The sequence below is a fragment of the Phaethon aethereus genome (assembly GCF_964289735.1).
Source record: "Phaethon aethereus genome assembly, chromosome: 17".
Taxonomy (NCBI): Eukaryota; Metazoa; Chordata; class Aves; order Phaethontiformes; family Phaethontidae; genus Phaethon; species Phaethon aethereus.
In genome coordinates, this window is record NC_138593.1 from 14,361,375 (window position 1) to 14,430,873 (window position 69,499).

Here is a 69,499-nt window from a genome sequence, read left to right on the forward strand (position 1 = left end):
CCCAGCTCTGGTCAAGCAACAAGACCTAGCCATCGCCCAGCCCCTGCTACCTCTGCCTTCCCCAAAACACCAAAAACGCAGGTGATCACAAAGGTGGTGATTTCATGCAGCTGCAAAATGCCCTCATGAGAAGAAGGAGAAATGTGAAGTTCTGTTAAGAACCACTGCAGGTTATAAAGCCATCGTACTTCAGTGGGGAAATCCAGGGAAAGGGCGTGAAAAGAAACGGCCACAGGACAAGAGCAAGAGAAAGAGGAAGAAAAGGAAATAAAAATCATCATCATCATCATCAGGACACAACAACAGGACGAGAGACAGAGCGCTTTCCATGGGCAGTTCCCCGCGGAAAAGGAGCCACCGTGTCTGTGAAATACAAAACCCAGTGCCCTCCAGCTGGAGCGGGCAGCAGGTGCTGGGACTGGTTTGGCATCCCCTTGGGGCGAAGGGTCCAGTTAGGAGCAGAAAACCCTGCAAGGGAAAGAGGAGAAAGGCTGGCCTTAGAAGGAGCAATGAGGAGCGTCTAGGACCGAGGACTTCCCAAGGGACCACGTTGTAGACAGGAATTTACGGAGCCCTTTGAAGCTAGGTGAGGTGGGCAGGTAGGTAACCCATATCCTTACCTAGAGATGGGGAACTGGGGTGCTCTCTGTACAGTGCAGACCCCAGAGTATGTGCTGGGCTGGAGAAAAACCCCTACCAAACCTCAGGTGTTTGGAAACCTGCTCCGCATCAGGCGGGCACTACATGGCACAGCCAGGAGTGCAGGGACCGGACTGTACCCCGGGCTGCCGAGGGCCGGGACACGGAGCAAGATCCATGCAGCCGCTCATCCTTTATCCTAAATAATCCTTCTGCTCAGCCAGGGAAAATCCCACCGAGGCAGTGCTGAGCAAATGGCAGGACAAGGAGGAGCAGAAACAAACACAGCAAATGTCAAGATTTTTTACTTCTCATGGTTGTTTTTCCAACAGTGGAAAGAAGAGTCTCCAGATCTTTCCTCACCGGGCATGCAGCAGCCTGGAGACCTCCCCACGCTGTGGGTACCAGCCGCCTGCACCCCTGGAGCCAGCCAGCCCTCCGCAGCCAGCGCCGGAGCCACCCCTCACCGCGGACCCTGCCAGCCTTCCGGGACATCACCCGCCGGCTTGCCGGCAGGGGAGCGGGGGCAGGCAGCGGGCAGGACTTTTGCTCTGCGTCACCATTTAGGTGGGATTGTCAGGTCTGAGCACGTCAGCACGACGGGTGCAATAGCCCGGGGAGGCCGGGGGGGATTTGTCCTGGTGAGGTGACAGCTATTTCAGGGAGACTGGCAGGCAGCACCCTCTGCTTCCAGTGCAAAAATCAAACGCCTTTTCTCAGCCTCTGCTATAAGAGGGACCACACGTGTGCAGAAGTTAACGCTCCCTTCCCCATCCCGCAGCCCACACGCTTGGGAGACCGTTGCAGGGGTTAAAATAAAGATGTCACTCACTCATCCGTATCTTTTTTGCTCTCCTCAATGAATGCAATAGACTCAGATCTAAGGCGATTAGTCACTTCATACGTACGCAGGGTGACTCCAAAAATATCCTCATGGTACCGGCTGTCATCCTGAAACAGAGGATGGGAGAGGGACAGTGAGGGGAGGAAAAAAAAAAGATTTACCAATGGTTGGTATTGGACTAGAACTTTGGTGCTGTGGGTAGGTACCAAATACACAGCAAGTGTTCTGGGGCCTGCCACAAGAGCTGGCGGGACAGCCCTGGCAGAGGGGCAGGAGCAAGCAGGGAGGTAAAATGACCTTCCCAAGGTCACACTGTGGGGCAGTGGCGGAGCTGCTCGGTGCATTAGACCTCCTCAGCTGGGAGGGGACTGCCTGGCCATCAGGGGCACAAGCAGCCCGAGGCCAGCCCATGTCAGAGAGCTTTTGCTGGCAAACCAGCTAAAAATGTGGCTCTGGGCTCCCTCGGCTCCCGGATGGAGTGTGGGGATGTGGTTCAGAAGGGGTAGTCCTGCAGGAATCGGGCTGAGTTATCCTCCTGGGCAGAAGCAGAGCCGTTCAAGCACCTGTCCTTGGGCCTGTCCCCCAAGCTGAGCTCACTTCTGCTTCAGTTGCAACATCTGCAGCGACGTGTTTGCCCAGGGGCAGCAGCCAGCCGGCCACACAGAGGAGATTCGGGGATGGGGACCCACGAACTGCCCCGTTAGCTGGCTGCCACGACGGAAGGACAGCAGGGACTTTACCAGGTGAATAAGCGCGGTCTGGGCTACCAAGGGCGCCCCGAAGAGCTCGTACGGGTGTTCAGCACAACACCAGGCTCACCACGGGAGCCCAGCGCGGGCTGAGGGCTGCAGCCTGGAGCGGAGCCGCGGCAAAGCGAGATCCCTTCCACCGCGCACCCAGGGATCACGCTCCCGACCCCTCCCGGGCGCAGGCAGTGTGGGTGGGAGCCGCGGTCCCCGCCGGCACCCATCTCCTCGGTGCTGCCCGTGCTGCAGGAGGAGGCAGCCGGTGCGGCGCCCGTGGCAGCAGCTTGCGCGGCGGCTCGCGGCGCGGGCGCTACGCACCCGCAGCTTGCTGAGGAAAGCGCCTGCCTCCTCCGCCGACATCTGGCCCTGCTGCCTCACGATGCGCTGGATGGTCTTGAGGACGTCCCCGGCCATGGTGACGTCCCCGCAGACGTAGATGTGGCCTCCCTGCTCCTTCAGCGCTTTGAAGACGGTTTGGGCCAGCTGCTCCTGCAACACGTCCTGCACGTATTTCTGAGGGAGGAGGAGGTGGGAGCCGACGTTAACCCCAGCGTCTCAGCCCCGTCCCGCTGCGCGCCCCGGCCGGCTCCGTGCCCACCGGCTGCCTCGGAGGCAGCACTGCAATGCGCCCACCGCTTTGGGGGAGCGTTGCTTGCGCCTCAGAGCACCCACGACGGTGGGAAAGAGAGAGGGAAAGCAGCGAAGCATCGTTTTGCTCTTGCACTTTCACGCCTTCACCGAATACCTCATCGCCCGGCCCGCTGGGGTGGCGGCGGGGGCTGAGAGCAGACGTTGGCACTGGCTCTGGGCCACCCCACCGGGCGACAACCCTCCTTGCAACGGAGCAACGCGGGGACACATCCAGGCTGGCGCACGAGTGGGGATGTGCCCTGGGAACGGGGTTGCGCTGGGAAGGGCATGATCCCGCACGCTTACGCAACCAGCGTGCCCCGAGGCGTGAGCCGCTGCGGCTGTGCCAAGGAACTGGCTCCTCCACGCCGTGCCTGCTGGCCACGGCTGGCCACGGCTGGCCACCGGGACCGGAGCAGTGCCCGCCACGCACCTTTGGTTTGTCTGGCTCCCGGGAGTAGGCTGTGTACAGCTCCCTGAAGACACCCTGGGTTTTGGCGAAGAGTGTCTCCTCTCTGTAAATGTGATCGATCCTGGACTGCCGGCAGCCAAATACCAGGACCATAGGACAAGGCTTCAGACCTGGGGGAGAGGCGGGGGAAGCGGTTAGCGGTTAGCCAATACCTGCTGGCTGCGAGCCACCGCCCAGCACGAGCCTGCCAGGAGCTTTCCCTGGCCAAACTGGGAGGGAGGAAAAACCAGCAAGGAGGAGGTAATGCGCTGCCTGAGCCAGCGCGCGACCTGGGATCACGTGGCAGGGGCACTTGTGCCAGGTTTTGGGGAGAAATTAAACTTTTTTTTTTTTCCCCTTAATGGTCCAAATCATCAGTGGAAAATGCATATTTTACATAAATTTGCACTACGTGTCCTTTAAAAAAAAAAAGAACTCCGGCACTATACGTCTGCCAGGAGAACTTGCAGAGTTTCACAGGAGGGTTTTCATGGGGTTTGTTTGGGGAGTTTGGGCTGACCTCCAAGCCTGCACGTGGGTCAGCCCCTGCTTCGAGGAGCCCTTTGCCTCTGCCGGGGCAGCCTGGGCAGGAGGCTGGACCCCCATCCCCACCCCACCAGCCCGGGTTTCTCCTGAGATGAGAAACAGGAGGAACAAGCGTTGACCCACCTTTCTGCTGGATTTCAAAAAGCCGCTGCTGCCAGAAGCTCCGGAAAGGGGCGATGCCGGTGCCGGGGCCGATGAGGATGCAGGGCACCTGGGGGTCCTGGGGCAGGTGGAACCCGGGCGCGCTGCACACATCGAAGACGCCGGTTAAACGCAAGCAGGACGCTCCCTCCCTCACCTCTGCCCGCGGCAAGCTGAGACACCACCCATGGAGGGGGTGTAAAACATGAGGGGAAATCCCAGTAAGTGGCATTTTAGTGCAGAAGAACTGGACCCGAGGGGGGACCCATTTGCTCAGAAGTACAGCCCTGTTTTCTCTGCACCCTTAGTGCTTTGCAAAGCAGAATCGAAGGCAAAGAGCTCATCCTGCGAGGGGGCTCACCCCGTCTTTTTCACCCCTTGCCTTGTGTGGACCACTTACCCTCTTACGAAGCAGGGCACTACTTCATCGGCCTGGATCCGATTGAGCCAAGAGGAGCAGACTCCATGGTGGATTGGTCCTTCTCCATCTAGGAGGGGAGAAAAGGAGGTCTGTACTTGACACACCGGCCAACTACTCCAGCTGCTTTCCTTTCTGGAAACCCTCCCTGCTGCTTTCCACATGAAGACCTCACGGAAAACTTTACTATCTCTGCATCCATCCCCCGCGAACATGGTAGAAGTTTGGCACTTGGATCCCTCTGTGGGGTCACCCAAGATCACCCAGGACCCAGCCCTGGGATAGCTGGACCTCCACATGCTTGGGAGGCACCCAGCTTCTCTTTGGTGCTTTTTGGCAGAAGCGGCATCGTGCTGTAGTGCTTCCGGACACAAGCCCTCCATGGCAGCCCCAGCCAAATGGCCAGCGTCTTCCTCTGTGTCCTGCCTGCTGCAGGGGTGACGGCGCTGTGTCCACCTACACCACGACCAGGATTGCTTGGACACATCAGTGCTTGCACAGGTACAGAAATCTGGCCGGTTGTGGCAACATGGACTTTGGTGCGGGCAAACAAATGATCCCACATGGAGCTTGGAGCCATCGTGGCTGGTCTGTTGCTGGTACCTGACTCAGATCTGGCATCTCTGCCCTTTGACGGGTGGTCATCCTCCATAACATGGGACAGCAGTGTTGAAGGAATCTAGTCACTGCAGCAGGTAGAAAGGCTTTAAAACAGCATCCCTCTGCCAAAGACCTTGTGGTGTTGCCCCTGTGCTAATGCTTTTTCCCTGCTCTCCACGCCAAGCCTGTCTCCGCTGACCCCTGCATGAGCACGGTACCTCTCGTGCGATAGGAGACCACTGCCACGGTGAGGTGGACCTCGCCTGGGTACATGTCTGGGGAGGAACTGATGGAGTAGTAGCGTGGTTGGAGGAGGGGGAGCTGTGTGAGCAGCAGCGTGGAGGGCATCTGTACTGAGGGGAACTCCTCCAGCACCTCCACGATGGTGGGGTTCTTGGACCACTTCCATTCCTCATACTCCTGCAAGCCCTGCAGCCGGGGGAAGAGAGAGGGAGGGAGGCAGGGAGGGAGGGAGAGAGGGAGGAGAGTGCTGCAGCATCAGCTTCTTCCAAGCCAGGTGCCTCCACTGATATCCCTGTGGCAAAGCTGGGGCGGGCGTCACTGCCAGAGACTCAGCCCAACCGCAGTGTGGGATGAAAATGCCCTGGGGTTCTGGTTGTCCCCAAGGCCTTGGGGAACTTGGGGCTTGGGGTCTGAGGCTTTACCTTGCTAAGGACCTGCAGACGCTTCTTCTCCTTGTCACTGGTGGCCAACAAAGCAAACTGCTGCAGCAGCAGGGGTGTGGGAGGGGTGGTGATGTCCAAATAGTACTTGAAAGCCTGGAAGATGGTGCATGGTGGGACACGGTTCTCGTCTGTCCAGTTGCTGATGACACCTGCCAGGAGGGAATTCAGCACAACCATGGGATCAGCTGAGCATAAGAGCCAAGGGGGACAAAGCCTTGCTTTCATTCCCCCTTACCGGCTCTGAGACAGTGAATGATGAAGAGCTGGAAAGAAGAGTCAATGAGATATCCTCATGCTACAACAAACTCAAATACGAGTCTGATACGCCACCACGTTCAGCCTCGGTCACGCTGAGTTAATACTGTTTTCCATCTCCTGTTACACTGTGCATGGCAGTAGGGTGTCAGACTTATCCCTGAAATACGGTGTCGGGATGGTCCATCAAGATCCCTTAACTCTTCTTTCCAGCCCTAGACGTTGCTCTTGCCATGAGAATATAAAGACCTTTAATTTTTCTGAAGAAGGAGGAAACATCTTCTCCCCAGGGCCCTGCTCACCCTTCAAACCCTTGCCCTACGCTCCAAATGCAGATGAGCAAAGGAAGGTTGAAGGAGATGCTCCCAATCCAGGCACATGCACCAGTGAGATGGGAAGTGGTTTCTCCTCGAGGGCTACACCTACCTCCCTGAGGAGCTACAAGAACCACTACAAGGGACGGGTGGCCCTGGTTACCTAGAGCTGTGTTCCTCTCCTCCAGGAGCTCCACCTTCACCAGCTGGTTGGCCGGAGGGGCGTCTTCAAGCCTGTCGATCAGGGCATTGACCAAGTCTTCATGGTTCCCTGGAAACACACCCAGGTGGTCCCCGGGCAGGTACTGCAGTTCCTGGTGTCCGTTGGTGTGGAGGCGCAGGAAAATCGTCAAGCGGCTACGGGGAAAGGAGAAAAAGCAGGATGTGTTTTGGGGGAGCCCTCCGGGGAGTCATTGAGCTCTGGCCTCAAGAGCCGCTGGGTGTGCTGGACAGTGGTGGCATCTCCGAGCCCTGGTGCCCCACCGGGCAGGTCACCAGAGTCGCAGCAGGGAGCTGGAAAGGACACTGCAGCGCCCGCCTCCCCTGCCGCCCACCCACCCTCAGGGACTTTTTAAAAGGGAAAAAAACAGTTTAACCTCTTGCTTCAGCAATTTGATTCTTTCTTTGCGTACACCCTGCCGCTCCACAAGTGCGGCCACCCATCTCCTCCTCACAGCCGGTTAATTCAGGTAGCAGCAGAGATTTCACCGTCTAGGAAGGCAGGAATCACCCTTCACTGGGTTAACGTGGCTTCCAGCCTTGGTCACAACTTGCACAACACGGCACCGTGGGACACGCAGGGGCCACGGGGTCTTTGCAGCACCGTGTGCCTGGGGGCTCGGGCGCACCACGGGCGCGTTCAGCTCCCGCAGGTCCCGGGGAAGCTCCTACCTGGACTTTGGGCTCTGCAGGTTCTGACGTGTGATAAGCCGGGCTGCGTAGACGCGTTTTTTGTGGATGCTGTACAACCCTGCGGAGGAGGAGAGCGAGTCAAGCGGCGCAGCAGAGCACGGCCACGGTAGGCGGCTCCTGGCTTTCGCAGGGCTGTTGGCTGCCGCTGCGGGTTCAGCCCTTCGGACCGGGGCATGGGGAACACCAGGGAGGAACCGAACATGCGTGTCCCTTCCGTTAGCGACTGAGGAGGACTCCGAAACCAGCCGCAGGAGGTGCGGGGACGTGCCCTCACGTGCGGGCATGCACCTCTCGCTGCCGGTGCCGCCCGGCTGGTAGCGAAGCGCCTGAATTTGGGAAGAGCTAAAGCCAGTGCGGCAGATCATCAGCTGCAGGAGCCGTGCTGAGGGGCCAGGTGCCGGTGGGCTGGACCTGCCGTCGCACCGCAACGCTCGGCGGAGCGGCATTTGGACAAAGCGAGCTTGGAAAGCTCCCAGGTTTCCAGCTCTTTGCTGCAAAAAACGGGGTCAGGAGGAGGGAGATCAGATCATAGCCCAACATCTCGGTTACAGACACAGCCAGGGACCAGCCAGGGGCGGCTGAGACCATCACAGACTCCTCCTTGGGCATGTGATGGAGGCAAGAGTGCAATGCTGGGAATTTAACACAGAATAGGTAAGGAGATTTGGCCCCTCTGCCCCAACTTGAGCCCACGATGTCTTCTCCTCCCCCTGCCCCATGCCCAGAGCCCTCTGGGGTGGTCCCATCTGCGTACCTTGTGTGAGTTCTGGGGCTTCAGCCACGTAGGTCAGGCGAAACTTGCTCCTTTTCCAGCTCCGGTCGTTGCTGATGAGGGAGTTGTTTGCTTTCTCGATGTTGACGTCGTCCCCCACGCAGAACACGTCGCACGCTGCCTGCAGCACGCACCAGGCTCTCAGGCATCTTCCCGCTGACCCTGGGCTTTCTGACCGAGCCCCACCACCCGCTTGGTCCCACCCACGTCAGCCAACACACGGAGGACATAAACATGCACGCGCCGGTGGTGTAGGGCTGTGCCAGCGGCCATGGGCACCTCTCACGGTGCCCTCCTCCCCGGGGCATCTGGGCTAGCACCGGAATTCAACGTAGCCCTCGCCCTTTGGCAGTCAGCACAAGCCAGAGCGTCAGCTCCACCGAAATACGGAGAACCTCTTTATTGCGGGCCGGAGCGATGGACGGGTGTCCCGGTGGAGGGAAGGAGAGGCTGGGTTTCGATCCAGCTCTAACCAGCAGCTTTGCTTTGTCCCTGCGCCCCGCTACCCCCTGCTCCTCCCCGGAGCACGAGGCGAGCGGGTTACCTTGAACACCTTCTTGGCCCAGGTCCTGAAGGACTCCTCTTGGCCACAGAGCTCATCGCCTTCTCCCATGCGGAGGATCCGCTCTCCACCCAGCTCCTCCAGGAGAGTGTCCACCGCCCGGGCAAAGGCGCAGAAATGGGGGTAAGCACGTGACCCCAGCCCAAACACGGAGAACCTGCGGAGAAGTGACACAGCGGTGGCCATCGAGCTGGGAGGGACATGCCGATGCCTCCCGCTCCTGCTCCACCACAGCCAACACCAGCACGAGGGAGCGTGGAGGGACCTGCACGTTGCAAAAATACGTCATGTGTTAGGTGAGAGCTGCGGTAGGAGAAGGAGGCTCTGCGCAGCACCGGCTCCTGCCCCAAGAGGTTGACCCCGTCCTATTTACCTGACATTAGCCAGCGGCCCCGTGCTTTCAAAGTTGTCCCTGGGGTCGGGGCCATCGCTTGAGGATTTCCGCGCGTCCGAGTAAGAGGAGACGCTGTTGAAACGGACCTTGTAGCTCCTGCGAACGGCAACAGCACCAAGTATTACGGCGGTGGTGAACGCGCGTGTGGTTCCCACCAGCCGCGCGCTCGGAGGGGACTGGGCTGTGGAGGAGACCGAACCAGAGCGGGCTCAAGCTAAGGGCTCGGTGTTTCCTGAGCAAGCCCCGCGGTCAGTGGCTGCGGAGGAGAAACGTGCTCGCTCCTGGGGGTAAGCCGTAACAGCCCGCATGTGGCATCGCCCCAGCTGGACCTGGTCTGCTCCCTGGGGTCCTCCAGTCACCTCCCGGCGGGCTGGCCCAGGTGTTGGCCACCACATTGTCCCCAGAGGTGCAGAGCTGACAGGACCTTCGGCTTTACCTGTCCTGCCCTGGTGGCACACAGGGTTGGGTATATGTCTGAACAGATATTCCGAAGGCTTTTTCATTCATAGGAAGTAAAAAAAAAAGAAAAAAAGGAATGAGAGAAGAGGGGATGAGGAGGGGGAAGGGGAACGGAGAAGGAAATCTGACAGCAGCAGAAGTATTTCTGAATTGAACCATCTTCAAAAATTGCTCTACACAAGAGTTTCTAAATATACTGCCAGAGCAATGAAGCAGTAGTGTGTGGGTGAGTCACAGCAGAGCTCCTGCGTCCGGCTCACCATGCAGAGGAGACAACCCCTGAGCAAAATTACTGCCAGGGTCGCCGAGCCGCGCGCTCCACCTCCGCTCCAGAGCCCCCTCCTTTCTGCCCAGACCCCTCGTGCTCTTCTGCTTCGCCCCACCCGCAGGGAGCCGCTTCTTTCTGCGCGGTGCCGGGGCCGTGTCCCCACCCGGGGTTACGTGGTGAAGGCAGGGCAGCACAGCCCACCGGTTTAGAGGGGCCTGAAGCCCAAATTCCCCCGCGGGTGCTGGGCCCCAGGGTGGGGGAGCAGCAGCTTTTGCTGAAATGAATAGGTCTTTGCGGCGGGGACGCCTGTGGAAGGACGGGCTGCGTCTGAACAGGAGTGGGGTCTGCTACCGCACGGCTCTTCTGTCTCCTCTGCTCCAGACGAAAAAGCTCTCGCCCTTTTGATCTGTCCTCGCAGGTCGCCGTTTCCAGCACCCTGACCACTTCTGCTGTCGGGTGACCAAGCCACGGGCTGCCCTGGCTCTTAGAAACTCCTGCCAAGTCCCTTAAATTACATCTAGAGGTGACTGGGATGGCCAGCGCTGAGCTCCGGTGCTTTTGTCCTCCTCAAACCTGCCCGGCTTGCGGCGGGTGGCACCTCCGCACCCAACCCGAGCGTTGCATCAACCCAGCCCCAAAAAGTGAAGACCCTTGGGGTAGGAGCCCGGCGGGGGTCCGTCAAGATGACTCGGCTGCGCAGCAAGGAGCCCACGCGGGGGCTGCTGCCGCGGCGCCGGCGGTACGAATCGGTCCCTGCCCTGCTCCGCGACCCCGCCGGCACCGCTCTGCGCCGCGCACGCAGCAAGTCGGGGCGGTTAAATGGCACCGCATCACCGGCCAGCACTGATTCTGCCTTAATTAAGGACTAACCTTTTGGCGGTTGCGAGCATCGCTGTGTTAACTCAGGAGCGACTCCAGAGCAGAGCGGCATCCCAGTTAAGCAAAATAAATTGTACATGACAGCTTAAAATAAGAGGAGGTCCCAAAGGATTAACACTTTGCCAGCTGCCCTCGCTTCCCAGCTGCTGGGGCATGCACTGAGATGCTTGAGGCTCATCTTCCACCAGTGGAGGATTTTCTAAAACCCCAGACCCTGTCCCCAAGATACCGGTTCCAGACTCAGTGTTATAAACATCACATCTATAACAGCTCTTATTTTCCCCGAGAAACATTTTCACATGATGCGAGGAGTTAAATTTGGTTCTCAAACCCTCCCTCACCTCCATCCACATCGCTGGGAACTTCCCTCTACCTCCAAGTCTTGCTGTTCTGGTGTCTCCTGGACAGCCCCAGCTCTCAGGTTTGATGATTTTGGGGGAATTCCTGCTTTTATTTGTTGGCTTGTTTATTTTGTTTTTTTTTTTCCTAGATGGCTCCCTCTTACAGCCGAAGAGAGAAGCTTTAAAACACCAGCCCAGGGAATTACAAGCCTGACTTGGTGCCCTTGTCCTCCCTGGGACCTCTGCCTGCTCCATCCCCTGGTCCTCCAGGCAGGTCTCACCCCTTGGACCTCTGCAAACTTACAGCTTGTGTGGGGGTTTCGTACTCCCTTCCCAGAGGAGGGAAACAGAGAAGCAGGCTGTCCCAGCTGCAGGGCTGCCTGCTTGCTGGAGTTGTGCCTGGGTAAGGAGGGGTTTGGGGTGCTCTTACTTCCTCTCCTCCAGGTTGGAGTTGGGATTCTTCATCTCCATTAATGCGCAGCCAAATTTCTACGGAAAAGAAATTCAAAAAGGTCATCGGTTTTGCCAGCCTCTGCAGGAAACGGAGCGGTGACCAAAGCCTGGGCTGCAGCCCTGCTCCCTGCTGGCTGTGCCCCGCAGCCTGCGCCGCTGTTGTGCAGGGCTGGATGAGGTCGTAGCTCCCCGGCACCTTTTTGGTGCCATGACATCAGTTGTACAGGATCAATTGTCTCACAGCGAGGAATAAGGAGATATCCCCATTTCAGAGCGGGCTGGAGGCGGGCAGGCACAGCACCAGGTGTAACACAGAACCTGGACCTGTTTTGGGCCATTCCGGCTCAGGCTGAGCAAAAAGAGGACGCTCCTCCCCGTTTCCCACCACCTCTCTTCTGCCCGTGCCCCTGCCGTGGTCGCCCATCCCTGCGCTCTGTCCTACCTCTCCGTTCTCAGGTGGGTCTCCATTGCCAAAAGTGCTTGTGACCACCAGGACCATGGTTTCGTGCTCTAGGTGCACGATGTCGTACTCGTCCATGGACATCACCTGGGAGCAGCAGAAACGTTAGCCAGGGGCCTTCGGTGGGGAGATGTACCACCAGCCAGTCTCCCGGGACGGGCCCCAGCCCACCTGGGGATGGACGCAGCATCTCCTTGCTGACTCCATGCCAGCGCACAGGTGGAGGTCTCCACATGGGGAGCATGAGGACAAGAGCCTCAAGGGACATGGACAAACCACGGGGCTGCCACCTGAGCTGCCCCCAGAAGACAAATGTGTGCCACACTGCCTGCAGGAGCATCAGCTGGAGATGCTGCCCAAGTGCAGGCTCCAAGCCAGACCCAGGAGGTCACACCCTGGCAGCTGCTGAAGACCCTTGGCAGCTGGGATGCTCCACGTGCATTGAGCCGCGTATTGCTCCAACAGCCACGTGTTTCCTTGGGCCACCCAGGTGCACGCATGGTCTTGCAGGGGCTGGGAGCTGGTACAATACCTTAGCATCGAAAGCGTGCTTGAAGATTTCACACAGAGTTTTTGCATAGACCTGCGACTTCCCTGTTTCAGTGGCATATAGGATGGTCGCTTTGACCCTCTTGGCCATGGCCTGTCCCATCAGCTTGGCTGAGAACTTCACAGCTCTAGGAAGCAAGAATAAATCCCGTAAGAGAGCTTGTTGCCTTGTCGGTGCCTCTAGCCCAAATTATTCACACCCTTTTATTTATTATTAAATGAACAGCCTGCCTTAAAAACTGCAGCACTTTTTGTTGTTGTTGTTACATGCCAAACAGGGAAGCTGTGGGAGAGCCTGTCTGTCTTGGTTTGCCAGAGGGGAAGACTAGATGAGGGGGCTTGAAGACAGAGCTGAAGTACCTGAGTGGGTACAAGGAGGAAAATGCTAAACCGAGTGTGGAGCTGCCCTTTCTGCAGGGACAGGGAAACAGAAAAAGGATGAGGGGCAGCAGTCGCTGAAAGCAGTGACCAGATAACCTCCAAGGAGAAGCTGGAGACCACCCAGAGCTCCAGCTATGGGAGGAACAGCGTCTTCTCCATCTCCTCTCGTCTTTAAGTCCTACCTGGCTGCCTTTCTGCAGGAGGTGTCCTCGCCCAGCAGAAGCACCTGGGCTCCACTCCTCGCACACAAAGCCCCGAGATGCCGAGAAGCTCAGGCGAGGCTGTCGCGCCTTCGCTTCGCATCCCAGCGTCACGATGAGCTTTACCCAGGGGAGCAGCCCTCCTGCGGCCGAGAGGTCGCCCGGTCATTCGAGCGTCGGCGGGGCTGCGTCTATCCGGCTGCCTCCTGTGGCCGCAGCCGTGACTGGATGCATTTGCTCCAGTTTTCCCCACCGGCTCAGCTCCGGCAGAGCGGCCCCGAGAGGTCACCGGCCCCTCCAAATCCCCGCCGAGGTGATGCAGCGCGGGGAACGCTGGCTCCTCGTCTATGCCGGCGCTGCTGGCTGGGCTGGCGTCACGGGTTCGGCTTGCACGGTTGTCACGGCTTGGGTTGCACCAAGCCCAGCGTGGCAAGTTTGTTATTTTAGGACCACTCATAATGACGTCGGTATTATTTTTCCTAAGTGGAGAATATCCTCACCATTTCTAAACGGGCCATCAAGCTTTAAGTGGAGCCAGCAGAAAGGCGGGTCTGGGTTTAGCCTGGTGCGTTGCAATAGGGAAGGGGCAGTTTTCGGGGGGTGGAGGGAGCGCAAAGCATCTCTGTGGCCTTTGCGGGGATACGGGCTGCTCGATTCACTTCGGCGGGGTGATCGAGCTCAGCGGGACTCCTGCATCCCCTTCAGATGAGCTACGGGGAACGGAGATTGCAGCTGCACTGGTTACACTGGGAGAAGCCTCGCCTCGCCCTGCCCCTCCCGCCAAGGAGGGAAGAAATGCTCTAGTTTTGGAAACTTACTGGTTTCCCCCCCAAAAAAAGGCGAGGAAAGAAGAGGTAGAAACCCCACCAGGCTGGTATGTCCTGGCCCCTCCAGGCAGCTCCCCTCCACGCCGAAGTCAGCCTCGGGAGCGTTTACGTCTGCTGCTACGCCGTCGCCCCGTCACCCCTCTGCGTCGTTCCGCAGGTTAAAGTCGCCCCTTCGCCTTCCCGCGACGGCAGTGACCCCGGGCCCGGGGCTTGCCCTGGCCCCCGGGCGGGCAGGGACTGCAGGTCTGAGCGCTCCGATTCGGCCAGAACCAGCAGAGCCTGCGGCAGCCGAGGGAGCACGTTCCTCAGCTGCTGGTCACGTTTATGGATGTGCCGTGGAAAACAGCTTAGGGGAGGCGACAGCTGAAGGGTGGGAACAAACTGACCGTAGGGACCCGGCGAAACTGAAGCGTGGGGAGATGCCGTGAAGAGCACAAGGTCACCCGGCGGCCTGGCCGCAGACCCAGTCTTGGTCCAGAGCTCTGCTGCCGCGGAGCCAGCAGCTCCTACCAGAACCTCTCCGGCGGTGGCCCGTGGGGGAGGCATTCGGGCCAGGACCGCCTAAAGGGTCCAAATTACACTTTATCCCTGCCCCCCCGCTGACTAGGAGCTTTGGCAGGGGAGTGGGACTCCGCGGCCCATCACTAGGGTTCAGCTGGCCATGAAGAGCAAATCTCAGCTTGGCCCCGACCCATCTGCTACTTGTAGGGAGATTGCTCCTTCCTATCTCCCCCGCTCCTTCCGAAGTGGGTGTTTGGAGGTTTAGACATGCACCGGAGAGAAGTGCTCCTCAGGTAGCTAAGAAGTCAGTGAGAGAAAGAGAAATACGGACACAAGTTTCGTCTCGCTTGTGCCGGCATGGCCCTGAACAGCGATGGGTGATGTCTCTGCCCCAGGAGGCTGTGAAAGGAGAAAGAGGCAATACACCCCCAAGAAAGGAGCAAGCCATTCCTGAGCATTGAAGACCACCTTACTGGAGAACGAACCAGCTTGGGAGAAGAGACTATATGCAACATCTGGTATTCAGCTGGTCACACACCTTTTGGTGGTCTAACGGGGTGTTCAAAGGACTGCCTGTTCCTCCAAACGTCCCTCCTGGCAGCTTAAAGCCTCCAGTGGCCTGAGATCCAGGCTCACACCCCATCAGTTTGCACACTTCCGTAGGGTAGCGCTATCGAACACAACAGAGCTGCCCAAAACCGGGACCACCCCCAAGCCCTCCAGGGCTTTTCAGACCCCACGGGTACTTACTTTGCTAACTTCTTAAAGCCAATGGCCCTCTTCTTGGTAGGTGTCCCATTGACCCCTTTCCAGACGTGGGTGTTCCATGGGTCCGGCTAGGAGAGAGAAGAGCAGCAGCAGTGCTCAGAGCTTTGAGAAACGTATCCGCAGCACTGAGCGCCGAATTCCGCTAGTCAGGAAGGGGAGGACTAGCTGGCCTCTTCACAGCTCTTGATCTCCCGTATAGATCCCTGATCCTTGGAGCCCCGTGGGTTTCTTGGGGCCGTTGGGCAATGAAGTGTGCACAGAGAAATTGCAATGTAATAAAACTTTGCTGGCTTGTAACAGCATCTGGCCAAACGCCTCCTCACCTCTGAGATGAGCGTTAATAGGCCACAGGCAAAAAGAAGGCAGCCAACGCCAGAAGGGAAGAGGTGATGGAAACACATCCTTCCCCCTCCCCAGCCCATGGTTTGTGGGTTTTTTTCTCTCCTGAGAGGGCCCTTGGGAAGGGGAGGCAGCTGGAGCAAGGAACGAGCGCACAGAAGCTAATTCAGTGCCCTCGCAGGCGGCTGTCTGTAATCAGGGCCAGGAACCGTCGGGGTTCCTGGTGGACTGGTTGTAGGAATGAACAGACTGCTCCTGTGCTGTGATTGTTCCTTAAGGGCTCTTGACTAAAGGTCACATTGTGTGAAAACCACCGGAGCAGGGATGGTTGGCTAATGAGGGCATGTTTGCTTAGGGGCCTTTTCCCCCACGGTCTGAAGTGTTAAATACTCAAGCTGCTGGACCCCCGAGCTGGCAGGAGCCGTCCATTCAAACCTGCAGGCTGGAGAGTGGAGGGATGTGGCGACCGCCAGGCCGTTTCCCCACCTGCCCACCAAAGTGCAAAATGAGGCACTTCCAAAGGGAGGAGCTCTGCTTAGTTCCGCTTCCAAGGGTAAAAGCTGGGGCCTCAGGTGTCCCGTGTTCCCAGGGAGGGGCAAAAAGCCGTTCCCTGGGGGAAGGGTGTAACATCCAGGGGGTTATTACACCACATGAGGGGGAACCATCGATTAGATTTGTTCATGAACCTCAGTGCCTCCAGGGGCGGCTTGTTGAAGGGAGTAGACGGTGTCCCTCTCCGAGCTCCAGCTCCCACCCTGCTCTTGGCCATACGTTGGGCAGGCAAGACCAGTGGAAGGTAGGGTGCGGACAGTACCTGGTACTCAAAGGAGGGTGTGAGACGGTAGTTGAGCATTTCTTGATGGAAAACTGGGGTGATGCTGCCAGACATTGGTGGGACAATCCACACCCAGTCGGCAGGACAGCCTCCACGGCATCGGTACTCATTCTCCATGTGCTTGATAAAGGACTCAGTGGCTGAGTGGTGATCCACAATAGTCACTTTGTCGCTCTGTTGGAGGGCAAAGAGAGCAGAGCCAACAGCTGTGGGTTCACACACGCCAGAAGGCAAAAGCCAAGATTTTACATTTGGAGCTGTTTGACCCGAATATGCCTCACTCCCATGGTCTTACAGGACTGTACCTTTGGAGATGACACAGCATGGCTGCTGACCCTGTTCTTCCCAAGGAGGCTGTGAAGCTGCCCTTGACCTTCCTGAGTAGCTGCGCTATGGGATGGCTGTTCCCTCTGTTGGCCCTGCTTGGGCCAAGCAAAGACTAAGATGGCATGAACGGGATGGAGCATCCTCTGCTCAACCTCTTGAGGAACTCTTTCATGGCTTGCACAACTCAAGGAGCAGCTCTGATCCAGCTCAGGGAAGGGCTACCACCCTCTGAAGCTGGGTTGCCAAGGACTAGTTTTGCTACTCAACCTTTAAGTGCAAGCGGAAGGAGAACCTGGGCCAATTCTTGCCTCGTGGATGGGACAGAAAGGCTGGATCTTGCCCCCTCGGGGCACTCCCTCTGGGCTGGCAGAGCTCAGATGCTGGTAGTGCTGTCTTTGCAACATCCCGGGCACAGAGATTATTAAATTTCACTGCAGGCTCCTGAAACAGCCCAAAACTAGGAAGGCATAGCCCAATTTCAGCTGAGTCTATCGGCTGCTGCCGTTGTCCTTGGGCAGACGTCTCCACCCTTGTCCCATCCAATACTTGTGTCCCTCAAGCCTGACCCAAACACCACAGAGTCATGCTACTCAGGTACCTGGAAGCTGTACAGCACAGCAATGTTGATCTCCACCAGGGCCTGGTCCTTCCACAGCGAGGAGGTTTTCCTCATATCCAAATTCATTTTCTTGGCCACTTGCTGTAACAAAGCACGGGAGAGGGTGAACGCTTTTAATGGCCAAGAACCGAGGACTGAAGATCTCTGCTTGGGGAGAGGAACCCAGCGGAGTGACCCAGGCTGGCACAAGGCAGCCGCAGGGCAGGGCAGCACGCTTGCGACGAAGGGCTGACGTTTTGCCTTCCTCTGAGAAGATGTGGTCCTGCCTTTTGCTCTCCAGGACAGAAGCAAGGCCAGCCTGGCCTCCCTTCCTCCCCTGGGCACAGGAAGCTGACTAAATGCTGCTGGAAAGGGCTGTCAAGAGCAGTTGCCCTTTGTGGGAGGGGAGGAAATGGGTGGGTCTGTGGGACAGCAGGAGATGGTGGTGATCCATGTGCTGGGAGGAGCAGACCCCTGCGCTCCTTCCCGTGCCAGACCCACTGCTGCTCCCAAACTGCTCTTTCTCAGGTCAGGCGTCTGCTGACCCATAAGATGCTTTGAGAAGTTTAGGGATTGCTTAACAGGCATCAGACTTGCTGGGTTAAGTAACAGCTGGATCCACAGGACACAAAAAAACTTGCCAGCCCATCACGCCCTTGGCCATGTGGCTCCAGGAGAACATAACTGCTCTTTCTAAGGGAGACTTGGATCTCCTGTACTCTCCCACCCAAGGCAACACCCTCCCAGCGCCCTGTCCTGCTCCCCAGTAACTTCACACACACCCACTGCACCCCAGGAGCACCTGGCCTCCTCGAGGAGGGGCAATTACCTCCAATATGTTGTAGCGAGAGTTGTCACAATAGTCCCGGACCCCAATCTCCGTGCCCATGTACCAGCCACTGAAGGGGCAGGCGGAAAACTCCAAGCCGCCAATCTCCAGGAGCATGTTGGAAACTGCTGGCAAACCATACCACTTCAGGCCCAGGTCCTTAAACCATCCAAACCTGCCGGGAGACAACAGGGTCGGGCAATCAGCTAGACCTGCCCTGCCCAATGCAGGCAGGGGAGCGGAGGAGGTTGCTTTGTTATCAGCCACCAGGCTGAAGGACGTGTGAGCAGAACGGTTCCCGGAGGCAATATCTCCCTTAGGGGCTGCTTAGGGGGAGACAGCGATATATCAGGAGTGGCGTAAGTCCTGGGAGGATTCAAGGAAAGGGAAACCAGCCCTGAGGCAAGGACACAACTTGCTTTCCACCTCCAGGTTCTGCCAGCTTTACATCAGAGGGGAGGGAAGAGCTGGAAGAGGGTCTTGGGTAAAGCACCCAAGCCACGACAAGGGAAGGCCAAGCACATGGGGTGGCTTAGGGTGAAACCAGAGGAGCTGAGTCCTGCTGATCCCCTCGAGCAGTTCCAGGCCTTACTCTGACTTACTTGGGGTGCCGGATGGGCACTTCCAGCACAAGCTCCGGGGGGATTTCAAAGAGCTCTGGATCGTTGCCATTGGCTTGGAGGAGCAGAGGCAGGATATCGAAGCGCCCGTGCGGTGCCTTCCACCCTTGCTGAATGCAGATCTACAGGCCAAACAAAGGCGGGTTTAGAAGTCCCAGCAGATCACCTGCTTTTCAGGCTTTATGGGCAGGGGGTTGCATGGCACTGAGCAGGGTCTCCTAACAGCACCTCTACTCAAGCCCTTGCGGGTGAGTAACAACCTCCATCCAAGGGAGACACGACATGGGGTTGCCTGTCACAGGCAACCCATGGCCATGTAAGGGGGATTTGGGCTGAAGATGAGCCTAGAACTAGATCCCCAGGCAGCATCACGGCTCTGAAAAAGCTGCTTACCCTATTTGTGCCCGTGATGTTGAGGGAGAAATTGGGTGAGAAAAGCAGAGGAGTTCGGGGAAGGCTGAGCAGAGCACCAGCTTCACTTGGCGGCACTGCAGCGGATGCGATAAACCCTGCCTGACCCAGCACCCTCCTCGCTCTTGGGATGGTCAGAGCTTCTGCTTGCCCCCACCAGCCCCATGCTCGTGGTGCCCAGGACGGTCGGCTTCCGCCGGTACCTCTGTCAGCTCCACGTTTGCGGGGTCCCCCAGGACAGTGCCGTCGGGCTGCTTGTAGCCAGCGTAGCGGATGAGCTGGGCGTTCCAGATGCGGAAGTCATGCTTGCTGTCCGTCCGCTGCGGGAAGATGGTAATAGCAGATCTGGAAGGAAGAGGCAGCCGGTGAATGACGAGGGAGTTGCAAGGGGACAGGACAGGGGCCATCGGAGGAACAGCCAAGTGTCGTGGGGGAAAGGTGCTGCCCCTGCCCACCACCACCCTGGGCACCACCTCTGCTTGTGCCCCGCACAAACCCCAGGCATTTATTACGCTTCCTTCATCGGAAGAAATTGTGGCCAGCTGCACCCCAGCTCTGGAATTTGGGGTGTTTCCAGCAATTCAGCTCCAGGCAGCAGCTGGCTGCTCACGTGGGGTTTCAGTCAGATCTGGAGAGCAGTCCGTGCTCTGCATTTGATGCAGAGTACAGGAAAGGAGAAATAATTGGAAAATCTGCCCTTTGAGGTCCCACAGAGAGCAAGAAGAGATATGCTTGGACCAGCAGGACACCTTCCCCTGATATCGGGTCCCTCTAACGCTCCCCAGGGCAGGTGCTGGCTACAACCATCCTGTTGCGCGGCTAAAGGAGACGATGTCAGCAGGGCCCAGAGCGGGGTTGACACGCATCCAGAGGCCGTCGGATATAAACCCTGGTGACTCCCTGGTGGCTCACCTGAGGTTCCCTTTGTTGGTGGCGTATTTGATGTGGTTGCAGATATAATTGAACATGCCGTGGGCCGTGGTGCAGTCCCGGGCATCAAACACCTGAAACAGTGGAAGCAATTGTGGTGATGCTAAAGGATGCTCCAAGTCCTAGGGCAGAGGCAAGCAGAAGAAACATAGCACAGGGAAAGTCCTAGAGGCCACCATGGCTCGTTAGGTATCTAAAGCTCCATAATTATGTGTTCCCTGCCTTTACAACATGTGGATGTCTAATCCAGCTGCCCCTTCTGCTCTGGAGAGGTGAGTCATCTGCTGCTCAGGCAAAATCCCCCTCAGTCTAGTGCTCTCAACCTGCTGCTGTTCCTGGCTTATCCACCAACAGTTTTGGTTTCTGCTCTTTGCCTCTTGTAGATCAAGACTCAAAGCTGAAATAGGGTAGGTGTCAGTCAGGCCTGGGATCCAGTGAGGGTGGGGAATCAAAGCAGCACAGAATGGCTTGGGTGGGAAGGGACCTTTCAAGGCCATCTAGTCCAACCCCCCTGCAGTGAGCAGGGACATCTTCAACCAGATCAGGGTGCTCAGAGCCCCATCCAACCTGACCTGGGGTGTTCCCAGGGACGGGGCATCTACCAAAGGATGGGGAAACCAGGAAAGAGGGTCAACAAGAGGCTTGAAGACAACTTCTTGCAGAAATGGCTCCCCGCAAGGTTCAGATATGCCAAAAGACACCGTGGAAGAGGAGAGCGGAAGGCTGAGCTGGGAGCGAAGGAGGCCCAGCCTCCTGGCCCCAGGCAGTGCCTGCACCCTGTGCAAAGCAGCCACAAGAATTGCTCAGCAGCGCTTGAGCTGTGCTCCAGGTTACAGAGGGAGTCGTCATCCCTGTACCGAGGGGTTCCACTGGAGATCGCTGGTTCGGATCCTACTCTACGCTTCCAGCTAGGCAAAAGGGCACTGAGCCAAATCTTCTCCTGCCATAGCATCTCTGTACCAAGGATGAGCGTGTCCTGCTGCCTCTCCCCAGGCAGAGCAATAGTTTTGGAAGCAGCATGTAAGATACTGGGGCAGCATCTGATTTTGGAAAATGTTCTCTGGAGCGCCGGCTTCCAGCTGGCCCCGTTTCAGACGCAGACACCTCAACTACACCTACCCCCACAGATGCTCTTCCAGCTCCTGCTGTCTGCCCAGCCTGTGCACCCCCAAAGCTGTCGAGGAGAGCACAGCTGCCGTGTGCTGAACACCCGCAACTGTACCCGTCTTGTGCTTCCCCAGGTATTTGAAGAGCAACTTTTGCCTCTCCAAAACTCCGGTGCACCCTTTGGCAGGTCACCTGCCAGCTCTTTTCAGCTGTGCCGGTGCTCACCTGCAGCTTGGACCACTGAATCCTGCCCACACAGCGCGCTGCATTTCTCCAGGCATGCTTGGCTCCATAGATCAGCTCTGTGTCCCGCAGCTGGTAGGTATCAGTGGCTTCAATCTCCCTGGTCACTTCCTCCAGCCGTTCCATGTGGGCCTTGGAGCCAGATCTGCATGTGCGGGGAACGGAGGAGACGGCAGTCACCAATCACCTCCATCACCTCCGGCAGTCACCTCCACCGGGTGGCGGGCAGGGAATCCTGCTGCTCTCCACCTTGGCTCTTCCTTTCTTAAGCACACGTGCACATATACACGCACACGTGTGTGCTTTCAGGTAGACGACCAAGTGCCAACGGGAGAGGTCAGCAGTTCCACAGAGGCACCCAACAAACACTAGGAATGAAGCTCCCCCGAAGAAGCAGCTGAACGTGGAGCACCACGGTCTCACCCTGCGTTGACTCGCGAGTGTAAAAGATCGGATCGTACGTGACACCTCAGCGTAAGCAGCAGCCAGGGCCTGCGACCTTCGCCAGCCAAAACTTACCTCTTTATGGAGGAGTAGTACTGGTCAATGAAGTCCTTAGCCAAGAGGAGCACCTCCTCTTTTGTCCTGGTATCCTCTGACTTGCGGACGTGCTGGCTAGGGGTCATTACTGAGCCCATGCAGATCTGCTCGGTGCACGCGGTGGCCTGGTGAGACAGGAGACAAGCGTGTCTTGGGCTACTGCAGCACTTTTGGCTACATGAGCTGGGCTGGGGGAAGTCCACAGTTAGCCAAGCAGAGGTTGGTGGCATCTTTGACACCCAGGGACACTTCCAGCTGCTTTGTTTTCACTGTTGTGTTTTATCTGTATAAAACTATTTGTGTTACCTATTGGTAACAGTTGTGTTACCAGACAGCTCAAGCATATGCAGTCATCTCTTGTCCCACCTGGTACGGACAATCGAGGCTCACTAGGTTCTTACCCCAGCTTGCCAGAAAGTCATAAAACTTCTCCTGATTTATCCCAGATGGGCTTCCCTCTCACCCAGCTTATTGCACCAGAGGTTTGAAATTCAGACACTCCCGGAGACAAGAAGACTGGCCTGAACTCATCCAGTTCTGCATTTCCAGGTAAAGCCATCTTGGAAACACTGGGATCCACTCAATTACGCTCAGGCAACTTTTGGCCGGTCCCATCAAGTCTACTCACCATCGCCGTCTTGAGGTGCAGGGTGTCGTGAAGCACGGAGCCTGTCTCCCAGTTCTTGATTTTGACAAATCGCGGGCATTTGGAAGGACTTCCATTCGCTGTGTTCTTAGTTGGGGACTGCCGCCCGGATGGCGGTGGCTGGACAACAGTGAAGACCAGGCACAAGGTTAGTATTCATCAGCGAGATACAGGAAAAAGACCACGACAACAAGCAGCATCTTGTGTTAGTGGATGCCTCTGCTTAAATCCTAGTGATAGATAGTGAGACAAGGTATACGATCTAAGTACTGGCAGCGTCTGGGGTCCTACAATGGAGCAACCAACTCTCAATGCAATTGAGAAGTCACCTCTGTTTACAGAACAGCCAAACCTGTAGAAAAGGAGTTAAAAAACGTGGGCAGAAGTGGCTTAGGGGAAGGTTGTGTTCAAGTTTCCCAGTGGTAGACTCACCTCACTAAAATATACTAGTTGTTTCTTTTTAAGGAGCATCACCTGCCCAGGTTTTACACGCGCCAAGCCCTGCCTCACTGATACGAGCACCATGAGGTAGAGCCAACAGCCGACCGTTCCTCCAAGCAAGCCCAAAGGCGCATCTCCTTTGAAAGAAACGCTGGGAGATGGTAGGAATAAGGATGGATAAGTGATGCGAGTGGGAGGGCTGCTGAATTCCGCGTGCTTGGATCACTTCGGTCTCAGCTCTCAATCTCCAGCCCTCCCTGATACTCTGCGTCAGGCTGTGCTCATCCAGCACACCTTGAGATACGTACCAGCGTGAGGAAGAGCCTCGGCCAGCAGAGAGCTTGTAACGAGAAGAGCTGGCTGCAACATCTTTTATAATATCTAATATTTCTACTGTGACCCTTATTCACCCCAAGCACTTAAAAACTTAAAGTGCAATCAGTGTCTGCCAGCGGACGGTGGGACAGCGAGATCCGCGGTGGAAAGCAGAGACGTTTCTTCTAGGGATCAGCGCTCGCAGCAGGGTGTGATTCAGTCACGGCGACCGCAGCGGAGACCTGATCCCACACCAGAGCGTCCCGTCAGAACCTGCTTACATTTGGCACCGCTCGGAGGCTGACATCTCTGCGAAGTAGATCTGGGCTTGGACCGAGTCGTGGTGTAGCCGTCCTACACGAATCCTGTAGCTTGTGGCCCTTCCTAAATCCATCTGCAAGGTTTTTTAAGGATGGCACTGCCTTCAGCAGAGCTGTGCGGAGCCTCAACCCTCCTTTTCGGTGGCTCTGGGCGTTGCCGCTCGTGGACTTGCAGCAAAGGTACAAATGCAGCGTTGCAGCCTGAAGGACCAGCTGAAGAAGAGCCAGCAGACGGTGGAAGAAGCTCTTGTTGCAGAACAAGCACTTTCGCTGACGAGCAAACCCAGGAGGGAGAGCAACGGGGGCCACCAGGACGACAAAAGCAGACGAGGCTCCAGCTCTAACTTGTTCTTACTTTGCCGGGCAGCGGATGGCTCTGCTCTTGCGAAGCGGAGCGCGATGGATGCCTGGCTGATTGCGAGACCGACGCCTGGGCTGAGCAGACACCGCTGCATTGCCCTGGTGGCAACGTTTGCCGTATTTTTTCGCCCAGTCCTTCCTTTTACCCTACGCTCCACACTTTTTTTTCCTGGAAAAATAGGGATTGTGCTGTCAGGCAGCCTGGGGCTCACGGTGTAATACCATGCCCTGAAAGCGTATGCTGGGAGCAAGAGACGGAGGACGGAGGGGAAGGGAGAGCTTTACGACCGGACCCCTGGTAGGACCCTCTTTGGTCCCCGCAGTTTCCGAAAGCCGCTCTCTGCATGCCCTCAGGCTACGCCGTCACGGGTGCCCGTGACGTTCCTCATGTCACAAATCCTCTGCTCTTCCCAAGCAGCCTTTTGAAGTCGTAGCCCCCGAAGCCAGATGAGCGCACGGCCCGTCTCAGCGTCCCCTTTCCATGCCGCAGAAATCAAATAGAAGAAAGACTTCATACGGAGCTCAAAACCAGTAGTGAATGAAAGGCACCTCCTCAATGTAGCCCTGGAAAAGCACTATTTTTAAGTTCTTTTTTTTTTCAGTTTTGGGGAATCTGACCTGGATTATGGCAGTGGCAGTTCCTGGTCATTTTTTCCTGCTTGTTTTACTCTTTCAAGAGAATTAAACCATTCCTGAGCACTAGCAGCATCCTGTGCTCTCTGAACCAAGCCGGGCCGCCCTTAGGACCAAGGGGGATCATCTGCCGTCGTCCTTCTGAGCGTGGCCGCTCTGTGAGGTCGGTAAAACATAGCCGAAAGCCCCGAAAGCGCAAACAAAACCGGTCCTCGCCTGTACCTCCACCTGCCCGACGGAACTTAGAAGCACCACGCAGAAAGCGTTGGTTGTGTCCAGCACCGTCGCAGAGCGGCAGCGGGGAGAGCGGCACCCAGAGGAGGCCATCCAGGCTGCATTGACCCTGCTAGCTGGGAGGCTGGTTTTTGCCGTTGTAAAGCTGTAAATCATCCTCACAAGCGTGGAGCTGATACAACTCCCTTCCCCTTAACAAACAAATCGGCCCGTAGGGACGGAAATACGGAAATACGCCTCGCGCCGGAGCCGGGCTGGTGCAGTCACAGCGTCTTTCCATGGTTTAGAGCCGGGGACTGGGCTCCTGGGAATCAAGCAAAACACACTGCAGGATTTTGCGAACACGGAGGGATAGGGATCGATGCCCAGCGGGTCCTTCGGCACCTTATTACGAGCCTCAGCGAGCATTCCCCACCCGGCCAGGCGGATGCACCAGCTCCTGCTTTAAAGAACAACGTGTATGAAGAGTAAGTTCAGTTGTCTCGACCGCACGGAGCTCCGGGGAACGGCTGCAGGGAGCGTGAGGGAAAAACCAAACTGCCTCCAGAAAAGCAGGCGTACGGATCTGGGGATAAGAGGGATAAAAAGAAAGCTGCACATCTAGCGAAAAAAAAAAAAAAATTTAAAGAGTTTAATAGCAGCTTAGGACTGGGGGTTTTGGCAGCCCTAACGTGGAGAGAAATTAAGCTCCGAAGACAGGAGGTTATAAAGTGCTTATAGTAGCAGCCGTGTACATGCAAGGAGCTTAGGAAAGGAGGCGGAAAGACAGTGTCTTTCCGGAGCTGGGGCAAAGGGACCAGAGCAGTGACCTGTCCCTGGGCGAGAGGGGCTTGTGATACCTGCCCGAGCGCGTTAACCGGGACACGGGGCTGCCCAGGGGCGTCTCTCCGGCTCGTGGACGAGCCCATCTGCGTGTGCCGTCGTGGGACGATGCCCGCCGTAAGGCCGTCCGTGCTGCTGGGAGACCTGAAGGAGGGCCTGGGCAGAGTTAAACCACCGCAGCCGAGACCGTTGTCACCTCCGCGGGCGTGAAGGGACCGCGTCACCTCCAGTGACCTCGCCTCGGGCTTCCGGCTTTGCCTCTCGCAAAACGCCCGTGAAAAGGGAAGGCACCCGCCGGCAGAGCCCTGCCGCTGGCTGATCCCATCGGAGAGACGCGTTTGCCTGAGCAGCCTCGGCAGCGCTCATGCACGTCATGTTTTCCCCGAGGTGATTTTTCTGGCCTGGCAGAGTCTGCCTTACGTCTCTGGCTTTGCTACAAACGCGGAGTTAATCCACTTTTGGCAAGGAAGCCTGAGAATTTATGTCCATGGAGCGCGAGGAGATGAAAAGGCACCGTACAACATATTATCCGAAGTGCTCTATTGAGTTAGCGTCGTGTGAATCAAAACGGCTTTAACGCCGCAGCTCGGCTTTTTGCCACGGAAAAGGACGACGGTCCCGAGGGAGGTTTCAGAGTCCTGGTCCCGGGCTGCGCTCCCTTCCCACTCTGGCCCCTCGGATGAAGGGCATCGTTCTCCAGCGACCCTACACCCTGCCCGAGCCACGGGGAGTTCGGCTCCTGGACCAAACAGGTTCCAGCTCTTGGGATCCGGAGGTCCTCAGGGTAGTATGTGTAGTCCTCGCAGGTTCTCCGTGGCGTGAGAGTCCACCAGGATGGGCCGTGCACCCTCAAAGCCCCCTCCCACCCAAAGCAGCCTGTGCCACGGGCTCTTACCTGCTCCTCTTCGGAGTAGGGGTTGTTCAGGACCACGGGCACGTCGCTCTTCCCCCACCGGTCACCAAAGACACGGTCGTTCTCCATCCGAGCTGGTAAGGCTTTCGGTGGCTTGTTTTCTCCTTCCCTGAACCTGAAGGGTGAAAAGCCGTTGGGGTCAGCGGGCTGGAGCGCGGTTGGGTGCTGGGACCCACAGGGGCCATGGCTCGAGGACCTACTCCCGCGGGAGGGCAACCCGACCACAGTGGGAATTTGGCCGCGCGGGCGAGCGCGGTGCCTGCGAAACCACGGGAAACCCCTGCCCCGACGCTGGCTCTGGCGCGGTTACGCGCCAGCCCCCCCCCGCACCCCGAGAACCAAGCTGGAGCCCTGCGGAAGCAAGCGGGGAGACGGGGAAAGGCGAGCCGCAGGCATTTCCAGCTGCAAAGCCTCACAGCACAACCTCACAGCAAAAAAATTCACGGCACAACCTGCCGGCACAACCTCCCGGCACAACCAGCCGGGTTTGCAGAGCAGCTTGGCGTTTACCAGCGGAGGAGAGGGAAGAAAAAAAACAAACGAGAAAAAATTAGGTGGCTCCCAGGAGGGAGAGAGCGCTCGCTCTTCTCTCCCTGACCTTTACCAAGGATGCAAATCCCAGCGAGTGCAGGCGATTTTACTCAAGCAAACTGACGGATTGCCTCCACGGAGCCGGGGGCGTCGGCAAGGCGGGGGGCTGAGGACGTCCCCAGCGCTGGCTGTCCTGGCCCACGCAGAGACTGGTGTCACTCGCGGTACACGCCGTCTTCGGCGCACGTCTGGCCTGGGGACCGCACGGCGCGGTGCCGGCGAGGCTGTTAAATGCCATTCGAGCAGGTGATGGGAAACCACTGCCGTATGAGCCCTCGCAAAGGGGAGAAAACCAAAAGGCATTCAGGGGCGCGGTATTCAGAGAAGGCAGGACGCAGCGCCCGCACCGCAGGGGCTGCGCGGGGCCAGGACGGGCGCTACCCCGCGGCTCGCAGCCGCGCTGCCTGCGCCCTTGCCCAACGGACCGTCGAGGTAACGCGCTCTGGCAATCGTTTTGCTCCCGCTGTCAGTTCCTAAAAGTCTTCCGGATGCCCGCTAAAGTCAATAACGAGCCTTCCCATTAACGATGGCGGGCTCTGGGCACCGACCAAAGTAGGACACTCGCACTCAGGACGTGATTCACACCAACACAGCGCTGCCGGCAGCGTCTCCAGAAGACGCGTTGGTACAAACACATTCGGTTGCACAATCCTCCCTTGCCCCCCAGCTTGTATCTTTAGGTACAGCTTCAGAAAAATACCTCACTTAAAGATGATCTCCCTGTGCTCTGAGTTTTCTGTAATTTTTCTGCCTTTACAGAGCAATGCCAAAATATTTGGTTTTACAGAGCTGCCAAAATATTACACTAGGCTCCTGGGCACCTTCCAAACGTTGGCTGCCTTAGGGTGAAAGTGGCCAGCTTGGTGCAAGCAAAGGACGTACAAGAGCCATAGGGACAGTTTTTACCGGGTTTTCTATGCCCCCCTCCAGGAAAAGAAAGCTGTTCTTTTGTGACTTGGCTCCTAACGGGTGAGTGAAAGGGTTTCAATCAGGTAAAACACAAGAAACCCCACCCGCCGCACCGCACAGCCGCGGCAAAGACGACAGGTCGCGGCTGTCTGCTACGCGGCGGCGATGCTGGTCCCGGGGCTGGGGACAAGCACGAGCCGTACAGCACCCACTCTGTCCCCCACCCGAAAGGCGAGCTCAGGGTCTCCTGGCGCATCCAGCCTACCTCCGCCTAGAGAATTCCCTGAAGCAAGACGGAGAATTAGCAGGATGAAAATTCAGCAAACCTGGCTCTTCCCCCGAAATCAGGGCCAGCCGTTAAACCCCCCGGAGATTGCTCATTTCCACGGCTGCGCGTCCCTGCTCCCTCGCCCTCAGCCCCATCGCGTCGGGGAGAACGGAGGCAGGTCAACGCGGAGCCGCTGAGCACGTGAAATGATGGGCGCACACGAGCCGTCTCTTGTAGCCGATGAGTCCCAACGTGCTGCTCCCTGTAACTGGCCCAAAACCAGGACGCAAGCGCTAAATCCCTAAGGCGGTGGAAGAAATCCCTTGGCTTTACCGGTGCCTGGGACTTAGCGGAGGGAACCTGCCTCCCGGGGGACCACGGTGCCTCTCCGGGGGCACCGACTCTGCCTCTGTGCAGACAAGAGAGGCTCGGGCAGACATTCCACATTCAGGCACCTCCAAAATGACACCGCAAGGCGCCTGGCACGACCCGCTGTTTCCAGAAAGGTCTTTGCAAACCCGTCTACACGGGCGCCTGCCGGCACGAGGGAACCTGGGAGAGGAACCCGTCCATCGGCCGCAGGAGCCGGAGGTCTGTCTTTTGGAGAGAGACGGGGAGAGAAAAGCCCGTTCAGAGCAGCCACAGCCTCACCCCGGGCGGGGAGGGGAAAAAAAAATTTTTTAAAAATTTAAAAAAAAAAAAAAAAAATTAGTTGCTTCATTTTACGAATCCTTCCTGCCCATTTCTTGCAGCTGCCTTGTCTGCGAGCTCAGACAGGCACAGGCTCTTCTGGGTCAGTTATTTTCCTCTCTTGCCTCGGCTCCCCCAGCCACCAGAGCCGCGGGGCGAGCCGCCACGTCCGCCCGAGGATGCCGCTCACGGACTCAAGGAGCCCGCGCTCAGCCTCCGGAGAGCGTTTCCCAGGAGCGCTTTATCGGCGGGAGGGCCCGAAGGGCCGCGCTCAGGGGGTCCCGCCGGGCGGCGGGGAGGGCGCAGTCCCCCCGAGGGGCGCTGCCGGGCGGCCGGGAGCTACGCGGCGGGAGGGGGGGGCTTGCCCGCGGCCCCCGGCAGCCTCTGGAGGAATCCTCGCGACTCGCCCTCAGACCTGACCCCGGCGCTTCGGGGCGTCGAGCGGGATCTTCAGAATCACCGCTTTGGTGTCTTTGGAAGCGATGCTGAGGATCCGTCCTCGGAGGCAGTTCTCAACTCTGCCAAAGGCAGGATCCAGGGACCTCGTCTGACCTGGGGCCCGCTGCCAGGTCCGTTAAATACCATTTCGGCATTAACGAAACCTTTTGGATGCAGAGCAGGCTTTGGGGAAGGGACCCCACCTGAAGTCATCTTTTATTCTGGAAGCAAAATTTGTTACTTAAAAAAAGAAAGAGGCATCCTGCCGTGCCCCGCTGGTGCACAGGCAGAGCCTTGGCTGCCGCCTCACCTGGGGAAGAGAAATTTGGAGAATGTTTGGAGAAATGAGAGGCACCACTGTTTTCTTTTGACTAATTTGATGATGTTGCAGTGCTCGCAGTGATGAAGCAGAAGGGAAGCTGCTGAGACAGCCCTTTGAGAAATTTCTCCAAAGCTTTTCCAAAAAGAAAGGGAGGGAAAAAAAAAGCGCGCGCAAAAAAAGAAAGTTTGTCGCTTCGCTCCTTTGGGTTTGCTTGGCAGAAGGATCGCTCTGATTTCCCGGGCAGAGGCGAGAGGCACCACCAGCTGCCGCGATGCCCAGGAGCCAGTCTGGATGATCCGAGGAGGACGCGGGTGCCCGCGCTCCCGACGGCGGCTCTCGTGCCGCGACGCCCGTAGCAGCGTCCTGCCCTTCCAGGCCCGCCGGAAGCCCCGCGCTGGCGCCCAGCACCTGCGCGGGAAGCTCCCGCGGGCGCCTCGTCTTCGCTCCGAGCTGCGGGAGAGAAACGCTTTCCTTCCGCCTCCTTCCCCTCTCCCGTGCGCCGCGCAAGGCTGCGCCGCGCGTCGCTGCTCCTCCCCGCGCCCGAGGCCGGGGTGCGCGGCCCCGGCCTCGCCCTTTCTTTTGCCCCGTGGAAAACCATACTCCGGAGGACGCTGCACCCTCGGAAGTTAATATTCCCTTGCTGCCAGGCCCCTGGGGCAGCTCAGAGTCTGCGTCCTCGGAAAAGCCGCTGGCTGCAGGCTCCTCGCCTCGAGGCGTTGGGCAGGGTCTGGAATTTGCAGGGCGCAGAGGATGGAGCAGGGCTCGGGAAGGAAGCGGGAACGCTGGAAGCAGGAGGAATAAAAGGCGGGATGCGCTCCCGGGAGAGGCGGCGGGGCCGGCGTGCCCGTGGCGCGTGGCTGCAGCTCCGTCGAAGCGAGAAACTGCTTCCTAAACGAGAAAGGGGTGCTTGAACGGCACCGGAGGGGGGGGACAAAAGCCGCACCGGCAAGCGTGTGGCACGGCTCGGAGCGGGTCTTGTGCCCTCAGGAGGTCGGAGCGGCGCTGGGCCGTGCCCAGCGCGGGGGTCAGGGACTACCGAGCCGAGCGAGCCGCCGGGAGCGGGGGCCTATGAAACACAACGTATTCCGAGCGCGCTAAGTGCCCTCGCGTCGACGTTGACAGACAGAGACCCGGGAACAGGCCCAAGCGATCCCACCGGCATCGTCGGACGCGACCTGCATCCGCCACGCTCGCCCCTTCCCAGCCGCGCCCAACGAGCACCCCGAGGGCTTCAGCCTCAGCGCCTCGGCCGGAGCAGCTCCGGGCGGGAGCGCGCCGGCTGGCACGCGGGTCGCGGGTGTAGCTGCTGCGGCCACGTACGCGGAGAACGGCCATCCCATGGGATGCGAGGAGCAGCAGCAGCAGAGCGGGCTGAGCGGGTCCGAGAAGGCTCCCCGGGGGTATATTTGGGTGGGATACGCCGTTCGCAGGCACAAAATGCCTCTCTAGATTAGACTGGTGCAGTCAGAATGACGAGGAGGAAGAACCCGCCGAGGGAGATGGGTTATTCGCTGCCAGAGCTCCCTACTTCGCCATTTTGCAGAACGGCAATAGCGTGATAGTTCCAGGGAACCTTTTCATTTCAGGGGTTTTAAAGTCTCGTGTCCAAGGACGGAATAATGAAGGCATCAGAAATGCAAATGAAATGTTTTGAGCAACACAAAGGGATTTTGGCGGCGGCGAAGGAGGTGGGAGGAAGAGAATTTTCTCTTCGAGAACTGCAAAATTACGGGGTTTGTTCCAGCGCAGGATGGAGCCTGAAACCTTGAAACCCTTCATAAACAGAATTCCTGCTCTCAGCACACTTCTCCCTCTCAGGGCTGCTGATGCTGCTTTTTGGACCGCAACTGCCATGTTTCCATCATGCAGTTCATGTTATGGAATAGACCTGAGAAGAAAAATAAATACTGGCAACTCGGGGAGGCGGGGGACGGGGAGGGAAGATGGGACGTGACAGTGTCCCCAGAGCTCGGAGGGAAAAACAGACCTAGGTTAGCTGGCAGTGAGCGAACCGAACTCTATTTTTGTTTCCTAGCCCACGGCGAGCCTCGTGGCAGAAATGCCAGATCTCATCATACCTTGCGCCCCACTTCCACGCTCCGTTTCATGACCGACTTCGTCGCAGATGGCTCGAGCCGAGGAGCCAGCGCTGAGCCGTGGCCGCAGCCCGTCCCACGGGCACGCGCCGCGGACCCAGGGCACCTTCCAGCGGGAAATGACACAGGGAGCAAAAGCCAGGTCACGGCGGGGGCAGGCGGTGGGGACGGACTGGTACCTAACGCTTTCCCGTTTTCCTTGCAAGTAACGTTAGAGACGTGGGCTGGAAGCCCAAAGCGTCGGGTGTAACGTGAATCGCTCTCGGCAAAGCTCGCCTTGAACAAGGAGCGTCTGGCTCCTCGTGAATAACCCCGAACTTGCACCGTGCCGGCTTTGACAAAGTGCTGCGGGCTGCGAAGGTCAGCACCGGGCGAAGACGCAGAGAGAACAGGATTGGTCCCGAGACCAGCGTCTGCAGCCGGACCGATGCTCAGGTGGTCCAGGCTGTAGGAGCCAAGCTCAACCCTGAGCGAGGATTTGCACCCTCCTGGCGTCGAGGCAAAGCTCTGTTCCTGTTTTGCTTTGGCTGACGCCAGCTTTGCTTGCTCCCCCCAAGGCTGGAGAAGTCCCAGCCTGCAGCGTTAGAGCTGCAGCCGTCTGATAAAGCTTGCTTTTTTCTTCTGGCCTTTCTTTGGCAGCGACCGACCCAGCCTCCGCGGGTATCCGCGCCCCATCGCTCCCTGCCCCTTCTGCACTTCTCTCGTGGACCAAGAAAACTCTCACTGTAGAAGACCTTCACGATGCCCCAGCTCTGTCTGAGACCAAGCAGAGGAGATGAATCATCTCCAGCACGTCGCGGGAGCGGGAGAAGGGGCGGCCGAGAAATGCCCTTTACCCTGCAGGGCAGCTCTCGACAAGCTTTCCCTGCAGTATATCTCCTTTCCCACCCCTCTGCTGGAGCCCAGGTCTTCTCGCTCACGCAGAGTCCTACCGCAAGGGCAAGGCTGCAGCTTTTCATCATGCGGAAGACTGACCAAAAAGTGGATTTTCGGTGCCAAGGTACATAGATTACATAGAATTTTTTTTAAAGGATATTGAAAAATAAAGGGAGCGGAGATTTGGTGAAGTACCCACTTTGCTAATATTCTTGCTGGTTTGAGGTCCTTCAGTTTAAGAGAATTCAAAGTGTTTTGGTTTAATCTCTTTATGAGTAGAAGAGACTCCTCAAATAAAAAAAAAAAAACCCAAAAAAAACAACCCATATTTTTCATCTCTCGCCCCAGCCGGAGCAGAATTTCCTTGGGGAACCCGCAGCTGGTGGGACGGGACAGGGACACTGAGGAGGGTGAAGCTGTACCTTGCGTCAACGCTTGGGCTTGTGTTCTCTGGGGGCTTCACCAGATTACGACCGCCAGCTCCACGGCAGCAATCTTAGCAAAAACCAGAGGGACAGAAGGGACTTCTAAGCCCCCCGGCACATTTCGTTGGACCTGTAGTCAAGCGCAACCCCTTCAAGGTCTCAGTCCTTCGGTTGCTTAAGCCAGGTTCCCCCAGGGACGGGCTTACGCTGGATTAAAGCCTGTGCAGCCCAGGCAGGTCCTCAGCCTTCCAGGGCTGGGCTCGAGGGGTTAAGTCACCTCCTGTCGCACCCAAAGGTTTCTGGACGCGGCCAAAGGAAAAAGCGGAGACCGGAGGGCGTGCGTGGCGGGAGGGGACGGCAGGGAAGGACGTCCCCGAGCGCGCCCTGTGCTGCTGCTCTTCCCCAGGCCGGCGCCGAGGCCATTTGGGGTTTTTTTCCCCTCTGACTCAGTGTGACCACCCTAACGGGCTTTGAGTAACCATCTCCTCCACGGAAAAAATGCAGGATTTGGGAGAGAGCAGAAACGACGGCGCGAAAACAACCGAAAATAAAATTAAAAAAAAGAAAAGAGGGAGGAAAACACGCGGCGTGGGTTTTGGTTTCTGATGGGAGTGATCCCAACCTCAGCCTGGGCTCTGCCGCCGTGCCGGGCAGGGAACCCACCGCGGGGATCCCGCTCCTCGGCAGCCAAGGGCTCTGCCTTTCACTTCTTGATGTTTCTGATTAAAAATAAAAATAAAAATACCCTTTCCCCCCCCCCCTTGCTAAGGAAGCAGGTGCAGCAAGAGAACTTGAACTTACAAACCCCTCTGTCCCTGAACCAAGATCACCAGCTTCAGCGAAGCCTCCTGAAAAAAGGCTTCTGGCTTTTGCAGCCAGCCAATAGCCGAGGGCAGCCGCAACCTGCTGCGGCACTTGGCACTGCTAAAACGTGTTTGGGGGCTTGGGGAAAGGCGACGGGGAAGGTGACGGGGAAGGCGACGGGAAAGGGCAACGAGAAAAGGTGATGGGGAAAGGCGACGGGAAAAGGTGATGGGGAAAGGTGACCCATCACTGCTGATAAACGGCCAGGAGGTGAGAGAGCTGGTACCAAGGGGGAAAAAAAAAAATAAAAAAGCAACTAACAACATTTTTGCAAAGCATGAAGGGCCGGAGGGAGCTGCTTCGGCTCCGGAGCGATGGTCGATGTCTCGGGGGAACGCGGAGGGAGATCAGGAGGGCAACGCCACACGCGCGGCCCCTTGCAGGAGCAGGTATCGGAAACGAAGCCGTTCCATCCGCGTGACGGGACTTCACCCTCCGCAAGAGGCCACGGGGCAAGCGCCCCTGTGCCCCCACCCCTGTGCCCCCACCCCTGTGCCCCCACCCCTGTGCCCCCACCCCTGTTACACACTCGCATTGGCATAGCAGCTTGCTCTGGGCAGAGCGGAGGGCAGGAACAGGCAGCTCCGCTGTTGCGTTTCACCGCGGGATGGCCGCTCCGGAGCTCTCGGCAGGAAACATTTCGCCCCTTCCCAGAAAACAGGAGCACCCAAGGCAGGTCCCACCGCCCTTGCGCTGGGGTCCCCTCGGCTTCGGCTGGAGCTGGAGCGGGGCTCCCCTCTCCCCCCCCAGAGCCAGAGCCTGGCTGCCAAAGCACAGAAGGTTTTGAAACTCGTTTCTCCTGGGAAGCACCGTACTCCGCCGGTCTGACCTTCCTCCTCCCTCTCCGGCAGTTCATCAATAGCAGATTTCAAGGGGAGAGCTCCAAATCGGCAAAGACCGACGATACCATGAATCTTATTTGGCAGATGGGGAAACTGAGGCACGGGGGGTTGTTTAAAGCTTACAATAAATTCGAAAACACAGAACAGAAACAAAACCCAGCCCATGATCCACTCTGTCACCTGGCTCAGCTTTCCATGACACATTCCTCCGGCTGTCTCCCCAATTTCCCACGTTTACATCTCTCTCCCTTTCTTCCACCACCTATTCCCAGTTTTTCATCCCTTTTCTCTTCCTCTCATCAACCACTTCCCCCTTTTTTTGCATCCCTTCCTCCCCACCTCCATCCCGCTGTGTCAGACAGCAGCCATTTCTGGCCAGGTGCCCACCGCCACCTAAACCAGCCACGCTGGGTAGCCAAAACCAGCACATTTCACCAAATATAAAAAAAATGTATTTAGGGACCTACCAGTCCACCTGGACTTCTCTATCTCTTGTCTCTACCTTGGAGGGTGCATCTCCACCGCTGTCCTTACTGCTGTTCTTCAGGAGATCCAGGACAGGCTCAATCTCTTTGAGCAGTTCATTGTCTTCCACGCCGCCGTTGAGGCAAGGGTGGCCACAGGCACCCTCCTTCCCCTTCCCAGCGTCCTGCCCTTTGCTGCCGGTAACGACGCCGTTAATGTGGACCATCGGCTCCACCTCCCGCCCGATCTCTCTTGTCCACAGGGAGCCCATAGCGTGGTCGGCTCCTGGCAGCGGCTGCTCTTTGCCGTGCGGGCTTGGGTTGGACAAGTCAACCGCCTTCGGAGGTGAGCAGAGGGGTCTGGTGACACGGATGGTTTTTGGTGTCCCGTCGCCTGCAAAAGTGGTCTCCAGGTGAGTGGTGAAGCCCTCGGGGCCCCGCAGGATGAGGACCACGTAGGTCTCGGAGGCGATGCTTCTCAGTATCTCCAGCGCGGTCTCATAGCTCATGTCCACCAGGGGCCTGCCATTGACAGCTAAAATGATGTCCCCAGCCTGGATGAGGCCACTCTGCTCCGCAGCCCCGCCCCGGATCAGGTCCGAGATGATGACGGGCGGCTTGCTGACGCGCTCTTTCACCAGGAAGCCAAGGCCGCCCACCTTGCGCTTGAAGAGCCTCACCGAGATGACGTTGGGCTGTATCTGCTGCACGCTGAACACACTCTCTTCCATGGCAGCTCCCCTCTTTGAGCCTGCGGACTAGGACCTCGGCACTTGCCGAGAGCGGAGAAGGTCGCTGCCCGAGATGCTTATCCACGCCGGGGCGGGGAAGGGGCAACTCTTGGGCTTGTAAGCAACCGGCCTCACTGCAAAGCTCCTCTGGTTTTGCCGCAGTATTTCCGCGGCATGCTCGCTGCCGCCTCTCTCCCAAAGCAACGTCCTGGGGAAAGCAGGGTGTGTCACCAGCGGAAAGCAAGGCTAGGGGCAGGGCGGGCAGGGCGGGCAGGGCTGGGCACCGCGCGGCCGAGCAGGGGCTGGAGAGGGCACCATGCCGGCTGCCAGTCAGCCTCTGGTCCTGCGCCGGGCGGAGGCGGGGAGGCAGCCCGCGAGCTTCACCGACATCTCTGCAAACGGTCCGCGAGCTTCTTTAGCTAGAAAGGGGGGAAAAACGACACGGGAGAAAGAAAAGTGAGGTAGGGCAGGCGTACGCGCGGGCTCGGCACGGGGCTCGGCACGCCACAGACACCCACACGCGTCAGCCCGTCCCCGCAGATGTCATCCCCCGGGCTGCGTTTGGGAGACAGGCTGCAGCCTCCCGTCGCTCTGGGCTTTGTTTCCTCCGCTCCCCCTGCGAAAATCGGCACCATCTGTTCGACGGGGGCCGGGAAAGCACAGGGGGGAGCGGGGAAGCCGTGGGAGGGGGCTGCTGCGCAGCCTTGCTCGGACCCTCCCCGCTTCGCCCGCGGGTCGCGAAGCGAAAGCCGTGCAAGTCTGGCAAGCGGGCAGAGCCGCACGGAGCTCGGCGGCGGCTTCTGCCGGCTGAGGATCTCGTCTCCATGTGTTTTCCAGAGTATCCAACGACCTGACGGTCGAGACGGACCGGGGGGACTGGAGAGACGACGTACGTCCCTGCCCGGGATGAAAGCCGTTCCGTAGGTGCTGTCACGAGTTTCCGCAGCCCTCGCGTGGCTTGGGGAGCCATGTCCCCTTGACTCCTGATGGGACCCTGCTCCGCGCACGCCCACGCTTGCGTCTGGTGACTCCAGCTCCCGCAGCCTCCCCGCGTTCCCCTCCCATTTCTTAGATGCTCTGGAGAACGTTTCTCTCCGTGACTGTGCCCTGACATTTAGCAACGAGCTGAAATGCAGATGTCTCCTTTTCTGTTTTAAATCTGAATTTGGGGGGGGGAGAACAGAGGGCACTAGATCTGCAGGCTGGAGGCACAGACGTGCCGAGGAAAACGCTCTCCCGTCTCCCAGAGGATGCACATTCAGGGCAGCGTTTGCACCTCCAGAGACTGAGCACCGAGCCCCCCCCTCTGCCAGGAGCTCCTTCCAGCACCCGGGTGGGAAAAACAGGGATCTGAGGAGCAGGGCAGTGACACCAGCCCCGGCATTAACTCGTTTGAGCATTTTAATCCTCGTGTGATGAAGGCTGCCGATCCCAGACTGGATCATTACAGGCCAGTAAAGAATAAAGCAATTAGAGCCAAGTAACGCGAGCTGATGGATTTAACCCCCGTCGCCCTTCTCCTGCCCTTCCTCAGCCCTGCAGAGCGGTAGCAGCGTGCAAAGGGTTAAATCCCACCTGAGTAGGTCAGTGGGGAGCCACGTCCTCCGGGGCTCATTAATGTGAGTGGCATAAGCCCTAATTGCTGGGTGACCTCCCCCAAGTGGCCCTGGCCAGCGGTCACCCGAGCAGGACCTCTGCCAGCCTCCACCCGAGACCCTCGGGCCGCCTGGGGAGGGAAGGTCACGTATTTGGGGAGGAAGGAGGGAAGCGGACGTCTGCTTGGAGAGGGAAGGTCCTGCCCCTCTCCCTTTCTAGCCCCTCATCCCTCCCCCAGCCAGAGCCGCTTCCACCGGCAGCGCTGGACGCAGGCAGCGCCCCGTGAGGTCGTGACGCCGTGAGGACGAACGAGGCTTCGGAAGCAGCGTAAGTACCACGCGAGCGCGGGAGACTCGGCTTCCCGGCGCGGGGAACGAGCCTGTTATTTGCTCTGAAGTAGCCACCGGCTACGCAGCCGCTGCGGCCGCCGGGCCGGCGGCTCCCGCGGGCAAGAGCCGGAGGAGACGGTGCCTTTCAGCCCCGCTCGACCCCTTTTTGCAGGGGAGCGGGGCGACGCTGAGCCCGCCGGGAAGGGCCCTCATCCACCCCGAAAAGCTGAGAAACCCCGAAGTGTTTACAGCCCCTCACTCGTCTCCCACCGGGCCGGTTTCCGGTTCTTTTCTCCAAAAAGCTTACAGCAAAGCTTATAATTTCTTACACAGGCGCAGCAAGATGCCAGGGAACAGCATCACTGCCGAGGGCACGTCGTTCCCCGTCCCCGACACCCGCCGACACCTCAGCGTTCCCTACCAGAGGGAAGAGAAGAGAAAAGTAGATTGTAGGAGATACCTAAGCACCCAGCCAGGGACCTCTCCAAGATGGGGGTGAGCACCCGCCTGTCCCCCCCAGGCAAGGGGGTGACTCGCTCCCGGACCTTGCACGCTCCCGCCGGGGGGGATCGGTGGCCGGTATCTCCCCCCGCCTCAGCTGTGGGCTCTGCAGCAGCGGCCGGGGACTTGGCTGGAAGACAGGGAGCGACATTATTTGCCTGTTCGGGGGTTTTTTTCCCCTCCCTCCAGCTCAAGCTTTTTCTTTGCTATTTCTCAGCTGCGCCCCAGAGGAAGGAAGGTCAGAAAAAAAGCCAGAAAGCAGAGGGGCAGGCAAGGAGATTGAGGGCAACTTGCCTCTAAGCCCCTGACCCTTCTGCTCCTTTTGGGGAAGATTTGGACATGCATTTTCATAGAATCATAGAATCATTTAGGTTGGAAAAGACTCTTAAGATCATTGAGTCCAATCATTTTCCAGCTACAAAACCTTGCACAGACTCAGGCTGAAGATGGGAGGGAGAGGGAGAAGTTCAGGGCACAAGAAGGCAGCAGGAGACACGTGGGAGTGCAGGGAAGACTCCCCCAGACGCCCGGCGTGGGCCGGGGCTTCCCCCATGCCCAGCTCCCAGGGCGTCCCGGGACACGGGCAGGTCCGTTCCCGGAGGGAACGCATTTTGGATGAGACCTGAAGCATTCAGCCCTGCGCGAAGCGACGGGGAGATGCCGGCTGCTGGCAGCGCGGATGGCGGAGCTGTGCTCGGCTCCGCCGCCTTCAGCTCTCCCCGCGAGCGGCATTAAGAGTCTGATCTATGAACCCAAGAGCCGTAGTACGGTTGCCGGGTCGTGCATTTCAAGCTACTGGAGGCGTCGCGTCTAACTCCCTACAAGCAGCGAGAGCAGCCCCGTGAGCCGGGTTTACGCTGGGGTGAGCGCGACGCGGGCGGAAACCCTCGCTCCACCCTCGAAGGACAGCCGGGAGATGGCCGACGCCGTGGGCAAAGCCGGGCTCAGCTCCTCGCCGAGCCACCCTGCGTGAGCAAGCATCCGCGGACGGTGCCGCCCCGCTCCCGGCCTCCGCTTCCCCCCTTCCAAAGCACAAACCCGGCTCAAACGACAGAAGAGCGACGCGCCCTGCAGAGCTGCACCCCGGGCAAGCGTTACGAAAAGCGTCAGCTCTGGTCTCGACACCGATCCACGCTGACGTTGCTTGTTCGGAGGCTTTAACCGGCGTAGAGACGAGCAGCAGAACGGGCTCCCCTACGGCAGCGACGAAGGCGCTCGCTTAACGAACAAGCCCTACGAAAAGCAATAACGAAAAGCTTTTAGAGTCGCCGGGTAACATTTCGAGCAACGAACTCCGGCACGTATGTTAATTGGATGATTTGATTTAGGAAGCAAAACGGAGGAGAGATCAATCTTAGGAGCTTAACACAACCTCTTAGCTCTCCCAGCCAGGAGCTGCAGGCTACGGTCAGCTTGCGCCTACGGCCGCCAGCCCTTCGGCGCGGGCACTCGGCGCGTCCTTGCCCTCGCAAATCGATTTTAAGTCTTGTCTTCGCTGCGGTAATGGCTTACATCTCGACGTGCCAGCTTTAAATGGACACCATTGTCTCATTTAATTAGTTTTCGTGGGATTTATAGCATTCAGCGAAGAACCCCAGGGCTGATGGATTTATGCCCGTTTAATTTTTACGACCCATGGAGCGTCAGTGAATCAGATGAGGAGCAATGGGATGCAACATATGCACGGTTACTGTAAACCCGCGTGTTTGTGCATCTGAAGATGGAGCATTAAAGTGATTCACGGGCAGGCAGCTCGCTCGTGCCAGCAGTTCTGCGCCCAACTCCCGTTCGGCTCAGACCGGCGCTGCGGTGTACGTACGTACACGGCCTTTGAATCCTGAGAATATACAGACAGCTCTGGAGACCCCCTCGCCTCCGCCACGTCAGCGGGGCATGGGTGTTTGCACCGAAAACACGCCTATCGCTGGTCAAAGAACGGTTAATCAAAGAAACGCTTGCTTTCTGATAGAAAGAAGTCTACCTCCATTCCCCGAGAGAGTTCGCTTGCCTCTAATCAGGGGGTTGTTTTCTGGAAAGCAAAACAACACACGTTTGTTCACAGCCGTATCACTGGGCCGAAGCGGCCCCAAAGCCCCGTGACCTGCACGGTTATCCCGCTCCGGGCACTTGCTTTTGTCTTCATCCCAACCGTCCCTCTCTGGGGAATTCCACGGCCAGGGAGAGCCTGGTCCTGCCGGAGCAAGCAGCCACCGGCATGCCTTCTAGGCAGTTGGGCTAGATGATCTTTGTAGGTTCCTTCCAACCAAAATTTAATTTTCTTTTCTTTTTTCCCTTCTCTTCTCTTCCCTTCTCTTCCCTTCTCTTCTCTTCTCTTCCCTTCTCTTCTCTTCTCTTCCCTTCCCTTCCCTTCTCTTCTCTTCTCTTCTCTTCCCTTCTCTTCTCTTCCCTTCCCTTCCCATCCCATCCCATCCCGCACACTCCTAATCACAGAGGAGCAATGATAGAGGAGGCAGAACCGCACCGAAACTTTGCTGTAATGTCATGATGTCCCTTGTCCCTCTCCCCTTCGCCCCACCCGATACGAACAGCACCCCTCCAAGCAGGCTGCAGGCCATGCATTTTAATGTCGCCAAGACAACTGTGTTGACAAAATTCCCTTTTTTTTTTTAGATGACAGGAACAAGGTTTTCTTTTAATTTGGAGTTCAAGGCTTAGCATATTTCAGTAACACGCCTGCCGTTTCTTTTTTGCCCTTTCATACAATATTTTCTTGGTGCCTGTGGTGTGCGGCTGAAACGCAGTTTAGATAAAACCGTCAATTCTACCACTAACCCCATCTAAAACTGATGTTCTTATTAGGGCTCGGGCCATCTGTAAAACATAAATTTCACCGCCATCAATTTGCCGAGAGGATTGGAATTACACCAGCGACTCCGGTTTGACAAATGGGACCCGTGTTAACACAACACCGCTTTGTCCTAAATGACAAAATAGGTAGATGGGAAATAAATGAGAAAAATGCCACTTGATAGATGGTCTCGAAATCCAGTCACAGCACGAGAGGGGAATTGTGGCTCCGTTTAGGAAAAAAGAAAAAGGGAATTTAAAAATCGCAGCAGGTTGGCTGGAGCTGTAATGGCTCCAGAGCCGCCAGCCGGCATCAATAAAGTCAGCAGCACAGCTCTCGGCTCAGAGTCGGTCCAGGAATCGTTTCAGCGGCTCACGTTCTCGTCCCCTCCTTTGCTGCTGACTCCCCAAAATCCTTCTTAGCACGGTGTTAAATTTTCCTACTCTAACAAGCCAGTGGAAGAAGTAAGCCCAATTAGGACACTAAATAGCAATAAACCTCATTGTCGCTGACTTTCATGAAGAGTGACTCATACCACTATTTAAAAACCTCGGGAAAACATCAGGCTCCTCACGGCACGAGCCTGGGCTCCTCGCTCCGGAGGCGCGAGCCTCCCGCCAGGTCCCCGTGACAGCCTGGAAAGGCTGCGGGATTTTCTCTGTCCCCCGCACATCGCTACCGCCTCTCTCCGACATCGGAAGGTGCGGCGGGACTAGAGGTGTGATTCCCCACCGACTGAGCCGGCACATGGAGCCACAGCCGAGCTCTCGCCCTCTTTGAACCGGCGTCCTCGGTGACTGCGCAAGGCAAAAAGCCAAGATAATTTGTTCCCCCGAGTTTCTGTCCGCGCTTTTCTTAGGATTTTGCATGAGCACTTGTTGCCATAGTATCAACCGCAGCGGCAAAGTCCTCTGGGAGCCTCCTGGGACCCGTTCCTCGTCCCGTGGAGGGCTCTGGCTCTAATTCGGGCAGGATTGGGCGGGGGGAGATGATGTAGAATTACCTGCTTTCTAATTTTTGCTAAAGGCGCTGCCGGCGGCAGCGAGGCTGTTCCTTAGAGGCAGCATCAGCCACATCATCCTCAGCCCAGCCTGGCTGGGGCTGGGCGTGGGGCACGGCGGCCAGAAAGCCACGAGTGCGTGAAAGAGAAGGGCTGGAAATGGGCCCCGATGCTGACCGGTTCCCGGGGCTCTTCCCCTTCCCCCGTGGGACAGTCCTATGCTGGTGATGCTGCTTTTGGCTGTTTTCTTTTGAAAACGGAGAGTTTTTCCCCGTGCCAGAGGAGAGGATTTTGGCTTCCCAAGACCCTGCTCCCCAAAAAAGCATCATGGGGAGCTGCAGCGGTGGGGCAGGCTGTCACGCCATGGTCCCACTGCACCGCAGCAGGACCGGAGCCCTTGGCCGAGATGTGCCACTGATATTTTGAAGGACGTGTTCATTTTGATGGCGTTTGGGGATTAAGGAGGGGTCCTGCTCTGAAAAGACTGAGCTTTCTTGACCTTCAAGGCAAGGAAGAACTGCACGTTTTCAGCACGTCTGAAAACATAAGCCTGAGACTCTGCAGAACGGGATTAAGACAAGCCTACCCTAGAAGGACATTGCAAGATCTCTTTAAGCATTCATGAATTGCCATGTAAAAGAGAGGCTATGGAAAGAGTTGCCTTGGCATAAACACCTCCGGGTTTGTGTATATACACACAGTACTTGCAGGTTTCCACGCTCTGCATATAGAGCCAACATACCGACAACATATGGGCTTTCCAGACAGCGTGTTTCTCGTGCCCACAGCCAGATCCCCGGCACTCGCTTGGCGTCATATTGGTACTTCGCTCCGCTTGCTTTACAGCTGCCGTGTAGGGTGGTAGCCCGGGGTGCACTGGGGTCAGGTATCGCACACAACCCGTCGCGGAGTTCATTTGGAGTATGCGGCTGGAAGGAAACACGCTTTCATACAGCCAGACAGTGGCTTACAGACCCTTCCCTCTTCTCGGGACACAATATGTTTATTTTTGGCTATGTACGAGACAGCAGATAGCATCTATAGATTTCATTTAATGCACAGATATAATCAGAACAGCGTGAGTAGAGCAAAGGCATTTCAGCTTCGTTTGGAGCCTCCTCTCTAAACCGGTCCCTTGCCATCAGGGTTGTATTTCTTTAGTAAAAATTGACGGTATCAACAAGTATCAAACAATATTCTCGTTACTCAGGAAAGGTAAATGCTAATCTATGCGAGCCAAGCTCATGTGACTTATCAGTTACTATATATAGTTGTTTGCAGGCACTGATTTAGGCAATCTGGCAGATTTCCTAAGCCTTTGTACAGATATGCTACTGAAATGGAAAACACAAAATACACGAGCAAAGCAGGGGGAAGAAAAATGTCCCTGCGGGTCAGGGAGGACCAAGCCCTCCCCATCAGCAGACACACAACATTAATTGCAAGCGAGGATTCAGCCCAAACCCCTCTGCCTAAGATGGCCTCTCCGCTGCTCGCTCACCATCGCTGCTGACAGAGGGAATAAACAGAATTCCAAGGGCGCAAGGACTTGTCACCCTCCTTTGCTCATGAAGGAACGTAACACTTCTCCCAGTGCAGGTATCTGATTCGAGAAATATCCCCTCAAAACCCATGTCTGCGTAAGAAGAGACTCTGTGCTGGGCGTCTGTTTGCAAACATATGCACATTTTTAAACTGGAGAGTATACGACTGAGTTTGTAGCATCTTTAAGAAAATATTCTGGGTAATACAAGCTAGAAGAAAACAGAGGAGGAAGAAATTGCTCCTGCAAACCCGAACTATTTAAAATAAGACTTCCCCACCTTGAGAAGGCGTAGCCAGCCAAGCTATGCAGGTAGAAATCTCCGGGAGAGTGCTATTTTGAACAGCCCCCATGCCCCAAAAGCCTCCCCACAGCTCTCCGGTGGTCATCCCTGCGGATCCCGTTCTGCCGTCTGCTCGAGCCATCGGCATTTAGGGATGTAGGAGAGGAAGATATGTTAAAGCAGAGTGAGGTGGCGTTTAAAGCAGCCGAGACCCCGGCCGCTGCCAGCTGCCCCCTGCAATCTCCCACGTCTCCCACTCCAGGCAGCCTGTGCTCCCACGGGAAGGAAGGAGACACTTCCCCTCCATGTCAGTGAGAGGCGGATCAGCTCCTCGGGGACTCAGCAGATAATTGTCAAGTTGCCTGCCAGAATTTCCTCCTGACAGTCATAACTTGAAAGCGTTGGAAGAAAATGTCTGCACCTGGGCTGTGGAGTCAGCGCGCTCAGGGAGCACGGAGCTGAGGCAGGGAAAGGCTCTGCGGGACTGGCGCTGGATGGGGTGATGCACACGCACCCCAGGACCAGATGTTCCAGATGTGCCTGTACAGAGGTCTCTTTTCCACCGCCTTGCCAATAAAAAGCAAAAGCTTTCTACCATCTACTGCAAACCAAGCTGAGAGCAGGACCACAGGCAGGGTCCATCTCCTTTGATCCCTGCGACAATGATTCCTGCATTTCAAGCGCATCCGGGGGGGGACTGCCGAGGTCCCGGGTGGGTGCGCGGGTGGGGAGAGGGAAGGGGCAAGATCTGGATTGACCCCCGGCTCTCCCTGAAGGACAAGGAGCCGGCCGTGAGCGGGACATCCCGGGGCTTCATTCAGGGGCTGGAGTCACATCGGGGTGTCTCTTCCCCCCGCCCCGGGATGAATGGGGATCTTGCTCCCACCCCGGTGCCATGGGGACGGCGGGGACTCCCCCCGGGGACGGCGCGGACACCCCGATCCCGCGGGACAGTGGGAACAGCAGGGGCAGGACCCGCCGTGGGTCACCCCCGCCCCCCCCCAGCACCGGCCGCAGCGTTCAGCACCCGGGACAGCTCCGGCACCGCCCGCCGCGGGGGGGGGGGGGGGGGCAGCCCTTCCCCCGGGACACCGCCCCCCAACTGCCCCCCCAAAACTGCCCCCCCGCCCTCCCCAGAACCTGTCCCACTGGGGTGGGAGCAAGAGCCATGATCGCATCCACGGCCCCCCCGGCCCCTCTCCCTTCCCTCCCCGGGCACGCTGCCCGCCTGCCTTCCCCGGCCAAACCGGCCCCCTGCCCATCCCACCCCCCCGGGCACGCCGTCCCCCTCGCCTCCTGCCCCTGCTCTGTGGGGGTGTCGTGTGTGTGTCCCCCCGGTAAACCGTCCGCCCGTGCAAGCGGCCCCCCTCGCCCCATACAAACTTGCTGAAAGAGTTGCGGGGGAGGCGGGTGGGAGCCAGCCCCGCTCCGTCCCCGCAGCTGGCTCAGCCCCCCGCGGAGGTGGCGGAGGAAGTTTGCAGCGGAGCCCCGGGATGCGGAGGGGCGCGGGGCGGGGGGGCGGACGGGGACCCACACACAAACGGACCGTGGGCCGCACGGCCCGGAGGGGGCCCGGGTGGGAGTCGCGTCTCGGCGCGACCACCCACGGCCACGCTCGCCGGGCCAGCAAAGCGGCTTTAGCCGAGCAGATCCCACGCGTGCCCTTCGCTCTCCTCCCCGCCGCGGGGCCGAGCCTGCAGATTCCCGCAGCCACAGGCAGAGCCCGGCTGCCCCCACCGGTGGGGCTGGGGTCCCGCTTCCGACGGGCGCCTGAGGGAGCCCACGGCCCCGCGGGGGTTCCGCGGCCGGTCCCGCACCCCCTGCCCAGCCACAAAGTTTCCCGGAGCAGCGGGTCCCGGTGCGGGGCTGGGGGTAGCCCGCCCGCCGCCCTACCTACCGTGCGGCGGAGACGAGCCGTCCCCGGCCCCGTCCCGGTCCCGGTCCCCGGCCCCGGTGCATCCCTCCCGGCGGAGGGAGGGAGCCCGGCGCGGCGCTGGGCTTGGCTGGGCTGGCAGGGAGGGAGCCAGTCCTCGCTGCGCCCCTTTATCCCAGCATCACCGAAACGAATCCGCTTTGACGTCCAACCAGGGTTTTTATGGGTGTGGAGCGAGCCGGTGCAGCCCTCATTAAGAGACACTCCGCTCTCCAAATCATACATCTTTTATATAACCTCATTTCCAGCGTGGCTTTTCTTCCCCCTCCCTCCCCTTGCCGGGGAGCATCGCTCCCCCGCCCTGCTCCCCCCCTCCTCCGATGAAAGAGCCGAGAGACACCTCTCCAGCCCCCACTTGTTGCCGGGAAGCTCCAGTCCGCAGCCCACGGGTCCGCCTCGGCCTCCCCAAGGGAGCAGGGACCCCCTGCCCAGCCCCACTCCACCAGCAACTGCCTCCGTACCCCTGGAAAGCTGCAGCTCACCACCCTCCTGCCCCCGGTTGGGTTGTGCTCTGGGGGGGGCTGCAGAAAAAAACCCTTTTTTCCTGACAGCAGGCAGCCCCCTCCTGCCAGGTCTGCCCCTGCCCTCTCTGTGCCCAGGGCAGATGGCACCAGCCCCACGGGGCTCCCTCAGTGCCACCCACCCTGAGTGGGGCAATGCTGCGGGCAGGGTCAGCCCTGTCCCTCTCCCAGCTGCCTGTACCTCTGCTGCCAGAGCCGAGTCTGGGCTGCAGGTACCGGGGCGAGAGCGAAGGGGCTCCTCCTCACCCCGTTTCCCCTGCTGACTCTCTACCTGCCCCAGCGTAGACCGAGGCTTGACATCAGTCTCCAGGCTTTGCAAGTGTACTCATTCCCATGGCAACAACAAACACACAATTATAGATATATAATATTATATAAACCCAAGCGGGCTCTCGGGCAGGAGCGCGAGGTTCACCTGCTCGCAGCCTCCTCCTGAGCCCGGGAGGCAGCTCCCGCCGGAGCACGCAGAGATGGCTTCAAGCCTGGCAAAGACGCGCAGCCCGCGGCCGGGAGCCAGCCGCCCCGGGCAGCCCCGGCCTGCCTGCCCCGCTGCCTCTCCGGAGGCAGGCGAATAAAGCACGGCGCGGCAGGCAATTTAGTTACAAAACTTCCCATGGGGAAGAGGAAACCGAGCAGCTCCGTTCCTCCCCGGCGCACAGGGAGTTTCGCAGAGGTGGCGGAGGGGAGAGGACAGGCAAACGCAGCAATGGAATTGGGGCTGGGGCTGCTTCCCCCACACTCCCCTCTCCTCACACTACCCATATGTCAAGCTGTAAGACATTGTCTGGGGCTAATGAAAACATAATTATGCTTGTTTAGATGCAGGAGGACTAATTTAATAGTGAGCAACCCAACGACATCTGCTCTCATCCATTGGGCAGGGAAACCTGCCCCACGGAGGGATGGCAAAGGGCTTCGTGACCCAGTCGTGGGCTGAAAAGCGTCAGCTTCAGCCCAGGCTAAGAGAAGTCCAAAACCTGCCCCTTTCAGGGGTCACATCTGGGCTAGCGACTATCAGGGAAGCCGGACCGGTCCCCCTTGGATGGGGACGCAGGCAGCCGGGGGTGAGCATAGGATGGCTGGAGGTCCAGCTCACGCAAGGCTGATGAGTGCGATGGCACTCGCGTGGCGTTGGAGGGGACTCTGCGCTACCAAAGCCACCCTGACACACAACATGAGCTCCTGCCACCTTCACCTTGCTGCTTCTCTGCCCTCCTGTCAGTGAGGCAGGTCTGCAGGAGGCAACCCCACGCGGGGGAAGCAAAGCCCTGGCTGCTGGGGCGCTTGGATCCAGGCGAGGGGAGCTGCTGGCCTGCGCATGTCCCGTGCATCACCCTGAGTGGGCCAGGGGGCAGCCCCAGGTAGCCTTTCCCTCCAGCCACTAGCCACGAGTCAGCCCGGAGAGGAAGGCTCAGAGGTTCATAAACAACTCATGAGGGAGACGCTGCTCTGCGAACGGAGAAGGTGGAGTGCGACCCTCTCCAGCCCATCCGCAGCCAGCGAGCCCGTTCCCACGCAGCCCTCGGTGTGACAGCAAAGGTTCGCACCTTCCTCCCTCCCTCCCTCTGGCAAAGAGCGTTTGTAAACAGGATTTCTCCATAGGGAGCACGTTCCTGTAATCCTGCCACATCCTCCTTGGGTCGCCAAGAGCCCCGGAGGAGAGATCCCCCGCTCGGGAGAAGCCCCCCCATGCCCAGCACTGCCCAGCTAGCCTCATCCACCAAAGTTGCTTCCCCCCTTCTCACAACCAGGAGCAAACGCACGCGGCGCTGCCGAGCAAGTTGTCCCCCAAAAACTGCTCGGGAGAGGGAACAGCCTCTTCCCTGCCCCTCGCACAGCTGCTCCCCAGTTCCCCCTCTCCTCTGAAATCAGCTCAGCCTCGCCTGCTTCTGGCCATATGCTGCCAGCGGTTAGAGAAGCCAAATATAAACGCAGCAGCTAACGCTCACCCAAGTTTCCTTTCCCTCCCCCTCCCCGAATCAGGGTTCTTTCTCCTCTCCTGCTGCCATTCACCCTCACCCACCTCTCTTTCGGGAGCCGGCGGCGCTGCGGGCTCCAGCCGGGAGGTCGGGTGCGTATCGGAGCTGGCGGTGGGGCTCTCCGGAGGGGTGGGTGGCCAGCAGCCGGCTCCGCTGCCGGGGCTAGCAGCCCTCCGGCAGGAGCGTGCCACTTCGGATGCTCGGCTCTCTAAGATCCTTAGGAAACCGCGGCCTTGGCACAGATCACACACACAATATCCCCGGCAGCCGCGGCGCTGGAGTTATTCGGCTGCTATTTCTACGCAACTCAAAACGTGCTCGAGGGATTACTGCCCGGGGAATAAAGAAACGGCTGAACATATTTATACCAAAGCTTAAGGAGCCCGTGTCAGTGCACACACACACGCACACCAGCTGACCGGGGGGTCTGGCACGGAGGCTGCAGCGATTTGGGCCACATCCCAGGATTGTCTGCGCTCTGGTTTAGAGCGAGCGCCTATGCTGGGGCCCGCCTGGAGGTGGCAGCGGCCCTTCGCGCTGGTCCTCTCCCGGGCGGAGCGGGGCGGAGGAGCGCCGGGGGGCCCGGGGAGTCCCCGGCCGAGCTGGAGCCGGGCGCTCTCCCGGCTGCAGGCGAAGCGTTTGCTGCGGGTGTAAACGCAGGTCCCGGTGCCCGCACGGCGGGTCCCGGAGGGAGCCGGGAGCGTCCCGCCGCCTCCGGCCCCCGGCCTGCGCGCGGGTCACGCACGCCCACGCCACGGGCTCGGGGGGGGAGGGGGTTCTTTGGCATCCTCCTCCCCCCACCCCGCAAGGCGCTCGGGGGACAGATTGGGCTTTGAGTAAATCCAGGCTGTCCTTCAAACCTGGGAGGACACGGCCAAGGGAGCTGGGTTTTAGAAACATCCCCGCGCCAGCTCCCAGCTCCGCCAGCCTGCCAGACGTGTCCGGGGGGAAAACTCTTCGCTCCCCACTTTCAGGGGCTGTAACAAGTCCTGAGCTAGCGGGCAGAGATGGGGCAACATGAAGTCCTCCAGCACAAACGCCAACGCCAGCTTTTCCCCGAAAGCCCCCTCCCTTCCAACAAGACACCTGTTAAATCCCACCGAAAGCCAAATATCTGCCTTAAACCTCCCTGCACTGGGGGCTACAGTTCAAAACACGCTGCTGGAAAGATTCTTTCGGAGCATGTTTCACAGCCTCCAAGGGTATAAAGTGGGTTATAAAGGGTGATCTCTCTCTCACATGTACACGTGGGCACGCACGCACACACAAAAATCTAATAAGAAGATATTAGCCGAAGAGTACTTGGCTTCTGGCATTCAACTAACTCAAGCTTCATACAGACACCAAAGAAATGAAATTATGGGAGCACACAAACAAGAAATTCCAGGGGGATGAATTAATGTTTCACCGCTATTACAGGGCAGAGAAGTACCTGTCTGTCTTCCCTTGCATTTCTTTTTCTTGTACTTCGAAACGTGAACCCCCTACCTTTAAAAGTCACCGTAGCATGTTTCCTCCAGCCCAAGCCCTACCACCTTTCCATCAAAATCAAAATTGCTTTCATTATCATTTTAAGGACACGTTAGAGGACTAGCAAACACACCAAAGTTCAAGGACTTCTTGTAAATCCAGGGTCTAGTTTCGACAGATCAAAAAAAAACCCAACCAACCCTGCGTTAAGACCTTGCTTCACAGGCTGAAAGGGGTTCGAATTACTTCTGGGTTATTCAGATGCAAAGACTGTTTTGAAACACAAGTGCCTGAGCCATCCACCAGCAGCTGTAAGTTTGGGGGCAGATGCTCGGCAGCGGCAGAGCTACACGACTCCACTAAAATCAGCAGAATCGAGATCATTAAAACCAGCTAAAACCAGCCAGTTCGCAGTATTTTATACCATCTGAGTCCCTATTTCAAGCACATTCCTTTCTAGCGGGATCCGGCCCCCGAATTGTACCTTTTAACCTTTGGATCAATTATTGGGATAATTACAAACGAGAAAAATCACTTTTGTGTTAACCTTAAACAGTCTATTTAGAGATTTTTTTTCCCCCCTCCTATTAAGTGACACATTTCGGAGGACTGTAGGTTAAAGACTCTTTCAAAAAAACCCAGATCCCTAATCTTAAATGCAAAGTTATCACCGGAGGACCTTGGGGTGGGTGGTGACAAACACAGGAAAGGGCCCTGCGTCAGCCAGCGCCCTGGGTAAATAGGGACGGGGCGGAGAGCGGAGGGCTTGGAGCAGGCTGACAAGCCTGATAAGGCAAATCTGCAAAGCATTCATTGCGAAAAAGAACACAAAGCAAACCCAAAAGCAGAGAAACAGCTGCTGTTGAGGTCTTAATTTCTAAAAAAGAGCAAGACGATAAAAAACGCCAAAAATACTCCGCTACCCACCAGCAAAGCCTCTCGCGTGCCTCCCCGTAGGCTGGGTGGGGAGGGAGGCTCCAGCATCCCTGGTCCCCCCCCCTCCCAGACCCACTTAAGTGAAGTATTTGGGGGCACCCCACGAGGAGGGGGGAGCTGCACAACCCCTCCGTCGCATCGACCCCAGCCTCTCCCAGCCCGGATGAAGCAGCAAAACGATGCAGCCGCAGCTGCAAAAGACGACAACGTGGAAGGCTGGTCCCAGCCCCCAAAATTACTCACAGCCCCAGGAAAAAAAAAAAAAAACACAAAAAAACCCCCAGAATGAAAGCCTTGGGGGATGTGCAAGCGTGGGGGGATGCAAAGACGTTGGTCACCCTCCTCTGAGTCAAGATCGTTGGGCCGTGGCCAAACGGCGACCGAGGAGCTCTCCCAGCCCACACGCGCGGGTCGGCGGCTCCCCCGAAAAAAGGGAGAAAACCAAGAAGTCGAGAGACAGAGCTGTGGGGGTTTTTTCCCCCCTTTTCTTCCACAAACCAAAGGAAAAAGAGACGGCGCTCAGCCTTCCCACCGACCGGGGAGAAGTTTGCAGAAGCTATGCCAGGAATTTAGACTTATTTCTGGAGTGACTTTAATGGGATATTGAAACACTGCTGTAATTTAAAGGTATTAAACAGCTTCTTCTCGTCAAACTAAGATGAAGCAAACCCTTCCACAAACCACTTTGCTTCGAGCCAGTGAACACCAGCACAGCCAGGAGAGCTTGGCAGCCCGACGCGAAGCCCCGGCAGCAGGTTTGAACGCGTCAGGCCCCAAGTTCACAGCTTTTCTTTTTAAAAAAAAAAAAAAAGCAATTTACAGCTTTTTGGCTACCTTCAGACACAGGAGGACCTCACCCAACATCACCACATCCAACCTCGGTGATTCACCCACCTCCAGGCTGCAAGAGGCTCCTCCCATCCGAATCCTGGCTCGCGTGCAGCCCCTTTGGTCTCAGGCCCCTGGAAGCAGGCTGGCCCCACTGACGAGAGGGAACTGGGGCTGAGCAGCTCACCGGTGTCACCTGCGAGAGCTTCGTTAGCACCGGTGACCCCATCCCCGAGCAGGGCTGACGTCAGCTCTAACGAGGTTGATGGAGACTTTGCCTGCGGTCGAAAACATCCCCAACGTTTCCTTGCAAGATGATGGGTGCCGCATGAATTCCAGCCCGAGCCCCAGCCCCCTGCTCGGCATCCCACTCGTTCCAGCCACCTGGGACCCGTTTTCATGCAACTCACAAAAACACCCTATTTTTGAGGTCTCAGCCCGCCCATTAAATTGGGTCAGAAGTAGCTGGATTTGTTAGGACGAGGCAGGCGGATAAACCGGAGCACACCTGGATGAACCCTGTTTTCTCAGGAAAGTGCTACCAAAGGTACCCCCAAAAAGAAAAACCCTCCAAATCTAGTGTTTTGGTGCTGTTGGAGAAGGGAAATTGTGCCGGCGTTTAAAAGCTGGAGGATTTCCACCTCTTGAGCCCTCCGGCGCCTGATGGTAACTCCAAGGAGAGGGTTCCTGATGGGCACACATAGACCTTCCCAGTCCCGCTTGCCCAGACCCACGATCCTGCCCAGTTTGCAGCGGGAGGAGGTGAAATCCCAGGAAATCCTGGCTCTCCGTGCCAGGGAATCACTGAAAGGGCCCCAAATGTTTTTATTTCCAGGCTTCTGCATTCCTTGCTGCATCTTAACATGCTTTGGCTCTTACGAGATGACTTGGTTAAGTCCAGATTGAATTGATTGCTGCGACACTGACGTCTGACCTAGGGTTTTGCCTACAGCCGGCCGCCCTGCTGGGACCGCTACCGAACGGTTGTGGGCCGGGAGGGAAGAGGGGTGCTCAGAAGATGTCAGGAGAGCCAGCATCCAAAACACTCAGATTTTGATTTTATTTTTAGCAATGTTATGTTCCCATCCTCGTTTGAGGGGTTTTTTTGCAGCAAGAGCAGCTGATGGCCTGGAAACAGGCTCCGAGTTAGGAGCGGGAGGCACCCATCCACGCAGCCCGAGGGAGAGCTTTGAGGCTAAAAATGTAGCAAACAGGAAAAACAGCCTAACAAATAAAGAAGCCGCCTCGGACCTGGGAAGCACTACCCCATGAAACGCTGGAAAATAACCACCCCGCTCACCAATCCCCGTTTTACAAATGGGGAAACTGAGGCACAGAAGGGACCAGGGTCAGCCAACGTGTTTGCAGCACCCCTGGGACCAAATTTGAAAGAGAAAGAAAAAATCAAAGGACTTTTTTTTTTCCTTCACCTGCCTGCTGGATGAGAGACGGGGCTCGAGGTTTTCACGGCGAGGCTGAAGGACCCTCGGGAACCCCTCGAGCAGAGGAAGGCTGGAAAACACTCGCCCCAAAGCACCAGCCACAGCCAGAGAAACTTTCGGGACTTGGCACACCGAAAGCTTCTGTTTGCCATTTAGGCAGAAATAAATTAGAGAGTCGGACACTCAGAAAGAACAGAAAACACCCCGAGCAAGAGCAAGATCAAGCAAGAAAGGAGCTGCTGTAAGACACCGAGTCCCAGCAGGCAAGTCTCTCCCGGCTCCTTGGGCAGCATCAAAAGCTCCCAGCCCCACGCCGCTCCCCGGGAGAGCCCAGCCCTGCCCCGGGGGAGGCTGGCTTCTCATCCCGGGGTGAAACGAGGCCAATTTGGGACGTTTGGGAACACCTGCAAGCAAGCTGACAGAGGAGGAGGAGGAGAGGGATGTGACGTTAGCGGCGGCTGCGGCTGCACCGGGTGCGTTGCCGGTGGCTGACCCAGGCGGCACCGGCCCCGTACCCGAGGCACGTCCCCTGTGTGACCCAAATGCCGCTCCCGCTCCCCGTGCCACCCCTCGGGGCTCGGAGCGAGGAGTCACGCCGGTGCTGCCAGGAGCCGGAGGAGCTGTTTGGATCAGAAGCACGTTGTTTTATGGAATTGTGGACACGCTCTTCCCAGGCGCGGCGGCGTTTCACGCAGCCGACCCGCCCCGGGCTGGGCACGAGCCCTTGCTGCCCCGGGGCGAGCCCCCGTCCCCAGCCGCTGCCGGCAGAGCACGGGGCCAACGCTCCAGCGCGAGCAGCGGATGGTCTCAGCTAACGCCAGCCTCTGCCGTGGGCTTTCACCTAAAAAAACAAAACAAAACAAAACGCCCCACTGTTCGCAAAGAGCGAAGGGCAAATTCGTCTCTGCCTCAACTTCACCCCAGCCAAAGCACCGGGGCCGCAGCGGTGCTGGTGCCCCGCTGCTGAACCGGGACGGGACCGGCGCCGGGAGCCCGAAGCATCCCTCCCCGGCAGGCTCTGCCCACAGTCATGCCCCGGAGACCCCCTGGGAGGCTGCTGGCTTTTCCCCGTTGCAGCTGGAAGTCAGAGCAAAACACGCCTTGGACGTTTCTTGGTGTCATTCAGCTTTCCCACAAAGAAATCGCCGTCTTTCTAGGGTATGTTTTCTCCTCGCTAGCCCCACAGCTTGCTTCCCCTTCCCTCTCCAGCATCCTGCTGGTTTGTAAAGAAGTCTCTCCTGCCTTTTATGAATTTTGGAGTGATATGACAACCTCAAATGTGTTTTTCTTGCTCCCGGGGTCCTATCAACCCCCTGCAGAGGAGGACAGGGCAGCCTATTGCCCTGATCCGCACTCACGGGGCGCGGGAGTGAGCTGCAATAACCAGGCACATCTGAGAGCTCTTCAAATCTTTGATACGATCGAGAGAGACGGAGCCTCAGACAGGCTTCCCCCTCCCCTTTTTCTTTCTCTCTATTTTTTCTTCCCCCCGACCTTTTATTCCCAGTGGCCAAGAACATTTAGTCTGGCCGGGAAAAGGAAATCTCATTACAGAATTATGGTTCATTTAGCAGGTCCCACTGGAAGCCCTGCAATAACCACTGGCTTCCTAACAGGATTAGCCAATGTCTGAACCTCCCGATCTCACTGCAGTCGTCTCCACTCCCCACAACAGGCTCGAGGACCCCGGAAAATCCCAAGCAGCCACAGAAACCCAAGATGCAGGTTGACATGGAGAAGGAAAGCTTGAGGGGAGACGAAGCTTGAGGGGACTCAAAGATTGAGGGGAGACAAAGACTGAGGCTTTGTTGGTGTGGCCCGGCTAGCAGAGGTTTGAGCAGAGGTTTGAGCAGACGTTATCCCAGGCTCTCCAGCTACAAATTCCACTTTGCTTTTCTGTCTTGGCCTCTTCCAGCCCGATGGCTTATTCTCACTGAATGGTGCGTGTTGGTTCCCAACGAGGGGACTGGGGGTATTAACTTCAGAAACATAAGCGAGACACTAGAGTAAATGCAAGTTCTTCTGCGGTGTTAAATAGGATGAACCCTGTCTGCTGCACCTGAGCCAGTACTAAGATGCTCATGTAAGTTGGTTGAGCTCCTGACATCGGCCTTGGAGTCTACATGAACATGAAGGGTTTTGGTTGGCATCACATTGCACGGTAACAGGTTTTCTGGGATCAGCTCTCTGTCAGTAAGAGGGTAGGAGGGCTTAGGAAAAAATAATTCAGAGGAGAAGATCAAGAAAGAAGCCAAATTATATGGGGCCACCAGAACAGCCAAGACCAGGTTTTGCCTTCAGCGATGCTGAAATCTCCTTGCTTCCCCCATCCCTGTCCCCAGGCAGTACCAGGAAGAGGCGGTGAAAGAGCAGTACGTCGGGTGTAGCACTGCGTATGAAACCACCTCTGGGATTTCACAAAGGTGAACATCTGCCTTTCGCCACAAATCCGCTCCCGGTGTTTCATTACCACACCGGTTTATAGACGGAGAGAACGCAACCGCAGTCCCCAGCAGCAGCCGGCAGAGATGTCAGGCTGAGGATGGCAAAGCCAGCTTTGCCAACACAGCCTGGAGCTGGCTCCGGGCAGGGAGGCAGCAGCAGGAGTGTTATCTGCCTACAGCCACCAATAAAGGTGACAGGAACTGTCTCAGTGGCACCCCTCCAGGTGTTACCTCACAAAGAAAGGGTGCAAAACACGGGCAGGATTTGCCTGATTTGCCTTCCCTTCGAGCAGGGAGAGGCGGCGCGGCTTTGGTTTAACCAAAAGCAAGAAACAGGAAACTTGGTTAAGCAAGTTTGCCAAGACCGTGCTCTCAGCACTACCTTGCTCCGTCACACATCTGCTCAACCTTGCTCCATCATACATCTGCTCAACCTTGCGTCGTCACACATCTGCTCAACCTTGCTCCGTCATACATCTGCTCAACCTGACTCCATCGCACATCTGCTCAACCTTGCTCCGTCACACATCTGCTCAACCTTGCTCCATCATACATCTGCTCAACCTTGCTCCGTCACACATCTGCTCAACCTGACTCCATCACACATCTGCTCAACCTGACTCCATCACACATCTGCTCAACCTTGCTCTGTCACACATCTGCTACAGGGAGATTTCACCATGGCGGAGTCCACACCAACCACTGTAGGGTGCAGCCCTGCAGATGTCCACGTGCCCCGTGGTCCCTGGCACCGCATCCCAGTCCTGCTCTGGTCCTTCTCCAGTGAGGGGTGGGGGCCTGGAAGGTGTTGGAGCCCACCGCAGCCCCACCTCCAGACATGCCTCCCCTCTCTGACAACACAAAGAGCCCGGAGCGCTGGCTCCCAGCTTTGATGCTCTGAACGAGCTGCGGTGGCTGAGACGCATCATTAGCGCTGGAGGAAATCAAAGGCCGCGTAGCGTTGCTTTTTCGAGGCAGAGCCCTGCATCCCCGTCCCCGCAGCCCCCACGCTGTTCCAACTCCACCAGCAGATGTTTCCATCACTAGCCAGACCGTTTTCTGGAGGTGAAGGGATGCGGCAGCCTTCACAGCGCTGCTAACGAAGCCGCGTGGGCAGGCGTTAAGGGCTGGGGGTCAGTCCGGCGCTCAGATAGCGGCAGCAAGCGGGGCTTTGCGCTCCCAGGGCGAGACGGAGGTTCCCGCGAAGGCGGTGGGGACCTCGCGGGTTTCGCGCGACCAGCCCGGGGGACAAAGCAGGAGGTGAAGGCAGAAGCTGTGGGAAGAGAGGTGGGAGGGACGACGCAGAGCCGCGAGCGGGGAAAAGTTTCGCTCATGTGCGCAGCGTGTGATTCGGTTTGCAGCGTCTCCCTGAAGCCAAGAATCGAGTAAGAGACCGAAAGGGATGAGGCGTTTATGCGGCTAATGAGAACACACAGGCTGCGATCATCCCCGCGGGCGAGACCACCCCAGGAGGGTGTAAACCCCCGCTCCCGGCCTTCCAACAGCCCCGGGTGGCTGGGAACGCAGGCGGACCCTCCGCAGGGACAGACGGATGACCTCTGTCCGGCAGTCTGTCTGTCCTGGGTACCGGCAGCGAGGTGCAGAGGATGGGCAGGGGAAGGGGCTGCCCACGCCTTGCCGGAGCGCCAAGGCAAGGATGCTCTCTCTCCCTCAGTGCAAAAATCGCCGTTGTACCCGTCACCTTGGCTTCTGGGAGGATTTTTTAGCCCCTTTTGGCTGCAGACCGAGCTGGCACAGAGGTGCGAGCGCTCTGCCTTCCTCCGGCCCTTCCGCGGGGACCCCTCCGCACCGGCACCCTTCCCAGCGCCGCTCCCCACCGCCACCGAGCCAGACGGAGGTGTCACCTGGGGAGCTGGGGGTCAAGAAATCTGATCTCCGAACACAGCCACGCGCAACGTCCAAGAGCATCAGCCGCCGCAGAGGAGGGGATACGGGGCCCGACCCGGGAAACCCGGCTGGCAGCAAGTCTTGCTACAACTACACACCATACGCTGCCCAAAGCGGCCGCACGACTTCCCCCCCCTCCGCCCTCTTTTCCATTTTCTCTCTCTTCTTGTTTGTTTGTTTGGCCATCCAAACACTCATCTGCAGCAACGGGGTCTGGCAGCCCAAAACTTTCCCTAGGGAAGAAGTTCTGGCATCCAGCGGACTCTGGAAAGTTGCTCTGAGCCTGTCTCATCTCACGACTTGACATATCGCCGCTGCCCATTTCCCTTCCCAAGGAAATCTGATTTGTTCTAAAGTTTATAGTTTCAGTGACCTAATCCCAGCATAGTTGTTCCTGTTTCCCTTTAATTTACTGCCGCAGCTTGTATTAATTGATGTATTGCAGAGGGCTTGAGCCAAGCTAATTGTTTTAGAAAAAGAAAAAAAAAGAAGAAAGTAAGGGAGATGTGAGGTCCCTTAGTGGATTACGAAGGTATTCGAGTGGGGAAACAGCAGCCACCAGAAAATAGCGATAGCTCCAACCAGAAGCGACTGCCCGGAGAGGCGGAGGCTCTCCAAGCCGCCGTTCGCAACGTGCCGTCATGCTCCCTGCAAACAGAAATATCTTCCCTGAGATGACCTTGAGGGGAAAGGCAAGGCAGGGGAGAGAAGGGCTGGGATGTCCTCTCTGTGCCGGGGCGGCCTTCGCCCCTCCGGCTCTGCCCTTGCCCAAGGCTGCTCCCGTCGCTGAAAGACGGTGGGGATCGGGGGAGTTTCCCGAGGACAGGAAAAAGGCAAATGTCACCCATCATCCAGCAAGGATGATCTAGGGAACCACAGGCAGCTCGGCTTGCCTGAGAAGCGGATGGAGCAAATCCTCCTGGAAGCTGTTTCCACCCATGATGGACGAGAAAGTCATTGGGAACTGCCAGCAAGCATTTACCAGGCGTAAATCACGGCCCGTGGACCAGATCGCCTTCCAGGGTGAGATGACTGGCTCTGTGGACCAAGGCGGAGCGGTGCAAGCTGTATGACTTCACTTTAGCAAGGCCTTTGACAGCCTCTCCTGTAGTATTATTCTTGTGGCCAAATTGCGGAGAAGCAGGTAAATTGAGGACAGGGTACACTCTCAGCTCACTTCCAGATGAGACCAGCCAGGGGAGAGCAGGGCTGCTCTCTGGAGGGACCACCACGGGCTGGAGAAATAGCCCAACAGGAGCTCAGGGAATTCAAAGGCAAACCCCGAGTCCTGCCCCCGGAACGGGATAACCCCAAGTAACAGGACAGGCTGGGTCCAAATGGCTAGAAAGCACCTTTGGAGGAAAGGGTCTGGAGATCCTGGTGGACAAGAAGAACCATGGTTCAGCTTGGCCAAAGCCATCTGCTTCCCTGGGCTGTATTTTCCCCCTCTGTTTGGTACTTGCAGGTCTGGGTGGTGTCCAGTTCCGGGCTCCTCCAGATGAGACGGACACGCTGGAGCAAGTCCAGTGGAGACCAGCAGCCCGATCGAGGACTGGAGCACACAATGCACAAGGGGAGGCTGCAGGAGTTGGGCTCCTTCTCCCCAGAAAAGAGGAGGGGAAGAAGATACCTGATGGCTGTCTGCAGTCACCCACCTGGAAGCTGGGGAGAAGACAGTTGGAGGTCATCAGAGGCAGGACGAGATGCAGCAGCACAAGTTGGAACATGTGAAGTTCTGATGTGCTATTGTGGGGGGGCAGAATGTGCCTCACGAAGGTGGTCAAACACGAGGGATTTTTCATCCTTGGAGTTATCAGAAACTTGGCTGGGTCATGGCCAACCATGCCTCTGGCCCTGCCTTGAGCAAGGATGCCCGTGGTGCGGGCAGAGGAGGCAGGGTGCAAGGCAGAGCACAGAGGTTGCTCGTACAGGCTACGTCTGGAGACCTCGCACTTAGTTTTGCCGGTTAGTTTTGAGCAGAGAACAAGACAGAGGAGGAAGAGGCTTCACCTCCGCCAGCTCCACCTGATGGGACCACACGGTGCTTCTACTACCCGACGCGCAACGCGGTGCTCTGCGCAGGCGTGAGCTGGGTCCGAGCCCATGGGAGCGTGCGGCAAGGGAGGAAGCGGAGGTCTCCTCTGCCCTCCCTCCTCCATCTCCCCTCGGAGCGACGAGGCCAGAAGCAAAACCCCAGCGCCAGATCAAACAGCGACCTTCCCGGCGACCGCCGCAGGGCTGTGCACGGCTGCCAGCGGAGAAGCGTTTCGGAGACGGGGGTGCATGGGGGGACACCCCGGCACGTTGGCAGACCCTGGGAGCAAAGCCCGGCTCCCACGAGCCCCCAACTACAACACCGTCCTATTAAACTATGAAAGTTTTCTGGGCAAGAAACGTGCTCCTTGTTGTTTTCCTGGCCAGAAGCCCCCCCTTCACGTAAATCAGCCCTTTCAGCGTGGCTCTCACAGAGAGGTTGATTTATTCGGGAGCGACACAGGGAGTTTCCAGATTAACACTAATTGCTCTCCCAAATTACTTAATAGTTTAAATTGCAGTCCTCTCTTTGGAAATCATCTCAGACAGTCCAATAAAAAACTATCATCGAAGAGACAACTGCAAATTGATAAAGTCTTTGAGTCGAGGCTAATATCATCGCTGTCTGGCAAATTTATTCATCTGAAACAACACAGGGAGGATAAACACCCTTGCTTGGTGAGGAAGACGCTGCCTGCTACCAAGTTGCTCAATTTTCTCTTCCAGAGACGCTCTTATTACTTGGAGAGAGCCGCAACGCTGCCGAAACAAGGCAGCCGACTGCAATGCCTGCAAATAAATAGCACCAGCCTCTTCCTCGCAGAGAAAAAACAAAATAAAAAATAAAAATTAAAATTAAAAAAATAAAAATAAAAATAAAGGGAATGCTTGCGTTCGTCTCAATGGGAGGCAGGGGCTGGTGCTCCCCCCGGGAGGGCTCTGGGGGCCGGCGGGGAGGCAGGAGCCGGCTGGCGGCCACCAAGCTCCCGCGGGGTTGAAATTGTCACCCAGGAGGGGAGGGGAAAACTCGTTTCATTTTGGCCGTTTCCCAATTTCCCAGCCCCTCCGGGGGCAGGAGATGCGACGCGGCTGGCAGGGGAGGGCGGAGGGGAGGCCAGGGCAGGGCCGGGGGGCGAGCCGGATTTGGGGGGGATGGGGGGGGCTGCTGGAGACACCGGCGGGGACACAACCCCGGCAAGGAGGTTTAAAAGGGCCTAAAGGTGCGGGACCGAGAGCACGGGTGCGGAGGAGGCAACCGGGGTGGTTTGGGGAGACGCTGCTGGCCCCCCCGGCGCGTCCCCTCCGCCGTGCAGTGCTCGGGGGGCGCGGCGCAGCCCAGGGAGGCGCGCGCCCGCGCTCCCGGCGGCCAGCCCCGCCGTCCCGGGGCGACCCCGCTCCTGCCGGCGGCACCCCCCGCTCCCTGGGGCCAAGCAAGCGGCTCGTTTCCTCTCTTTTGAAACCCGTTTTTGGGAGGTGCTGCCGGAGGCTGTCGGGGGACCAGGGTGTTTGCTGGCACCGGCTGAGGGGCAGCAGCCGCGACCCCTCTGCCGGTCACACAGACCCCCTCCACGCCAGGTCCCCTCTGGCCCCCGGCACAGGGCGTCAACGCTGAAAACCACGGCAAGGAGCCCTTCGGTGAGTCGGGCACGGGGCTTAGATGCCACGTGCTCAAAAGAAGAGGCCAAAACCCCCCAGCTCTTTCCCCGGAGAGCGGTGCGGGAGCGAGGGGGTTACCGGGAGCCACTGCCCGGTGCCAGGAGCCGCGGGGATTTGAGAGAAAGCCCGGCTGATGGCTGCCATCTGCTCCTGGCACCTTGTGCCGCTGCCGGAGCCCGAAAGCGTGCGAGCGCCTGGAGAAAGCGAACGGCAGCCGGCCCCCCTCCCCACGGCGGCGGGCTCCGTGCGGGCAGGGGGGAGTTGCAGGCAGCGGAGGCACGGCCGGGCAGCGAGCTCTTGCGCCGGCCAAGCTGCCGAAGCCCTTTGGGGCGTTTTAAAGGGCTGCGAAAGGCGGCCCGCGTCGGGGGCACGTCCCCCGCTCCCTCGTGGGGTGGCTGGTGGCAGCGGGAAGCGTCCGAGGGGAGGCTGTGGGGTCCCCGCGCAGGGGCTGCCCCGTCCCCCCACTTCTGCCGCCCAAGGATGCGCCGACAGCGTCGGTTCTCTGCGCCGCGGCGGGGCGCGACCACCGATGCCGAGAGAGAACCTCGGGCAGGGGCTCGTCCCCCCGAGGACGCGCGGAAGCTCCCGGGGCCGCAGCCGAGGGGGGGTGGGATGCGGCGGCGGAGCCCACGCGAAAGGGCCGCGGCTTTGATGCTCCCCCGGCCGCGGGCGGCAGCGGCGCAGAGACCCGTCCCCGTCCCCCGGGAAGGCGTCCAAGGCAGCCGGCTCGGCAAAGCAGCCGATTAAAGCAAGAAACGGGCAAACGGCGAGCGCCGGCACGCAGCCCCGGCTACCACGGCCGGGTGGCCTCCGAGCCGCAGGGGAGAGCGGCCGAGTTTCCTGACCCGCATCCCAACCCCCCCTCCAGGCTCAGAGAAAGAAAAAACCCTTTTTAAAAGGAAAAAAAAAAATCTTTAAAAAGTCTCATTCATCATTCAGCCTCTGTTTGTTTTCTGCACTCCGCTAAGCTCAAACAAGCAAAACAGATTAGCTGGGCTCATTTGTTTCCTACTTAATTACACCTCTTCGGTGCTGATGTAATATTTCAAGATTTGGGTTGCTAAGGCTGAAAATCCACCTGCCCCCCTCCCACACCCACCTTGGCTTTTCATTCCCATAATGAAAAAGCCCAGATGGGTGGTTTTTTTTTTTTTTTTCAAAAGGAAAAAAACCCTCTAATTATTGAGGAATTCAGCACTCTGAATTCAGACGCTGCCAGCGAGTGCTCAGGTTGTCAGAAGCAGATGGATGGCAGCTCCAGCTTTTGATCACGGTCTCCGAACACCTCCCTCAAAAAAACCCAGGGAGGAGGGGAGGGGCGGGTAAGGACCCCACATCTGCAGCCGCACGCGGCCCCAGATAACTTTAGTCATTCCCCCCCTCCCAGGATTGCTTTGGCATCGATAGGACTTCCCAGGAAGCCGGAGCGGCTGCATGCCGGTGCAGTTTGCAGGATCGGGTCCCGATGAGCACACACCTCCCCTCCCCTTCGGCTGCTTGGCTTCCTCCCTTCCCCGGGGCCGCCCCTCTGTGCCCCGCATCGCTTGGCCAACGCAAACGCATGCTGAAAATTTGCTGTGGTTAACTAAGACGGAGCACATCTCACCGGCCCGTGGCCCGTAGGAGAAGCTAAAGCGGCCAAAAGAGCAACAAGATGCACGTGGGAGGGATTTTTAAGGCTTCCCATGCATAAAATGGTCCCACAGACCCCAGCCCAGCCACCCACCGAGCCTGGAGGGAGCTGCCAACCTCCTGCTCCAGCCGAAGGGATGCTGGCGATGGCACCGGCCACCACCCACTGTGCAAAGGCCAAACATGCACCCAAGGGGTGTAACAAGTGAAGCACCCAGAGGTTTGGAGACAAGAAGTCATCCCCCTGTGACTCTCAGGCCAAGGGACCGGCACGGGATGGGGAGGTGGGAGAGAGCTGACCCCCACGATCCCATCCCAAATAAACCATGGTGCTTCCACGCCTGGAAACCTCCCGGCTGGGTGAGACCGAGACGTTCGCATACACCCCCCTCCTCACGCCCAGCCACGCAGAGCCACCTCGAGTCTCCCCCCTGCCCACCCCACAGCCAGACCCCCCCCAGATACCCCCAGCCTTACTTGTGTCCGGAGAGAGCCAGGCATCAGGCATCGTGCCCCGCTCGCCCCCGCTGCAGATGCCGCTTGGCCGAGGCCCCGCTCCTCCCCTCCCCACCCCGGCTTGAGGGATTTCAGCCCCAAAAGGCAGAGCAAACAAAAGGCACACACCGACTCCATCGCCCCGGAGCCGTCCGAGAAGCAGGGGAAGAGGCGCCGGGGAGAAAGGGCTCGGCTTGCGCTGGAGCCGGCGGAGGGGATGGTGGAGCCGCAGGAGGGCTGTGTGCGCCGTGCCGAGCCGGCTGCGCAGCCCCAGCCAGCTTTCCCACGGTGGCACTCGCCCTCGCTGCGGCCCAGCAGCGTCCTCGTCCCCTCCCCAGGCCATGCCCGGCACCGTGCGGCGCTCCTCGTACCCGCTCTGCCCGTCACCCCAGCCAGGGCACCCCCTCAGGCTCCCCGGGGTCGGGACGAGGGGAAATTGCTTGTGCTTTTGGGTGACCAAAATACCCCCGCAGGGCACGCGGTGCCAGCGCAGCCGCAGAGTCCCCAGCAGCGGCCGGCGGCTGACGGAGGCTTTTGGTTATTCAATAACTTTTAACCTCCCCAGGAGGAAGCTGCTCCACGCCTGCCTAATCGCACGAGTTGCGGGTTTCGGCTGATTTCCAGGCACTTAGTGGTTTGGGGGTCTGTCTCTCCCTCAGACCGACTGGTGGGGTTGGAAGGAGGGAGGGCAAGGATGAGAGCAAGCAGGAGATTTGGGTTCGAAACACCCAACTAATGGGAAAAATTAGGAGAAAGCCCAGCAGGCCCTCGCTCCTGCGGAAACAGGCTGCAGTGGGGTGTCCCCTGCTTCCCGGGGACACGCGCACGGGGGATCAGGACCTTCCCCTCTGCAAAATGCTTTTTCCAAAGCGGAAAAAGTCACAGACCCAGGGAGAAGGCTGTTTCCGCACCGCAGCCGGGGCAAGCAAGGCTCTTTTTGTCTTAAACCAAAGGGATTATATACATCTATAAGGAAGAAGGTGGTTTTTTAACCCACCCCCAGAAGAGCAGGTGAGGAGCGCTCGTCCTTGACGCAAGCAGTGGGGTTTTGTTTGAACTTCACCTCCCTGGCTTGATCGGGAGATAACGGGTCTTTCCGGGCATCTTGAAGGGTTTTGCATTGATTTTTCTCAGCTACAAAGTGAGGGAGAGCAGGGAGGCGCGTGCAGGCTCCCCTCCGTGGCTTCGGCCCCCGCGTGCTGCAAAGTCAGGCGTGCCCAGGGAATTAGGCTGCAGCCAAGGACTGCTGCATTAATTAAACCAGTGCTTCAAGATTAAATCATCACCAGGGACCCTGTTGTCTCCTGTCCCCTCCAGTCTCCCCATCCAGCATCTGACCAGCAATGGGAGAAGCTGCACCTTGATTCAGCATCGGGTTTGGCTGCTGCAAAGCCCCTGAGCTTCCCCAGCTCAGCCGGCGCAGAGAAAATTTACTTCTTTGAATTTAAGAGACTTTAACCCCAAGCGAGAGCCCTCCAGCCCCGAGCAGGGAGGGACGCACTTGACGTTGTGCCAGCACGGATGTGGCTCTTTTGCCCAGAAGCCTCAGCAAAACCCCAAGGAACCCAAAACTCGTAAAATAAAACTAGCTGAAAAACATCCTTGCTGTCAACACCTATAGACCGGGGCCCTGCTATACGTCACACAAGCCCTTCCCATCCCAGGGTGACTGCGATGCTGCTGGTGAGAGCAGGAACGTCATCCCGCCTGTCCTCCAGTCGCTCACTGCTTGCCTGCAAATCCCCGCTTTTACCTGGCCGCAAGCCATGGAATCCGGCATTCGCCTCCTCCGAAGCCCGTTCGGCCCCCCCGCCCCGCGCCGGGGCCGTCCTGCCGACACGGCTCCGTGAGAAAGACTTTGGAGCACCCGCCTCGCAGCGGAGGCATCGGGGCAGTTCAGGATTTCTGCTTTTATACCCCCGGCGACAAACTCCCCAAGCCCTTTGCCTTCCCCACCTCGCTTCTCCAGGCGAGAGCGTTCCGAGCCTCACCACCCGCCGTCCCAGCCCCCCCGTCCCACCCCACCAAGCAGGGCAGGCGCCCCAGCGCGCGTCCCCGCAGCGGGGTCCCATCCGGCGCCGCCCCAAGCCCCCGCGGACCCAGCCCGGCGCCTTGACCCGCCAGCCCCGGCCCTTGCTCACCGCCGGGTCCAGGGACGGCCGCGTTCACCTGGGAAAAACAGTCCCACGGGTGTTCCCCGGGAGGCTGTGGCCGAGCTGCTCACCTGCACCCACCACGTGTGGGTGAGCAGCACCCAGGGGCCCCTCTCCTGCCAGGTGCATTGTATTTAAGGTGTGGGAGAAAGCGCTGATAATGGGGCAATCCATTTTCCTCCCAGTGCCCGAGGCAGGTTTATTCCAAGCCAAACCCACGGGCAGGACCTGGGGGAAATCCCCGAGCACGCTCCAGCCGCAGAGCAAGGGATCCCTGCTGCCGAAACCTTCCCCTTCCCGGCGCGGGTGGCTGCCCGGAGCCTCCCCGCATCCCTGAGGATGCAACCGGGACCCACAGGCTGCAGAGCCGCGCTTTAGTCACTCCACCAGCACGGATGCGCCGCTCTAAAAGCGAAACGACGTCGGAAGCGGCCCCACGTGCCGGGTTTTTTGGGGGCTCTGGGGAGGGAGCGGGGACGGTGGGATGCTATGGGCTAATCTGAGGGGCAAACTCCCCGTGCAAGGGTTTAGCAAGGACCCATCCCCACCCCGGGTGCTGGGAAAGGGGGTGCGTGGAGCCAGCAGCTGAAAATACGAGTATATTGGTTAGAACCTACAAAAGAAAGCAGCACGGCCAGGCTGAGGAAGACCCGGTGCTCCAAAGATGACTTCAGTACACACACGGTCGCAAGCGCTGTCACCCGTCAGGTTCGCAGGCCTGAAAATAGCCGCCAGCGAGTGAAACCCAACCCGGAGCCCGGCCGCCGCAGCGGCACCGCTCCGATCGCGGCGGCGGCTCCGGCGTCCCCCCGTCACGGGGCAGCGGCCAAGGCCACAGGAGCCTCTCGGTGCGTCGTCAGCTGGACGGTGCCGGCAGACACAGGGGGACAGCCAGCCCCCAGGCTTGGGGGGTCCCCCAGCACCGATGGCCCCAGCATAACAAGCAAAAGCCCCCCCCCCCCGCCCCCATCAATAGGTATTTATGGAGGATGATTTTCCAAGAGACCTTTACAAATCCCCCCGTGAGCTTCTAGAGCTGCTGCGGCGCTGGGTGCAGCTACGGCAGGACCGGCGGCGAAGGGGTCACATCCCATCGCCCCAGCGTGGGTTTCCCACGCAGGAGGAGGGGTGAGCCCAGGAGGGACCCCTGCCCCGGCCACCCCTCTGTCCCAGCCGCGTGGAGGGAGACGTGGGCAGAGGCGCTTGCTTTCACACTCACGGGAAAAATGGTTTCTGGTCCCCCCCCCGCAGCACCCCAGCGTTCCCAGAACGGGAACTGGAACCCGGCGGCCAGCCAAGCTCGGGACGGTGCCCTCGCCCTGCCCATGGCCACGGGGCTGGAGGGCGGCAGCAGCCGGCTGGGCTCTCCCCGCAGGGGCTGCTGGCCGAGGAGGAAGGGAGGAGAGGCCGAAGGCTCAGCTGTGGTACCCGGTACCCACCGGGTCGCTGGGCTGTTTCTCTCCACCAGCTGGAAATGGAGATACGGAGCCAGCGGGTCTGGCAGAGCACCCTTACCCCACGGCTGTCCCTAGGATGAGGGGCACAGGGTCTTCCTCGTGTCCCTCCGGAGACCCACGGCAATGCCTGGCACCCCACTGTGCCCACAAAGGTCAGCCCGCGCCCCGGTGGGACGACCTCCCCTCTGGCCGGAGCTTCCCGGGTGCCGGCTGCCCAAACGGCACCCAAGGGAGCGCACCCCTCCGGGCGCAAACCCCGAGCTCCAGGTTTCTTTGCTGAGAGGGGCCCCTCGGCACCGCAGTCCCATCGCCGTGCCACGGGGACCTCACAGCACACCCAGCAGCGGGGGGGGTGCCCTGACACCCCCCCGGCCCAGGGTTTGCTGTACAGACACCGAAAGCCACCCTGTCCCGAAGCAAACAAAGAACAAATAAATAGCTGCAAGGCACGGGAAAGCCTTTAGCCGGTTTTTCTACCTGGTGCTGCCTGATGGCACAGCTCTGGCCCTTGGAGGAGGCTGCAGGTGCGAAGTTTAGGGCAAAAAGCTGGGAACTGGGAATCAGTCCTCCTTGCCAGGGCTGCCGGGAGGAAAGGGCCCTGTGGTGGGAGCCAAGCTCACGCAGCGCCTCCAGGCACAGGGCAAGGCAGCCGGGGGGTCAGGTTTCTGTCCCAGAGAGCAGCATAAAAATAGAGGTGAGGAAAGAGAATCTGCTGAGCAATGGGCCAGCAGGACCACTGGGACATTAGCCAGGGCAGCCCCTTCCCCAGGAGGTGGGCAGGGGAGGGTGGAAAGCCCAGGGGAGATGCCAGGCAGCTCCCTTATATGCCCTGGCTGGCATTAATCCCGCTAACGAGCTGGGTCTTTCCACAAAGCGGGATCAGCTGGGCTCTGGCTCGGAGCAGCAATCCTGTTAAAGGGCGGGTGGCCGCGACAGAAGCAGCCAATTAGTCTGTGCATCGTCAGCTGCCCGCCCGGGGCTCCCCACGGGGCTCCCCACGACATCCATGGCGGAGTGGGCTCGGGCTGTCCCAGCGTGTCCTGCTCCTGGGGCAGGACAGCCCTGGATGAGCTAATCAAGCCCTAACGAAGGCCTGGAGCGGTGCTTTATCCCTCAGCCCCTGCCCACACATGCATCACCCAGGCAGGCCCCCCCTCGCCCCAAGTCCCCGCTGGGGTGGCTGCGGGGGGTTCAGCCCCCCCCAAAAGGGACCAGCCCTGTGCTCCAGCAGCGAGGGCTCATGGAGGCTCCTGAGAAAGCCCAGGCGAGCCGGGGGGGGAACATAAATTACAGCGGCCGAACAATACCCCATTGTCGGGCACTGCCCCAGCCCCTGCCGCGGCTGCGCCCGTCCCGGGCAGGACCAGCACCGGCAGGATGGCCCGGGCCTGGGTCAGCGATGCGGGACCCCCGCCAGCTCCATCCTGGCTCCGGCTGCGGCGCAAGCGTTGCGTTAACCACAGCGGTTTTCCTGCTCTGCGAGCCCCGCGCGGGCCCAGCCACCCCCCCAGCAGCACCCCCCCGGCGCTGGGCTGGGGTCGGTGAGGGTGCCGGCTGTTCTGCCCGCTCCCACTCGCCGGTCTCAGGGCTCGGCTCCCCGCCAGCCTTTTTTTTTTTCCCTCCCATTCCTGCTGACAGAGAGCGGAAAGGGGAGCCCAAACCCGCCGGGGGCAGCAGACACGGCGCCTGGAGCCGTCCCTGCGGCCACAGCGCCGTCCCCTCAGCGAGCAGAGGCTTGCGGCCGGCACCCAGGTCCAGCAGCCGGGTACAGCACCCTGGTGCCCACGTATTTTTAAGTTCAGGTCAACAAAAGGCTTCAGCATATGCTTAATTTGGGGGGCGGTCAAGGAAGATAGGCGATAAGCCCCGGTGCGACCAGAGAGAGAGCGTGTCACACAGACAGCACCTGGGGACATCTCTGAAGCCACCCTCCCTAGTGAAAACGCAGATGCCCTCCTCCTCCCCCTCCTCCTCCTCCTCCTCCTCCTCCATCAACGCAGCCGACCCCAAAAGGGCTGCTAGCCCAAACAGCCCCGTGGGCTCGCCCGGGAGCAGCGGCAAGAGGGCGAGAGCCGGCATCCTGGGGGTTTAGCTCCTCTTTCACTCCCTGAAATTTATTCTTCGCCCATGAAATATTAATGGCTCGTGATTCATCAACAGCAAGGAGATTACGGACACGTGTGCGCGTTCATGTGGCTCTCCGATGCGCACAGGCGCGCGCGCCTATGCATGCGGATATGTATTCAGAGGCGCCTCTAATCCGCCAACGCCATTGTTAAGGCTGTTTTCGGGATATATTGTGCATTTATCCCCACCCTGGTGCTGGCATCTCATTAGCTGGGCGCCGGGAGGGAGCTCGGCGTCCCTGCGCCGGGCTCGGCGGGGGCTCGGCGCTGTCGCCGGCATTTCAATTAGCGGCTCTGTCCCTGGAGCGCTGGAGCTGCCCAGTTACACACCAGTGCCAACCGGTTATGCTCCAGACCGGTGGGAGTCCTCCGGATTTACACCAGGGGAACCACCAGCAGTGTTTAACCCCCTGTTTATGGCATATACGCGAGAGGCGGTGACACCGCCA

General features: G+C 58.4%; 1 protein-coding gene across 2 annotated transcripts; it reads right to left on the reverse strand.

Moving 5' to 3' along the window:
* Positions 1-1,467: 1,467 nt before the first annotated feature.
* On the reverse strand, positions 1,468-35,975 carry NOS1 (nitric oxide synthase 1; the record flags this gene model as incomplete). Of its 2 annotated transcripts, none has more annotated exons than XM_082007809.1 (27): positions 1,468-1,590; positions 2,548-2,742; positions 3,293-3,441; positions 3,980-4,101; positions 4,398-4,485; positions 5,234-5,444; positions 5,681-5,850; positions 6,434-6,627; positions 7,162-7,240; positions 7,937-8,075; positions 8,499-8,673; positions 8,890-9,006; positions 11,288-11,346; positions 11,753-11,857; positions 12,303-12,447; positions 14,979-15,064; positions 16,150-16,344; positions 17,096-17,197; positions 17,925-18,099; positions 18,527-18,666; positions 19,159-19,300; positions 19,868-19,959; positions 21,218-21,380; positions 21,755-21,900; positions 22,404-22,541; positions 26,442-26,568; positions 35,248-35,975. In XM_082007809.1, 27 exons carry the CDS (start codon positions 35,973-35,975, stop codon positions 1,468-1,470), a joined length of 4,305 nt encoding a protein of 1,434 aa, XP_081863935.1. The 2 variants fall into 2 exon arrangements, with proteins under 2 accessions (XP_081863935.1, XP_081863934.1); XM_082007808.1 differs by having other exon boundaries at positions 26,442-26,574.
* Between the last annotated feature and the right edge of the window lie 33,524 nt (positions 35,976-69,499).